General features: G+C 44.8%; 10 protein-coding genes across 15 annotated transcripts in view; 6 read left to right on the plus strand and 4 right to left on the minus strand.

Moving 5' to 3' along the window:
• Positions 1–10,555: 10,555 nt before the first annotated feature.
• On the plus strand, positions 10,556–16,914 carry tmem72 (transmembrane protein 72). Its single transcript, XM_049008450.1, has 5 exons — positions 10,556–11,495; positions 13,192–13,258; positions 14,024–14,095; positions 14,351–14,490; positions 14,599–16,914. The coding sequence occupies exons 1-5, from the start codon at positions 11,426–11,428 to the stop codon at positions 14,967–14,969; spliced, it is 720 nt and encodes a 239-aa protein (XP_048864407.1). The 5' UTR covers positions 10,556–11,425; the 3' UTR covers positions 14,970–16,914.
• Positions 16,915–16,924: 10 nt separating this feature from the next.
• Positions 16,925–38,181, plus strand: rassf4a (Ras association domain family member 4a). 4 transcript variants are annotated; one of them, XM_049008441.1, is made up of 12 exons: positions 16,925–17,278; positions 25,695–25,846; positions 25,937–26,012; positions 32,641–32,762; positions 33,896–33,957; positions 34,747–34,913; positions 35,614–35,715; positions 35,817–35,868; positions 36,087–36,208; positions 36,510–36,607; positions 36,826–36,903; positions 37,170–38,181. In XM_049008441.1, exons 2-11 carry the CDS (start codon positions 25,791–25,793, stop codon positions 36,893–36,895), a joined length of 927 nt encoding a protein of 308 aa, XP_048864398.1. In that variant the 5' UTR covers positions 16,925–17,278; positions 25,695–25,790; the 3' UTR covers positions 36,896–36,903; positions 37,170–38,181. The 4 variants fall into 4 exon arrangements, with proteins under 4 accessions (XP_048864398.1, XP_048864399.1, XP_048864400.1 ...); XM_049008442.1 differs by lacking the exon at positions 16,925–17,278 and adding an exon at positions 19,392–19,629; XM_049008443.1 differs by lacking the exon at positions 16,925–17,278 and adding an exon at positions 24,404–24,658.
• On the minus strand, positions 17,404–20,825 carry cxcl18a.1 (chemokine (C-X-C motif) ligand 18a, duplicate 1). Its single transcript, XM_049008458.1, has 4 exons — positions 20,666–20,825; positions 20,446–20,578; positions 19,172–19,249; positions 17,404–18,608 (listed from the first exon to the last, which is right to left on the minus strand). Exons 1-4 carry the CDS (start codon positions 20,718–20,720, stop codon positions 18,554–18,556), a joined length of 321 nt encoding a protein of 106 aa, XP_048864415.1. The 5' UTR covers positions 20,721–20,825; the 3' UTR covers positions 17,404–18,553.
• On the minus strand, positions 22,028–24,099 carry LOC125738924 (alveolar macrophage chemotactic factor). Its single transcript, XM_049008456.1, has 4 exons — positions 23,877–24,099; positions 23,460–23,586; positions 23,255–23,353; positions 22,028–22,549 (listed from the first exon to the last, which is right to left on the minus strand). The coding sequence occupies exons 1-4, from the start codon at positions 23,929–23,931 to the stop codon at positions 22,408–22,410; spliced, it is 423 nt and encodes a 140-aa protein (XP_048864413.1). The 5' UTR covers positions 23,932–24,099; the 3' UTR covers positions 22,028–22,407.
• On the minus strand, positions 30,343–31,306 carry si:ch73-6k14.2 (protein DEPP). The gene is made up of 2 exons (XM_049008457.1): positions 31,121–31,306; positions 30,343–30,961 (listed from the first exon to the last, which is right to left on the minus strand). The coding sequence occupies exon 2, from the start codon at positions 30,948–30,950 to the stop codon at positions 30,555–30,557; it is 396 nt and encodes a 131-aa protein (XP_048864414.1). The 5' UTR covers positions 30,951–30,961; positions 31,121–31,306; the 3' UTR covers positions 30,343–30,554.
• Positions 38,182–40,740: 2,559 nt separating the features above from the next.
• On the plus strand, positions 40,741–45,695 carry paox (polyamine oxidase). The gene is made up of 7 exons (XM_049008437.1): positions 40,741–41,047; positions 41,392–41,881; positions 42,252–42,451; positions 42,550–42,805; positions 44,121–44,233; positions 44,780–44,934; positions 45,280–45,695. The coding sequence occupies exons 1-7, from the start codon at positions 40,888–40,890 to the stop codon at positions 45,430–45,432; spliced, it is 1,527 nt and encodes a 508-aa protein (XP_048864394.1). The 5' UTR covers positions 40,741–40,887; the 3' UTR covers positions 45,433–45,695.
• Positions 45,696–46,036: 341 nt separating this feature from the next.
• On the plus strand, positions 46,037–48,852 carry mtg1 (mitochondrial ribosome-associated GTPase 1). Its single transcript, XM_049008440.1, has 11 exons — positions 46,037–46,258; positions 46,572–46,636; positions 46,940–47,044; positions 47,149–47,235; positions 47,372–47,428; positions 47,601–47,691; positions 47,880–47,941; positions 48,028–48,124; positions 48,271–48,352; positions 48,437–48,549; positions 48,639–48,852. Exons 1-11 carry the CDS (start codon positions 46,156–46,158, stop codon positions 48,734–48,736), a joined length of 960 nt encoding a protein of 319 aa, XP_048864397.1. The 5' UTR covers positions 46,037–46,155; the 3' UTR covers positions 48,737–48,852.
• A 7,429-nt stretch (positions 48,853–56,281) lies between these two features.
• On the plus strand, positions 56,282–59,496 carry echs1 (enoyl CoA hydratase, short chain, 1, mitochondrial). Its single transcript, XM_049008446.1, has 8 exons — positions 56,282–56,524; positions 56,947–57,141; positions 57,380–57,507; positions 57,633–57,732; positions 58,008–58,112; positions 58,186–58,305; positions 58,561–58,628; positions 58,704–59,496. Exons 1-8 carry the CDS (start codon positions 56,440–56,442, stop codon positions 58,767–58,769), a joined length of 867 nt encoding a protein of 288 aa, XP_048864403.1. The 5' UTR covers positions 56,282–56,439; the 3' UTR covers positions 58,770–59,496.
• A 3,451-nt stretch (positions 59,497–62,947) lies between these two features.
• fuom (fucose mutarotase) lies at positions 62,948–64,890 on the plus strand. 3 transcript variants are annotated; one of them, XM_049008454.1, is made up of 6 exons: positions 62,949–63,243; positions 63,772–63,840; positions 63,939–64,009; positions 64,107–64,205; positions 64,522–64,595; positions 64,677–64,890. In XM_049008454.1, the coding sequence occupies exons 1-6, from the start codon at positions 63,159–63,161 to the stop codon at positions 64,699–64,701; spliced, it is 423 nt and encodes a 140-aa protein (XP_048864411.1). In that variant the 5' UTR covers positions 62,949–63,158; the 3' UTR covers positions 64,702–64,890. The 3 variants fall into 3 exon arrangements, with proteins under 3 accessions (XP_048864412.1, XP_048864411.1, XP_048864410.1); XM_049008453.1 differs by having other exon boundaries at positions 62,951–63,243; positions 64,681–64,890; XM_049008455.1 differs by lacking the exon at positions 63,772–63,840 and having other exon boundaries at positions 62,948–63,243; positions 64,681–64,890.
• A 54-nt stretch (positions 64,891–64,944) lies between these two features.
• The window catches only part of si:ch211-217g15.3 (uncharacterized protein LOC368914 homolog), a 2,304-nt gene continuing 376 nt past the window's right edge, over positions 64,945–66,872 (minus strand). The window contains exons 2-4 of the mRNA XM_049008452.1: positions 66,121–66,187; positions 65,659–65,696; positions 64,945–65,471 (exon numbers count right to left, since the gene is read on the minus strand). Coding sequence (XP_048864409.1) covers positions 65,060–65,471; positions 65,659–65,696; positions 66,121–66,187 — 517 coding nt within the window. The 3' untranslated portion in view covers positions 64,945–65,059. The remainder of the gene's footprint in view (positions 65,472–65,658; positions 65,697–66,120; positions 66,188–66,872) is intronic.

A 66,872-nucleotide genomic window follows, 5' to 3' on the forward strand; every position in this document is an offset into this window, starting at 1 on the left:
TCATCTTTGCTTTATGGAACTTTAGTCCTGCTTCTAGAAGCCTGGTACAAACGTGTCCTTGCAGTGCACGTCACACCATTAAATGTTTCCCATTGTTTTTGAAGGTCCCTTGATGTCATCCTATGATTCATGAGAACCTGTTGGACAAGCTAACGGTCATCTCTGGCATTAGAAAGTCTCTTCCGCCCTTTACCTATCTGGTTTCAGGTTGTTCCCAGTGTCTCCTGCTTCACTTTATTCTTGTGTACTGCTCTTAGAAATTTTGAACCTGAAGTATCCTGATGCTCAGTGTAGCCTTCTGCCAGCAGAACCAGAATTAAACTGTGATTTAAGAAGGCAAAATTATTTCAAAATATAGAGTGGCCTCTTAATTTTTTCTGAGGCTGTGGTTATAGTCATTGGGCTCTTAAAGGATATAATGTTCCATCAGAAAGGAGGCCAGTCGGAACGCATAGAGAAATGTCCCGGTTTAAATGCAGTTCCATCGCTTTGATGTTCCCCCTTATGTATGAAAGGAATCTGAAACATAGATATGGTTTAGTGCTTTTTTTAATCCTTTCTTTATCTCACTGCAGGGCAGGTTAATTCAAGTTCTGAGAAGCTATCTGTAACAGAGTTTACATTTTTTGTCAAAAAATTTACTTTATACTTCAGCTGTATAGTTTTTGATGGACTTGTGGTGTATATTCATTATGTCCAGTCATGGACGGCTGTGGTACAAGAACCTTTTGAATTATGCATATGAATGTACATACAGAGGGACTACGTGCATGAGGGACTCAGCGCTGTTTATTTTCACGTTTGTGGAGTGATGAAGGCATATTATTGTACAGGCCAGCCACAGCTTTGCTCTTTCCTCCTGGAGGTATGTATGAAGAATGGATTCCAGTCATCAGAACTTGTTGAAGCAGATAAATTTCAATCGTGCCGCAAACCGTTTCGGCACTTTTATGAACCTTCTGTCAAGCGGGCCCGGGCTCTATTGACGTGCTTTGAGGTGCTTGGGGCCTGCGAGGCGTCCCTCGAACCCGCCGCACACCCAGCTGTCTCCCAGTGTCCGCATCACATATGAATACTCCGCATGTCATGCATCATTCATACATCGTACAGCCGCGGCATGAATCACTCACATTGGCCACTTTTGATGCGTGTTTTTCCCAGGCTGTGCTGCAGTCTCTGAATGTGTTTTAAATGCATTGTAAGCATTCAGTCGGTTGCATCATCACTGAGCAGAAGGAGGGACTATATGGGGATCACTAGTAAGCTTTTGGGATTGTGTTTATTCATGGTTGATTGGATGAGTGTGCGGCAGTGTAACACGCCTAATGACAGTCTTCCATCAGGCGGCTGGCTGTAGTTTACGTTGATTTTACTGCTTTCTTCAAGTCCTGACAGGGCCTTCAAAACCCACTAAGCAGTGTGAATGCCCTGCATTTCTCCAGATCACCTCACTTGGCAGAGATATGCACCTTTCCTGTTGACAGCTGTTCTTCTTTTAAGGGTCAGACAGGACTCGGACCCCTGCCTGCCCCAGTCTCATGGTGCCCCAGTCCTCAAGAACACGTGTGCAGCAGAGCCCTGTGTCCGTGACCCGTTAAACAGAGCAGCTTTCAAGTGTGACCAGTGCCCAGACTACACCACAGCAAAGCTTTGAGCATTTCGGGTCTCGAGAGCCGATGAAATGTTGAGGGGCAGCATCCAGCGCACATAAGCATCTCATATACACTCCTGCTAATTGTTATTTTTTCCACTTTAAAATGAAGAATTTGCAAGTAGAAACATCTGGTGTTTTTCGTTTTTTTTTTTCTCACGTTGCCTGAAAGTCCCGCTTTTTTCAGAAGTGCCCCCTTGTGTTACTATGAGAACATTGACAGCACATGTCCAAGGCTGTGTGCTGCAGTGTCTGGGAAAAGGCATTGTGCAATGTGCAAGTATGCACTGAGATTCCAGCACAACATTTCCAGGAAACCACTACTTGGTCTTGTTTACATCTAGTACGATAATCGCAGGCAGTTTGCGGTGGTTGATATCATTATGCACATAATAAAAGAGAGAAATATGACTATGATTTAGTTCCAGATTGTCTACTGATGACTGACACAAGTCACCTGTGAACGCTGTAGACAACTCTGGCATGACCCAAGTGCCAAACGTCATCCATCTGTCCCTGACCAACTGAGCATGTGTGACAGGATCACTGCCGAAGTACCAAGTCAACGAACTCGGTTGTAAAACCATCATATTGTATATAATAAAATGGAATCTGCATTCTGAATTCTAGAATGCTGGAAAGTGGGTGCCCAGTGTAGGCGACCTTCATCAACATAAGATAATAATAATCTTAAACGGTTCCCCGTTCAGCTAGATAATGGAGAGCAGGTCTAATCTGAAGCAAAGTCGGCGAGTAGGAGGCTACCGACGCAACCCGGCTGTTTTCCGTTATCTGAATCTTGAACGTGACTCGTTAAATTGTAAATCGGCTCCTCCTGATTTGGCGGGAGAGAGCGGGGCGACGGTGATGGTGACGAGGGGCAGGAAGGCTGCCGCAGCTCCCAGAGGGAAGCTCCTCCTGAACCTCCACAGTGTGACTCTTATTAACAGCACATAAAACAGCAAGATGGATGACTCAGCAGAGAGAGATGTGTGATTATTTCAGCGGCCCACAGGGGGCTCTGCTAGAAGTGTCGGGCGGGTGGGGGGGAGAGTGCGAAGAGATTTCTAGAAGAACACAAGTTGGGAAGCAATTGGAACAACATGCAGAGAGCATGCGGGCCTGCAGCCGTGAAGGGTCCCTGTAGGACAGGCTACAGGAGTCCGGCAGATACCTTCCAGCACACGCGGTTCCCAGGCTGATATCCCGCCAAGCTGGGCCTCACTTTTTCATCATATTACTTTTGGCTGAGTCCACACTCATTTCCATCAGGATAATAAGTATTTAAAGAGTGGGAGGCAGGCTGGTTTGTTTCTAAGCACCGCTGGCGCCCTTGTTGGCAGACTGCAGAGGTCGTCGACAAGGTCTTGAAAACAATACAGGGACAGAATCCTCTCATGGCGTTGACTGTGATGAAGGACATTTAATTCAAAGTTAGATAGGAAACAGTGAGACTGTTTGTGTGTGTGGGGGGTCTTTTTTGGGCTTACGATGTTTGCAAAACCATCACAAAACATTTCATTTATAGGAATACCTGAAATCACTATATTGCTCAAAGTCCACCTTTAGATCATACATGGATGATCAGTTCCAGCTGTAGCAGCCTGCAGCCTCCTGAGAAGCATCCAAGAAGGGGCAGCGTGTGGTGAATGGGAGCCAAATGTGAGCAAAGCACCAATCACCATCATGCTTTATTCAGCGTCAACAGAAAGCACCAGTCACCATCATGCTTCATTTGGCAGCAGTAGAAAAAAAACAATCACCATCATGCTTCATTTGGTAGCCTCAGGAAAGCACCAGTCACCACCATGCTTCATTCGGCATCAATTGGAATGCCCCAGTCACCACCATGCTTCATTCATCGTCAACAGAAAGCACCAGTCACCAACCTGCTTCATTTGGCATCATCAGGAAAGCACCAGTCATCATCATGCTTCATTCAGCATCAGTTGGAATGCCCCAGGCACCACCATGCTTCATCTGGCAGCATCAGGAAAGCACCTATCACCATCATGCTTCATTCAGCATCAACACGAATCCACCAATCACCATGATGCTTCAATCAGCACCTTCACGAAAACAGCACTCACTATCACACTTCATTCAGTGTCATCAAGAAAGCACCCATCATTATCTGTATTTATTCAGTACCATCAGGAAAGCACCATTTACCCACACATGCTATTCAGCATCTTCAAGAAAGCAGCAATCACCATTACATTACATTCAGCATCTTCAGTAAAGCAACAATCACAATCAATTATCAGTAAAAAGACAATCATCATTCTTCTCAACCAGTCGCTGGTCTTTATATGCTCTTTGTTTCTAAAACAGAGCTTTGTTCCATACACATTCCAGCTGTGTATGTAAGCAATTTAGGCATGCATTGAATTCTTTGGATCTGCACTGATGTGATGCCTGCACAACGCTCAAATGCATGAAACTACGTCATCCATCAGGGAACCATGACAGTAAATATACACCAGAGTTTCGCTGCCAGTCAACCAGATATAAAACATGTAAGAGCATCATAATAATCTGTGCATCTGCTCCATCTTGCAATGAACATTCTGGAAGGTGTACTTCGTTACAGATTCATCTGGCTCCCAAAGTTTGTAAACAGGCTCATAAAGACCTGATTATGTCAAATCAGCCACAAATAGACATCAATCTTCAACATGTATGGTCGTCTACATCCCTCTAATAGCCACACAGATAACTCACCACACAATTCGCACAGCATGATTAAGAGAAGGAAATCGGTTCACAAACTTTCGTAAGATTAACTGTGGGCAGCTTCATGTCCGGCATCCTAGCCAAGGATGGATGTTCATTTTTTTCATACTTTGGCTTCTAAGTCAATTGCTCAAGAACTAGAGCTTTTGCTGGAATAATCCGGCCTGCATGCTGGTGGTTTTGTTCTTCTTCTTATGTCACATCTGCTATTTGTTTCACTGGCTGTGCTCATTTATGGAGAAGATGGGGATTTAACTTTGATGCTGTTCTGTTTAGCAGCTTTTAATGGAATCCCACTCATGAGAGTGGATGGGTCTGGATCCTGTCCAAGAAAAGATGATTTCCCAGAGACGCTGTGCATCAGACATATCCCCTTGTGTCTCTAAGAGGCTCCTCAGTCATACAAACGTGGGCCGGATGTGAACATCCATGTTATCGGCTGCCATCTTTCCAACATCCGCTTCCCAGGTGCTTTATCAGATTTACACATAAATCGGCCTTAGTACTGTGCACAAAGGCGCACTTGTGTGAGTGTAAAACGCTCATTGTTCCTCCCTCATGCCTTAATGGGGGGGCTGTTTGCGTGGGGCGGACAAAGTTGGTATGAGGAATTAAGGTGAAATATCACTGCAGACAAGTGGGCCCATCGAAGGTCACAGCACCTCCCGCTCTGCTGAGGTTAAACGTCCGAGTAGACGGGGCTCCACCCCTCCCTCGCTGCGATTTATAGTCGCTTTTGTGCCACCCTGAGCCAGGCATGTCTCTGCAGTCCCGAAGTTCAGGCTTCGTTCTTTGTGGAGATGTCCTAATGAAACACGGCAGAACTGGGTGACATGCTTCCCCTGGAAAACCCTGAAGCCTGCTGCTGTCCCAAACGACCTCTCTGCCTGGCTTTCTAGTCTACGGCGTAGTGGGTCTGGAAGGATTTACCCTCCTCCCTGCTCCTTCATTGTGCTTCTGATGAACGGTGCTTCAAATTGAAGCAAACTCCAATCGCTGGTAAAGGATTTCCTTCAGTTCGCTGTCATGTGTTCAGCCAGTTTAACCAACCACCCCCCCCCCCCCCATCAGAAGTGAGGTCAATAACTGTTTAAGCAGCATCTGTAGAGAGGGTACAAAATGCCGCTTGGTGTAGCCAAAAGCGGTTTCGCCGAGTCTTATCTACTTTGTCAGGTTGTCATGAGCAGAACCAGCCCCTCTCTCTCCATTAATATAAATGGAAATCATTCACTGGAATGTGCACCCAGCTTCTCGCTGGCTTCCGTCAGAAGGCAGATGCGGGGCGGTGCCTCCTGATGCTGGTCTGAGGAACAGCCTCAGTTAAGTAATTGAGGGCTAAAACCTTAGGATTAAATGGGCTGTGAGCTGCTGAATGGTGAACGTGCGTAGATTCCCCCTGGCTCCCCGGCGAAGACACCTGTGTGTTTGCCGACAGGCCTGACGTAAGGTACCCTGAGAGAGGCACAGGGTCCCCGTACCGCCAGCAGCCGATTGCGCAAGAGATTAAAGCTACACCTCCTGCCCCCAGCCCTGCCCCTCCTCTCCCCCGACCTCATCTGCATAGCTCCTGTCACCACTAGAGGACACTCAGTGGCCTTGGCTGGATACAGGAGGCCTTCTATTGCACAACATCTTATAAATCAAAATTTTATAACCTACAGCGAATTCTTTGTTCTTGAATAGGATGTCTATTGGGAAAGTTCACCAAACTTGCATGCAGTTCATTTTTGCAGTGTATTCTGGGTAGAAATGGAGGTAGGGAGCTGCAGACAGCTCCACCCCGAAAACAAATGTGTTCCTTCTGTGTCTAAGCGCACACATAATGTAGAGCATGAGTTTCACCACGGGGTGCATAAATCTTGCGGGCATGCGCTCCCTGGCCATAGCTGGCATGGCGGCATCCCAGGCTCATTACTGCTGAAAAGTCACTTTCATCACATGGTGTTAATTACAGACAGACTGTCTCATGCTGCCTCCCAACACTTCTCTGAGATGCTGCCGGGCCACGTGTGACCTCCCGCGGGGCTGCTTTCAGTGTCCAATGTGGACTTCCTGCCCCTTGGGATGGTCGGTCTGGCTGCCATCCAGTGCCAGGTTCACAACTAAATTCCCCAAGGATGCTCAATATTAATCTGAGGATGCTGTGTACCAATAGGCACCCTCTCAAACCTGGGTCCACTGCCATTAACGCCCGGATCACCATCCCTCAGCTTAATCCACAGATAAACCACCTGTGCATTGCGCTCTTGTGGTGCTGGGCCTGTCTGCAGGAGCACTGTAAAGGGGGGGTGGGCTGGTTACGACAATTAAAACAAGGACCCCTAAGCATCAGGAGCCCTAAAAAATGTGGATCATAATTTTGACTGGTCTGGGTTGGGGGCCCAATATGACATGCTTTTATGGGGCCCATCATCTTTAGTGGCGCCCCTGCCTGCAGTGTTTGGACCCCACGCGTCGTTGCACATTCATTTAGTGGGGGCCCTGTGGGGTATGTCAAGCCCCTGCACTCCTCTGTGAGAGACCCCGAGGTTCTACATGCCTTCCCCTGCACTTCCTCTATGTGTATGTGTGTCTGTGTGTGTGCGTCTGTGTGTGCGTCAGTGTCTGTGTGTGTGCTCGAATGAGAACAGCTTGTTCTTTATTATCCGTGTGGTTCTTACGTAAAGAGTAAGTGTCGGTGCCATGGACTTATTAAAAAAACAACAAACAAAGATAAAAAAAACATCAGTCATATTACTGCAGGTAGACTGAACCTGGCCAGACATCAGATGAGGGAACTATTAACCAGAGAACAAACCAGATCAGCAAAACGACAGCAGCAATTTGGAGGTTCACCAAAGTCACATTCCGTGAAAAATAGTCCTTACCATCAATCACGTCAGATAAGTGTTTGAAAGGATTTGAAAACTCATATATGAAATGTTTAGTGACTCATTTGTTTGTTCTACCAGTAAGAGGCACAGTTGCGTCATGCTTGGTGTTTTGTTTTGTCCGGCATACATTTGAATTGCAAAGCCATAAAAAGCAGGAGAAGCTTGTGACTTCATTTGCCCAGCTGTTGCACACACATAATTTTCAATAGACTCCTGCTTGAAGGTGACGATGAAGCGCAATGTGGCCTGACAGCGGCATCCTCCCTGAGATCCAGGTTGGCCTGGTGCACAGGGCAAGCGGGTCGGGCTCTTCCGTCATCTAGAGTGACTGAAACAGGCAGAGGTCCTCGCGCACAGCTATGTTGGAGCGAGTAGGCTGAGCTAATGGCTTCAGACTGTCACCTGGGTCTCGCCATTCGTGCAGGTGACAGCAATACACGAGCATTTATGTGAAGCGAGTCCCCCCTCCACCCTCCGGCTGTAACATCGCTTTGCTTTGACGAACAAGGACAGCACCTGTACTCTCCTCCACTGTCCTTCATGCTCATATTTCACTTTGGCCACTAGGTGGCACTGCTGAGTAGCAGGTCAGTGCCACCCCCACACCATTCCTCTGCAAATTACTGCAGGAAATGCCTGATCCGACACCCTAATCCAGCCCGGCAGACCGCCTGGGGGTTATATATGTCCTAATGCTTTTCTTATGTGCTTACTGCTGGGCTCTCCATTCTCAACCCTCATTACTGAATCTGCAGTCCAGTTTATTAAAGATATTCCAGCATTTTGATGTTGCGTAACAGCAAAATGCTGTGAAACACATCTTTTCCTCCTATGTCATCTACAGCAGACACAGGTATGGATAACTTCTACAGCAAGCATGGTCCAGTGAAATCCCCTGGAGAAATATTAATATTCCCCTTGTCGGGGGGGCGTTCTTGTTTTAGACACAGATGGAGATTGTCTACAGAGGTTACACTGACCAGGACCCGCTGGGGCACAGACCTGCATGCAGTTAAAAATGTAAATTATACATGCACTCAGTTTACCGCTTGTGTTTTGAAGAAGCCGGGCTTATTTGTGAAACGTCCGTATGTCATTGACGCAGGTTTCGAAGCTGAAAGTGATGATTCCAGCAAAAGCAACTGGCACAGTGAGCATGATTATACATGTCGTTCACATCCCGGGGGAGGTGGGGTGTAACTCCCGCTGAGGTGAGAGTCGGACTTTAGCCAGGAAAGGTCTTCCCTCATATTATCATGGTTATTTGGTTACATTCTGCTGCACCTGGATTCAGTATCCAGCCAAAATGCAAAGTGTAGACTAGCATGATGCACCCTGTGACATCATGGCCCCTTTCAGTGAAAAATAGCATTAAAGTTCAAGCTCAAGGGAGGGCATGAATGTGAGCACATGTCAGAAACGAAGCTCATATGTGGCCACTTGTGATCTGCTTTGGCTGGGGAGAGTCTTGCAGTGTGTCTAGAACATGCAGTCGATCTTATTTGGGCAGCTGGCTTCCAGCTCCTACATCACTGGCCTGATCCCCCAGCTCCCGCATGACAGGCCTGATCCCCCAGCTCCCGCATGACAGGCCTGATACCCCAGCTTGTACATTACAGGCCTGATCCCCCAGCTTGTACATTACAGGCCTGATCCCCCAGCTCCCGCATGACAGGCCTGATCCCCCAGCTCAAACATCACAGGCCTGATCCCCCAGCTCAAACATCACAGGCCTGATCCCCCAGCTCCCGCATGACAGGCCTGATCCCCCAGCTCCCGCATGACAGGCCTGATCCCCCAGCTCCCGCATGACAGGCCTGATCCCCCAGCTCCCGCATGACAGGCCTGATCCCCCAGCTCCCGCATGACAGGCCTGATCCCCCAGCTCCCGCATAACAGGCCTGATCCCCCAGCTCCTTCTTCACTTTGATGAGTTGCTTTTTCTGCAGTGATGACTGTGAGTCGTGCAGTGGCACCAACAATGATGCAGATGGGTCAGGGTGTTCTGCTGGCACCTCAAGCACACTGGTACTGGGTGTCTTTCTGTACCTATGAGCAGTTCCTCTTCAGTGTGTCAGTGACAAATATTGACCTGGCAGGAGGCCACAGGCATGAGGGGCTGATGTGCACTACAGACCAGAGGTGTCGAGGTGGATTTTTTTTTTTTAATGAACAATACACTGCTTTGTCAAAATTTTATTGCAAGAAAATATCGGAAAAACGTAAAACAAATGTAACTGATTGGTTTTCAGTATTTTATAGCTTGTTCTAAAACATTGTTTAGTTATAAAGGCTGAAACTATTGGTTTTGAAGACTTCATGAAGTCTGTTTTTTGTGCTTTATCATTCATTTTGTTTTGGAATTCTATTTACTAATGTCAGACCTTGATTTGCTCTTCGCCTCTCTTAATGGTATCTTAAGTAACTAAACGCTAGCCACTTGTCTGCCTTGTCCCAGATCATGTTGAGAAAGGTTTCAATCTTCTGTTATACTGTGTCACAACTGATAAGTGAGAATTTTTGGTAAATATTTCTTTGTGTTTGCGATGGCTAGAAAGGCACCGCTAACAACTGTACAGAGAACAATTAAATGTTTCTAAGCATGGAGGGACCTACTGTTTACAGAGGCTGACATGAAGGTTGACAGGAAGCAACAGTGACATGAAGATGATGCGAAAGGCTCAACATTGACATTTTTTGACGTGCAAAAGAACTCGGAAGATGAGTGCTCGAGATCTGAGGGCTGCGATTAATGCGAACAGAAGGTACCCAGTATCTTTTAATACAGTCAAGCAAAGACTGAGAGCAGCTGGACTGCATGGTCGAGTTGCTGCCATAAAACCTTTTCTTTGCGGTGTTAACAAGAGGCTACTATGGGCCAAGCAACACAAACACCGGAGTGTTCAAGACTGGGAGCGGAGCTTGTGGGAAGACAAAAGTAAATTTCAGTTTATGTGAAACGGTGAGGGGTGGGGGGGGGGGGGGGGGGGGGGGGGAGCGCAAGCACAGAATGTGCTGTTCCTTCAGTGAAACATAGAGGTGAATCAGTGACGGAATGGGGGTCTGTTGGGGAGGAAGGTCTACAGACTTAGTCCCAATTAAAGGGATTATGAAAAGGAAAATTATCACTCAGTTCTTCACCGTCACACAGTTCCTTCTGGTATTGGACAAAATTTCATTCTATAACTGGATAATGATCCCAAGCCAAATTATATCCAGTCCAAAGAAAAGCAAGAAGGTCTGAGAATTTTTTTTTAGCCCCCCCAGTCTCCAGATCCTTCTCCCATTGAGCTCACAAGGGGCAAGTTGGACCGACAAGTTCGGAATGAGCGTCCTGCGAATGAAACAGAACTGTTTGCATGCTTGAAAAGGTGCTGGGGGCGTTTGGACACAATAAACTTCCAAAAATTGCTGGAAAGGATTAAGCGAATCTATGCTGCAGTGATAAAAGCAAAGGGTGGTTATTTTGATAATACTTAGCCACTCGCATTCATTAAATCACATTGACAATGTATATTGTTATATTACACTTCAAAACCAGTCACATTTGTTTTAAGTATTTCTAATATTTTGTTGTAACAAAAGTTTGAAAAAGCAGGGTATCATTTATTTTTTGCTGTGGCCTGTACTGTAACCCACGTGAGTTCTGCCATTGTGTTCAGTCTGTGAGTATAATCCCCCCACCCCAGGCGCAGGCTGACGTGAAACAACAGCTCCAGTTTGTGATCATTCTCTCTCTCTCGGTCAGTTGGGCATTTTTTTGCTTCCAGGGGGCAAATTATTTTTCTGCTGCATTCCTGGGCACATACTGCAGATTTAATAACCATACAACAATCACACAATAAATACAATGCCACAAAAAATATGGAGAATTTTTTTTTTAATCAACAGGATTAAAATGTGAAGCAGTACCTTTCATAAGTTAATTGCAGGCTCCTAAAACCCCTGAACGTCTCTGTTCACACGAGCTCTATGTTGCGGTCGGAGGTGACGGAAAGTCGACGGGCTGCAGCCAAACGCAGGCAGGATTAGCCGTCGCCAGGCTTCTTGTGTCTAGGGTGGGGGCATCGAGATTTGGCCCCCGCCAGTCCTTCTGTGCCTCTTTGCGATGGGATTAAACTGTGCTGAATCGAAGGCCGCCATTAGCCAGCGTACTGGCTAGACGATGGGGTCTTCTGTGCTCTGGGTTCTGCTGGAGTGTATCTGCAGGGTGCTCGGCGTTGCCACGGCGGCAGGTAACCTTCCTAACTGCTGGGTATCAGATCAGAGGCTTTTCGTTACGGTTCCCGGCACTTTAAACTAGGGTGACCATATTGTGCCCTGCAGAAAAGAGGTAACCAGGAGCAGGGTGTTAAAAGAGGCGTCAAAGCAACGCAAATATGCTTGAAAAAGTATTCTGAGTATAGAAATCAAATTTGTACACAAAACTAAGAGAAAACCTGGAAATTTCATGCATTTTAGGTCCCAAAAAAGAGGACGAGTCTGTGGTCACCCTGTTTAAATGCATCTGCCTCCATAGTTATGCGAAAACCAAGCTGGACATGTATACGCATGGGAAATTACTGCCTAATTTTTGTTATCATCAATAAGAAGTGAGTGCACAGAATTCAGTTTTAGTAGTTTGGTGGGATCCTTTTCAATGTAGCCTGTATATGTGGAGTAAATGTTAGGACAAGGTCACAGGGAGGACGTTAGGTATTTGTATTTATTTGTATTTATTGCGCTCACTGCTCTGATAGAAGCCCGGTCTCCATGGCGATACCATAAGTCATAACATTATATTATGGAGAGCACTGACACTTTAGGGGGGGAGGGGTCTGGCAGAGGGTGCTCTGCCTCCCCCCTGTTACTGGTCTGGTCCCCAGAGTGCATCACTCCCTCCTGCGGCCTTCCTCTCCACACATCCCCCTGCAAGACAGACAGACAGTGTGGGAGTCGGAATGATTTAAGGCAGCCCTGAGGCTGTGCGTATCTAATATGTAATCATGTGAGATGCTGTACGCTGAATGCCTTTGACTACCTTAACGTATCGAGTTTCACGTAGATCAGAGGCGTATGCAGGACCGGCAGGCTAATAAGAAGCTGTAGCGTGGGTCAGACCAGAAGTGCTGCAAGCTTGCAGAGTGCATGAAGAAATCAGCCCTGGGAAATTCAGAAAGGGCAGAGTGCAGTGTGCAGGGCTCCTGGCCCTCTGCCGTTTCTGTGGAAGCTCTTAAAACCACACTAAGTACGCACATTGCGTAACTGCATTTTTTTTGTGTGTATGTGCGCCTTACAAATAAACCGATAAACACGTACCACATGTTAGCCCAGTGGTAGGCCTGTTATTCTCACAGCCGTGGCGCTCAGTGACAGCCTGGTTTGATGCTTCAGCAAAGTTCCAGCGAATAAGATGCTTCAAAACGCTCCAAACAAACGACTGGCTCTGTGAGGCATGAAAGTGTGTAAAGTGTGTTTCAGTCGTCAGCTGCCTTTGTGGCTGGCATTAAATTACTTTTGTAGGCATTGAGAAATCTGAAAGTTATATAGTAAAGAAAGAAAATAAAGGAAAAAATGTTTATTAGTTATGGAAAAGTTTGAATACATCTTCACCCAAATACATCCTGGTGTACAAAAAGTCTTACATCGACATATTTGATATTGGGGGACACAAATGAATGATGTAAATAATGTAAATTCTTAGGTCTGTTATTTTATTGGGTGGGGGGGGGGTGGTAGGTACAAATCCCCCCTGGACCATTGCCCCTGCTTGAAGGTGAGTGTACACGCTGACCCCTAGAGGCTGACAGTGTGACTGCATTTGCCCATCAGCATTCCACATTCATCAGGCTGTTGTACTGTCACATATAAATTGCAAGTTAAACTGGCAGGAGTAAAAAGCCAGTGAAATGTGTAGCTGCTGACACATCTTGCTGCCTAATCCATACCCAGTGCTGTGTGCGGTGGGGATCGAGACCTTGAACCAAGGAAAATTCCAGAACCTGGCTGTGTACCTCCTGTAAGTACCCCAGAACTGCTGCCTCAATTGCAAACAACACCACCCACTTTCTGCCCCTCTTCCGAATAATTGACATCCACTTTAACTACAAAACCTATGGGATTTCTCACATAGCTAACAGAAGCAAAGCTTTAAAGACCTTTAGGTGTGGAAATGGGGGTCCTTTCATGGCCTTGAGCAGGACCATTATCGCTGGCCTTCAGAAATGCGCCTGTCAGCTTCCTGTCTTCCCTGGCACACGACGCACGCTCCCTGCCTGCAGGCAAGCTCAGGATATGAGGCTGAATGTAAGAGAAAATAATGAGGGGTTTACAGGCCGATTATGGTGTTTAAAACGACAGGTAGGTGCTCTGTGTTGTGTGAGGGGATTGTTTTAAGGTTATAAAGACTTTTGGTGTGAGCCTTTTGGCTACGGGGTGTTTTGGAGAGAATTGGCCCGATAAGGGCTCGGAGCTCGCAGGACACCCGTCAACCATGCCCCCCCCCCCCACACACACACACACACACACACCCACCCTGTAAACATTGTAAAAGTACCAAAGTCCCTACTATCGCTCAGTTTAAATAAATAAACTCATTAAGTAAGTGTCCTCATTAAGGCATGCACTGCTTACATATTTAACATGATCAATAACTCACTTAAGTAATGCAGGCTTTTCTTTAAGCAATGAGACCTCAAATTAACACTGAAATGCATAGCAGGTCACATCAGCAGGCTCATTGCTTCTCTGCCGTACTCAGATCAGCCCTGCCTTGTCCCCGTAGAGTATCGTCCGGGGGCGTGTCTGTACTGGAGGTGTCCTACTTCGTCGACAGTCTCCTGGTGACATGCCTGCCGTGAGTACGGAGCGTAAGGACTGCTGGGGAGTGAGCCTGGTCCGGTGCAGCACAGGCTTGTTTTTTTACCCTCATTTATGCTCTTTGACATTTTTATTGACGTTATTTTTTTGAGTTTTTTTGTGTTCTCACCTTGAATGTTATTATTGACGAAGTTCAAGGTTTGCTCCAGCAGAGGGCGCCAAATCACAACTTTTTTTAATCGCTCTCACGTCGAGAGGTGAACGCTCATCTGCCGCTGTGCTGTCCCTCCAGCTGCCCTCCGAAGTGGATTGTCTTTGTTTTGTGGAAGAAGCTGTCAAACCTTGGAGGCTTCCAGAAGTTTCTCTATTACACCATAATGGCGGTGGTGTGTTTTTTGCACCCAGTGCTTGCGTGGCATGCAGTCATCCCAGGTATGATCCCTCACTCTCCATGGAGCCAAAGTGCCCATGGCAACGCCTGACCAGGGAACATGCCAACTAGGTGAAATGTCCCAGCAGCCTTTGCATGTGTCATTCCAGGGACCATGTTGCTGGTTACCGGCGTGGCCTACTTCATCCTGAGCAGAAACAAAACGTCAGCAAAGGCGGGCAGCAACCCCGAGACCTGTGACCCAGACACCAGGGCTGTGGGGCCTTCCTACTCCATACTCCATCTGGCAGGAGGCAGAAGGCCCATGTTATTGCCATATTGGGAGCGGGAGGCCAAAGACGGCTCACAGGCCGAGGCGGGAGTCACTGGAAGGGCATTGGGACGGGGATCCCGCGGGGTGCTCGATCACCAGTGCTCCAGAGAGAGCGAGACCGGTGACACGCAGGAGGATATAGAGATGCAGGAGTACGAGGAGACAGAGCAGGAGACCTCGGACAAGGCCCCCATGGTCAGAATGTGATGGGGAGCTGGTCAGTGCCGTAAGCCTGAAACACTCAGCCTGGGGAAGGCGTCTCCGTGTCACTACACGCGAGAGGCCTTAATTCTGTGGAATGAGAGTTCCTGTAAAATGACCCCTCCAGGGCAAACGCTGAGTAAGAGCTGGCAGCCGTCCAACGTTTGCTGAGAGCACCATGATATTCATTAAGTAAATTGTCACCTTTTCAGGTTCTGGCTGACAGATCACAATCTGCCCTTGAGCAACACAGAAATTAACTCTTCTACTGTGTTTAGGAATGAATAGCACACATGTTTAATGAAATAATTAAGCTTTGAAGGTAATAAATCCATGTAAACATCATGTGCAAGAGCCTTTTGATGGAGGAGACAGCATCACGCCACATGGTGGTGGACTGGGGAAGCGTGGCTCAGTCTGGTATGTGGGCGTGTACTGGCTCGCTGATACGTGGGCGGGGTCACGGCAGAGGACCTGGTAAGGAGGAGGCTGCCAATGAGCTGCCAGCGCAGCCTTCCCATCAGCCTCTTCTCAGCCAGAAGAAAAGACAGCTAATGCTGCGTTCCATGTGAACTCCTAGTTCCTAGTTGGAAATTTGGACTGGAACACCCCTGAAGTTAGAATTTCCAACTCATGAACTGGGAGGAATTTACACAACTCCGAGCTCAGAATTCAAGATGGCTGCGCCCTTTACCAACAGAAATTAAAACTGTAGTTCTATACTGTTTATTAGTACTTACGTCATGTAATGTGTTGTTATCAACTGATATTGCTAACAGTGGCTAACAATTAACTGGGCTAGAACAAGCAGGATTTCTTGCTTAGCCGGATAATTCGTCAGATTTAAGGTAGTCTGGGCTAAATATAAGTGAACGAAGAAAAGACCCATTTAAACTAAAGTAAATTAACCTAAGCAAAAAAAACTACTTACTTTTTTTAAACAGGTCCTTGGTATTGCTAAATGGTTTTCTAGCTTGCTGTACTGGAATGCAGTTAGCTTGTTTGTGATGTCATTCCCAGTTACGAGTTCCAACCTCCGAGGTAAATGGAACGCAATGTTAGGCACAGAGCCAGCGAGAGGAGTTAAGCAGTCATGTTCATCATGTCTGAGTGCCACTGTGGTTTTTGTTGTTATTGTTGTTCTTGCTGCTGTTGCTGCAGCCCTGTACTGTATAAGTGATGATGGATGGATGGATGGATGGATGCTGTCTGTACCACTACCATGACTGTTTCTGACTGTAGCTCTGTGATTAGCTGCTGCTGTCCTGAAGGGGGCTGGGGGGGGTCACACTGCTGTATCTGTTGAGAGTGACGGACACCTGCTTCTTCTGGCCGGTTGCTTAGCTACAGACACCGGCATGGTACAGCAGACAGGTCCGAGGGGACAAGGCGGGGGCCTTCCAAGGCCGCGCGCGTGCTGCATGGCCAGAGGGCCCTTTGCGTGTGCTGGCCCCTGAGGAGGGACCCCGGCACAGGGACATCGGCATGGCATCGGTGTACCACCAGCCGCACGGGGGCGAGATGCCTGCACTGAGTGCCGTCCTGCGTACGTGGATCGGCCCATGTGTGCCCAACAGGATGCTCCGCTTTCCGTCCACAGCAGTAATGCCATAATTACATCCTCTGAGGCTGATGCAGTGTTTTCCGGCGAGGTATTGTCCCAGTTTCCTCAGATGACATGAGCCCAGCTTTTGCCGGTTATTTGTTTACCCAGATGTCATGCCCACAGTCTTCAGGGACAAGGTGGGAGATGTAAAAAACAAGCCAGAGCTTAACTAGTCTGCCCTACATTACCGTTATTTATCTTATGTTTACATGTGCTTATCTTAGCCAAAGACCCAATGCACTTCAGTAATTCATTTATGACGCAAAGCTTTTCATAATTGGTTGTGTTATCAGCATAGAGTCAACTTTATTTCAAATTAGCAGGTTACATATCACTTTATTTCATTAGAGACGTAACATGAAGATTTATAAAAATGAAACATACAAACGTCTCCGTTGCCATAGTACCGCGGCCGTCTGCAGAGACACCTTACACACCGTGGACAAGTCTCGGAACAGTCGGCACGCCCCCCTTGGCCTCGATTGGCTTATTTTCAAGCCAAGAAAGACTCTGATAGCGTCATGCGATTGTCATTCTGCGCACCTTGAGAGTGTTTTTTTTTTTTTTGGTTGTTTGGGGGCTGCGGCTTCTAGGACGTGTACGGTCACGATAATCCTACGTGGGTAAAACAAGGAATCTGATTTGGAATTGGGAAGTGGAACTTTTGGAAGTAAAATAACACGCAGTTCTTTTTATTCTAGAGGAAATGGTAAGACAACGTTTGTAATCTCAAATTGTACTGACCACTGCAGTACCACTGTAACAATAAGTGAGACAATCTAGTTTATTGTTTGTATCGAGTGCAAATGAACAAAGCTGGTCGTTTTTTTGAGAGGGGGGGCGGTAGGCTGGCAGGGTTAAAAGAATAAGGGAATCAAACAAATAGGATTGCTCCCGAGAGCAACGTTACTGCCGTGATTTCTTTGCTTAATCTGTGATATCAAATCGGTTTGTATCTTTTTTTTCACAGAATGGAATAAATTAATTACTACTGTAAGTTTGGGCATCCTCCGAAGCACGATAATATGGAAACCAGTGTAATTGTCTGCATTTTACATTCACTGTATTAAAATCTATGTTTTGCGTTTGTAGTCGTTTAACAAGTTAGCCTTTTAAAATGCTGATACGTTCTGGATCATTTTAAACGGCTGTGTAATATTTTATTTTTCTGTCCTCAAACGCACTGAGATTGTCTGCGCTCCTGCTCCCTGCCACTCCACTTCATTCTGTTTATGTATTTAATCTTCAGTGGGAGACGGTAGCAGAACCTTGGCCATTATCCACCGTTATAATTTGTTAATTTCCGTGGTAAAAACCACACAGTTTTACAGCGACAGTTGGAAATACTCAATCTGTGCTCCCTCGCTGCCGGACGTAGCTGCCTCTGCTAGGTGATCGATAAATCAGCATGTTTAGATTAAACAGGTGGGCAAACCAGTTTCTGGGTTTCTTAACGGAGGGGCTGAGTCGTCATGAAAAGATGCCATATAATGTTAATATTTTCGCGGTTTTATTTTGCAGTAAAGATTTCACCACTTCGGTGTGGCAATGAAGTATTTTATTATTAAAAATATCTGTGTAGGCCTATAGCAAGAGGTGCCGCGTAATTCTGTGCGGGACATTTTATTTATATATTTGTCATTAAAAGAAGCTACGAACTTCCGCATAAAGTTTACTATAATAACTTGATGTACCGTTATCCTGATCAAATTAATGAACACAAACAAATCATAACATACTCCCTAACCCCTCCCAAACCTTAGAATGAATGGTAAAATATACAATGCGAAGAATATACTATACAGGATATACCATACTGTGTTAATGACAAACAACTCAGTTATGAAAACTAAGCAAGACAAAATATTCTCCTGCTTCTTAAACGCATATAAAAAGTAAGCGCGTTTTAAAAAGACAGCGGCAAACAACCTAAAACTGTTAAGCTTGTTAGTCAGTGCTGCATTGCTGGTGCGATATGTGGTGTCTAAGATTTTATTTTTCTACATTTTTTACTCTCTTCTTCCCGATTGTTCTTTTTCCTGGGAAAAAAAACGGTTTATGTTAGGCATATATATTTTGGAAATTACCTTTACCTGCCATTACATTTATCTGCCACTAGATGGAAGCGTTTTCCCATCCACGCTTTTGGTAAAAAGACACTCAATTCACAAAATTCACTGCTAGATGTAAAACACTGGATGCATACGTAAGTGAAAACAGAACAGTTATAACTTACGACCAGAAATACAATTAGCACATTTCTTATGCGTTATATAGCTTATAGTCATTCATTTATACCTTTCAATTATGAGGTAGAATATGTATTATTTAAATATATGGTATTCTAAAAATATTCATACCATCTACAGCACACTCGTAACTTAATCTACATATGATTGAATAACATTGTTTAGCACATGGTTGGGCTGGAGGGGGGGGCTCCATGATAACTTTAGGCAAGCAATAAATTTTGCCAGCATGCATACTTATTACCCCACCAGGAAAGTGCGCAGTATGCAGGTAATCTGTTCATTTTAGTGACAAAAACATATATGAATTTATAATAAAAAGTATTATAATGCCAAGTGGCAGCATGACCTACTTAGCCCAACACTGCAGTATCTTCTGTCCTTGTTTTGACAATGGATTGAGGCAGACTTTTCCATTTCTCTGGGTGAGCCTGAGAAAAGACAAGTTGCACGTTAACGTTTGGAAATACCAGCTCTGTTGCATGGTATGAAGATCACTGGCCATTGGACAGTCACATGACTAAAGCAGGATTCATGGACGAGTGCTATCAGGGTGACGTAACCAGGGTTTTGATCTGCTTTCCCAGCAGCTGAGATCCTCGGGGACCTGTAAGGATTTCCCACAAAAAGGAAAGCACAGCCCCCCCACCAGACACACAGTGCTTCAACACTTGCAGCTTCATACTGGGTGTCTAGCTTCAGATGTCACTCGTTTGCTTTTTTCCCCCAGGAGATTTAATACACTTTGATACTTCTGTCTGTTTTTATTTATGAGCATTGGGGACATTTGGAAGCAAAACGGGAGTGAATGGTATGTATTACGATTTTCTGGAAGACAGATGATAGCATAAATTGGCAAAATGCCTTTTCGGACGGTAATGCTTGGATAAGAGCTCCCACAAATTTTTCCCACCTTTGGAGTGCAGTGAAGGTAATCTGTTGAGCGTGTCCCAACATGACTGGAGGCAGTGCAGAACGACAGTGAACCTGATTTCAGTTACGCTCGTACTAATTGGTTTCATCTTTTCTCATTTTTTTAATCAACATGATTAACTTTTGCTTTAACCCCTGCTCAAAAAAATCAGCACAGACCGGCATAGCTGGTTACCAGCGTGACCAGCATAATGCATACTGGTTATACCATCATATGTTGTGATTTGGTGCTGGTGGTCCAGCATCATTCATGAAATATTGCTGGTGGACCAGCTTCATGTGCAAGCAGACCAGCACAGCTGTGCTAATCCACCAGCTACACCAGCACCTAACCATCATATACCAGCATGCAAGTCATGCTGGTCTATGCTGTTTTTTTTCAGCAGTAACAGCAGTTTTTAGATGACACATTCTGGCAGGTAAAAGGTACAGATAGATTACAGGTGGTTGCTTCAAGTGTTTCAGTGTACTAATGTGGCAAAACTGACCAGCTTACTTGAACTCATATGATATCTGACTTCAAAGTTCACTACCTCTAGACTGTGCTGATGCATTTAAGTGCTAAGTGTGGTTACACGCTGGAAGGAGTGTGAGTTTAATGGCCAGCGTCGGTGCATGCACCCAGCATAGCATCTCTCGGGGTCGGCAAGCGGTGGGGTCTGAACCAGCTTCCCACGAAGGCTGTCCTACTTACACAATCTCCACCTTGCCGCAGAAGGAGCTCTTTGGTGTCACCTGGAAGTGTGTGAAGCTTTTCCACGGCACGAATTCCTTTATCTTCGGGCACTGGCACAACCGTGTCGGCACAGCTACCGAGTCTCCCGGAGCTACAGAAACAGGACCACACACATCTATTAAGCCTGCATCCAGGGGCACTTACCGTAGCACGCGGTCCTGTCCTGGTTCTGTCTGACCTGCATGGAGTGTCACGGCAAACAGGAGGAGAATCTGTCCTAGGGCGGCTGGCATGTTCTGGCAGAGCAGTTCGATGACTTGTGATCCTTTCCACCAGGCTCTGCCACTTCTAATCCAGCTGGCTTTCCATGTTTGCTTCCTGCATGCCCATATCTAGTCTTCTTTGGGTCACATGATTTACCACACGTCTTCACTTTTTAAAAAAAATTTTTGTTCATCTTGGCAGTGATCGAGATGTGGTTTAATGAAAAGAGGTTATTCATTAAAAGAAGGGTGCAATTTTCACTTACAGCCCTTTACTCCTGGTTTTGGAGGTAGACATTGCAGCATGCACTTCATAATTATTATCTGTAGACCAGTGTTTGTAGGCAGGATTATGGGTAATTTGACCCTTAGTCTTAAACCCTTACTATTTCCTTGTAAAAAGCTTAATTTCACGTAATGTAAATGTACGCTCTCCATGAGCTCACAAAAGTACACGCTCTGTGCCGAAAGGGGTCTTTACTGCATTCATTATGTTCTGTTCACAGGATATTGAGAAACCTTTTTCATACCTTTAGCCATCACCATTAAGCGCTATATCTTTGTCTCATATTACTGATTACCAGCTACCTCCTGAGCGGCACAAATCTGTAGTGAAACTGGCATAGGTGACTTTACTTCTTATGATCTTCAACACAGTGAAATTCTTATGCTTTGGGGGGAGTGGGGGGGGGGCATGACGGAATAGGACAAACAGCGTGATTCTTCCTACATGGAAGTTTTTGGCTCGTCTCCTCCGTCGTCTGGTATTCTTTGTCTTCTCTCTTCCCATTTTTCATGTACAGTTCTATAATGGACTGCCACACACCCTCGTCAAGCACCTTAGGCTAAAATTGTAAGGCACATTACACGATGGTGCAAGACAAGACAGTGCAGTATTAAATTGCGTAAACAATTATACGTGTGATGAAAATGTAATTACGTAATGAAAAAACTCTAAACAATATGAAATAGTAAATGGACTGTCGCACATGAATGTGCTTGGCAACCACTTCTCGTAGTGCAAGGGGGGAAACGTCAGTGAAGTAACCTCACTTTGAGTGGAGAATGAGCTGATGAAATTTCCCCATTCTTTGCTATGTCTGATCATCCAACTCAGTCAGCTCAATCACTTCTTTTAGTAGTTCTGTGTTTAGCTCTGGTGCTGCTAACTTTGACCGAAGTCTAAATATCGGCTTAGCAATATCGACATCACAATGATGCTGATGTCATTTTTTTTAATGTAACATCTGTATCAGCTGATGTTCATCGTATGCATTGTGCATCTCCAATGGTTTTGTTGTGGTTGCTGATGGTCACAAAGAAATCGGTACATTACCAGGGTTTCAATCAGTTTAATGAATAAGCTTGGCAATAAGTTAATGTTCATACAGTAAGAGCACAGACATGGTTTGATTACAGTACAGCCAGAAGCTTTCAAATGATTTGCTGTGGTAACAACAAACCACACAGCAGTAGTTTATTTTTAGGTGCACCAGCATACATGTGAGCTGCTGCTTTTTACTGAGGAAAAGGCAGATCCTGGTCTGGATGCTGCTAGGATGGAAGGAGAACATCCTTATTATGTATATTTTCTTTGGTCCCGAAAGTAGACACAGGTACTGTGACAGTGACATGCGTGGCCCCACAGAACCGCCACACCGGCCACATTTTCCACCTCAGTGGACAGCAGTCCGCTTAGTCACATGAGCCTTGAGGATCATGATTGCAAGGCCCTTTGCTTTGTTCCTCTGCTCCTCTTGGATGTCTGCCTCAATTTCTGTGTCTGATTCCGTTTGTGTTTCGGTCTTCGTTTCTGCGGCTGCAGGCATTGCTTCTTTTCCTTGTTGCTTTTAGCCATTCTTGAGAGAAGGGGAGATGTGGGAAATCAGTGCTGTGGACACCAAGCTAAGCGGCACAGGCAAGGTATACAGTCAGACTCCAAAGCTGCATGGTGCATGAGTAAGGAGCGAATATTTAAATTACACTGTCAATTAGTGTTAAGCTGTCTGATGGCTTGGGGGTAGAAGCCCCTTCTGAGCCTCTCAGTTCTCACTGGAAGACTGCAGAAGTGCTTTCCAGACCTCAGCCCGGTAAAGAGGTAGCTGTTTGGGTGAGTTGTGTCCCTGCTGGTTTTGGCTGCTCTGCTCCTGCAGTGGCTGATGTAAATGTTTTGCAGGGAGGGCAGGTCAGCCCATTGCAAACTGTGAGGCTCCCAGAAGCTCTCAGTTGGTAATTATTGTGTCATCCTCTCTAACAGTTACACCTCATTAACAAGTGGGCAGCCGCCTTGGCTGTCTGTGGCATTTTTAAGTGCAAAAAAAACAGAGTGTCTGAATCTTGTCAGGTGAACCGCAGAGCTGGTTGAAGGAGTTTCTCAAATTGGTCCTTGGGGACTCAGACAGTCCAGTAGGGAGCTGGGAAGGAGCAAAAATGTAAACTGTCTGGCAGAGAGCAAAAACGTGGACCATCTGGGGGTCCCCAAGGACCAATTTGAGATATACTGGGTTAAACATTGTTTAGTAGGATGGCTGGTTAGATGTGAGGAGGATGTTTGCTCATCATACCTTTCCAAACATTTTAGCAGTTGTTTCGCCTGCTTCCCAGAAGGATTTAAGCACACGTTAATGGGTTGACCATCTCCTGCTTGAGCTTTCAGTGTAACTCTAGAAAGGGAGGCAAGATCCATCAGTACAACTTCAAAGTAGACTATAAGAATCTTAGATAGCAAAATATTGAGGCTGTGCCCACAGGGTACTATGTGATACCTACATGATTTCATCGTTTTTACAGTGAGGACCTTTTTCGATGACATTAATATCACTTAACGGTTCCTTGACGACTTCAGTCACCTTCGGGCAAGCACATCTTAAGGGAACATAGACTGCTTCCACCTGTCCTGTGTTTGGAGGAAAAGAACATTAGCCTCATTGAATGCAAAATGAGATTACCGTATTCCATATTATCACTTAACTCCGATATCTCTTCCAACTGGTTTAAACTTTCCCTTTTGTAATTTAAAAGTCATGCGTACATTTAACATTATTAAGAAGTGCGGACCGGCTGCATGGTCATTAGATTAGATTTCTTTGTCATTGGACGGAGACTCGTAAAACACGTGGAAGTTAATGAAAAATGACAGCTGAAAGCATGCGGGTCTTTCGGTAAAATGTAATCGCGTTTCGTTACCTGACATGAGCACGGCGCCGATCAGGCACAGGAGTAGTCCAGGTGCTGCGTTCATGGTGAATCGCTCGGCTCATTGCAAATCGGAGCCGCATTTTAAACGCTCCGGCTGGAGTTCCCCTGAATTTCCCGTAAACGCCCCCGCTGGAGAATCCATAGAAGAAAAGCCCAGGAATCTCATGCCAAAAGAAACTCGCATTGCAAAACCAACAGCATTTCAGTTTGAGCGAATGTTCAACAGGAAATGACACGCGAACTAAGCAATGCAAAATGGGGTGTAATTACAGCAAAACACTTTCTACATTTAAAGTTAATCATTCGTGAATAGGTTCTTCTGGTGGAACCGGTTAATCAATATCCTTCGCCTGTTAATTTTGAATCCTTTAAACATTCGTGACCTATAGCTGGGGGGTGCGGTGCGAATTTGAGTGGGGCAATGCGAATACTTGTTTTAACAGCTGGACTTTTCAACCTTTCCTGTCCGACAACAGAGTGGTAAAATGTATTAACCTTTAATAATGATTGGTGTTTCATTAGTTTCGAAGCTTTAGTTCCATAAGTGGATTTAATTTGTGGCTTAGATGATGTATTTCAAATCTTTCATCATAAGGATTGTTAGTGAAACAGGGATTTCAACCTGCTGTACTCCAGATCCTTTAATCCTGATTCTTTTATCTTTAATTGGAGCCCTGCCGTGTGCTGCAGGGCAGCACGGTGGTTCATGGTGTCACATGTTCTCCTGCCTTTGCTGTGTGTGTGTGGATATTGCCTGTTCTTCGTGTCCTGTAGGTTTCACGCCACAATGCGAAGATATGCAGTTAGGTATGGAAGCTCATTTCCGGCAGTAAATAAAGCAGAAATTGCGAGAAAGTCATAATTACGAGATAAAAAGTAATAATTGCGAGATAAAAACGCATATGCTCACACACCAGTGGAATTTCACATCTTGGGTTTGAGGTCTCATTCAGTTTGACATAGGGATGGATGACTATATTGAGGATTACTTTAAACGTGGCTTTACAACAAAGGAAATACTTAATTTGCTTGTTGAATTGCATCCCATTGTATTAAGCAAACACACCCTTGAGAGGATTTTAAGCAAAAAGCAACTCTTACGACGGAAGAATAAAACCGATGCGGCTGAGGTGGCAATTTTTATCGAACAGCAGTTGCAAACGCCTTAATTTGTAATGATTTACGTTCGAACTGCGTTTCTTCACATTGACGCCAATGAGGCGATGACAGGCCTTCAGCTGGACTAGAACGCATGCGTATTTCTTATCTCGTAATTTCGGCGTTTTATCTTGTAATTTCGACTTTCTATTAAATTTATTTTCTTTTACTGGCGTAAATGGGCTTCCATGGTTGCATAGTTCACTCTAAATTAGTTAATTGTAGTGTGTGATCCAGAGTGTATGTGTGTTCACTATAGTGAACTGGCATCCAGGATATTCCCAGGCTTGTGGCCTAAGTTGCCTGATTCTAACCAGGATAAGCATTTAGAAGAGTGATGGATGGTGTCTTGTGTTTTGTGGCCTTAACTAAGTAACTTTCATTTCACTGTTTGTAACTTTGGATTACAAAACTTCAGTTTCACTTCCTTGAGGTGGTTAGAAAGTTTTTTTTTTTTTTGGTAGCTGAATCCATCACCAAACTTTTGTTTTCCTTCAACATCATATTTTTTAAAGGGACATTAGCGCTCAGATTTTTGTTGTTCTCTCCTGTAGTCGTGCACCACCCCTGTTTCTATGTTTTTAATGTACCTTCTGCATTCAGTTTCACTGCATGCTCACTGACATTCACTGCGCTACCCCCTGACAGTCTTAGACACTTCCACTGGATGTAACTGCTTCATGGGAGTCAGTGACTGAGCTGCACTTTTCCCACACACGTGATACATTGCAGCAAGTGGTCAAGATGGAGGACTGCCATGCAAGCTTGGTAAAGATCAGCAAAGACAAGGTCCTTACCAGGTGAGTTTGCCTGGACTTCCCGTGGGTCTCTGTGTCTTCTGCTCCTCAGTCGCCTGACCTGTTCCTGTTCTGCTTTATTTTTATTTTTAGAACTGAGATGATGTCCCTGCTGAAAACCTATAACTGTTACCATGAAGGGAAAAGTTTTCAGCTTCGGAGTCGAGAGGTACATACGGCTTTCCTGGCAATTTCTGCTACTTAACACTATTTGATCTTGAATTGTGGGTCATTTAGGCCACTTAAAAAAAAATTAAAAATTAGTTCTCGTCCCCGCCCGACCCGCCGAAATGCCTCCGACCCAAATTTTTTATTTTTTTTTATTTCGTAAAAATCGCATGGAAAATGCCCAAGAATGACAAAATTTGAATTTCCCGCACATTCCACATCAACGATTGATCCACATTGTGTAATCCTAGTCTTGGAATGGTTTCATGAACCTAAATTTGTCTCTACCTGAGATGGGCTGGTGGAAAGATTTAAATCTGGGGAAGTGATGTGGTACATGTTCTTAAGTACTCGTTTGTAGAGTTGCATTTCCTTGTTCAACCATTCAGGTTCCTGTATTTTGTAAATTCCTCGTGTTTTAACATGTTTTAATACACTTTCTTTCTAGATGTATATTTTAAAATCTTGGTTGTTCATTTAGAATGGGAATGACAAACAGAATATTGGTTTCAAATAGTATCATTTTTATATTCACGAATGAAACATCAGCATAAAGTATCCAAATCCATAGTTGGGAAGGCATTTACGAGATACACATGGATCAAGGAATTTACATTCTTGTATTTTCTTACATTTAATATATTTGAAACGCAACAAACGAAGAACTGAGGAGGCGTACTAAGTAGGCCTGCTCTCTTCGGTATGTATTTTCAAATATGTATTTTCTTACATATTTGAAAGTCCAAACAATCAAAATTTGTAAAAAAAAAAAAAAATCCCGCCTGCCCGACCCACCCCCTCCAAAAAAAAAGGACGAGAACCCATTTTTTTTTTAAAAGTGGCCTTAAAATGCTCATTTAAGGATTAAAGTTCAGTCGTGCGGAAGGTATGTCAGTTTGGCAAAAAGGACGGGCACAGATATGATTCTAGCCTCTGAGATTATTTGATATCTATAGCTCAGGCTGCTTTTTTTCAGAATTCTGGGCTTCATATCTCAAGTTGAGTTCTAATCTTGTCCTACTACTGAATGGCTTTCAATGACGAGACTTTAAGGGCATGCTTCAGTGAAAACTCCCACCAGATTTTCCCATGTTTATTCAACAAGTACATCCATGCATCTTGCCAAGGGAATCATAACTGGCTGTGCATGAGCAGTCATGAGGTTGGCAGTCAACAGATTATGAAACGATCAGGAACTTGGCCAAGAGGGCAGATTTGGGTGGGAGAGATGAAACAGGCATTCCTGTGTGTGGCTGCCATTCCTAGAATGTAAGGCATCCTTCCCAATAGGTGTGATGTGTTGCACCTACCCATATGTGACAGGAAATAAGAAATGCTTCAGGGAAAGGCTGGTCTGGAATTAAGTCACCCCACAACCTCTTCGGGGGAAATGTCCAATATACCAAGATGCCGTGTAGCACCAGTGCAGGCATCACTGTGTAACAGTGAAATGGGTTGAAACACCTATTGTACCATTTACTGAGTCATGGCTGGCTTTTAATTTAAGAATTCTGAAGTGTTTTGTCACTGACAGGTATATTTCAATAATTGTCACAAGGCATGAGGGTGTTGGTGTGTGTTACCTGAGCTACATCCAGCTCAATTGACTTTGGGGGTGGGGGGTGAAACTCTCTTCAATCATCAGCTTATATCTGCACGCCAACCATTCTGTCACTGTCCAACATGAGATTTAGTAAGATTCCCATGTCAATTAAATGTCAAGTGCATTTTTGACTTCATATCATATACACAACATCCATCCATCCATTATCTTCCGCTTATCCGAGTTCGGGTCGCGGGGGCAGCAGTCTCAGCAGGGAAACCCAGACTTCCCTCTCCCCGGCCACTTCATCCAGCTCCTCCGGGGGAATCCTGAGGTGTTCCCAGGCCAGCCGAGAGATGTAGTCCCTCCAGCGTGTCCTGGGTCTTCCCTGGGGCCTCCTCCCAGTGGGACATGCCCGGAACACCTCCCCAGGGAGGCATCCAGGAGGCATCCTAATCAGATACCCTAGCCACCTCATCTGGCTCCTCTCAATGCGAAGGAGCAACGGCTCTACTCTGAGTCTCTGCCGAATGACTGAGCTCCTCACCCTATCTCTAAGGGAGAGCCCAGCCACCCTGCGGAGGAAACTCTTTTCGGCCCCTTGTACTTGCTATCTCGTTCTTTCGGTCACTACCCATAGCTCATGACCATAAGTGAGGGTAGAAATGTAGATCGACTGGTAAATCGAGAGCTTTGCCTTTTGGCTCAGCTCTTCACCATGACAGACCAATGCAGCGCCCGCATAACTGCTGAAGCCACATCGATCCGCCTGTCGATCTCTCGCTCCATCCTTCCCTCACTCGTGAACAAGACCCCGAGATACTTAAACTTCCCAACTCAGAGAGCACTCCATCCTTTTCTGGCTGAGGACCATGGTCTCAGATTTGGAGGTACTGATTTTCATCCCAGCCGCTTCACACTCAGCTGCGAACTGCTCCAGTGAGAGCCGAAGGTCATGGTTTGATGAGGTCAACAGAACCACATCATCTGCAAAAAGCAGAGACCTAATCCTGAGGTCACCAAACAAGACACCCTCAATGCCCTGGATGCGCCTAGAAATTCTGTCCATAAAAGTTGTGCCCATAAAAGGTGTAGTTACTCTCCAAAACCTCTAGATGGAAGCACTTGAGCCTGTTTGTTGACGTCTTTGACCGTTAACCACTCTTGGATCATTTTGACTCATCCTCCTCATCTTCGGGGGAAGAGCATGCCATTAATCCGGCTTCCAAAGCAGCCATGTCTGCTGAGTGCAGATAGGCCAAAATTGAGAAGAACATGGTGAGAGGGAACACATTTCTTGTTTTCCTTTTTTACGAGATTGCTTAGTTGCTCAGTGATCAGATGTGGTGTCATCAGACTCCCTTTATTTAGGCAGATATGTACACACATGATTGTTTGGCACTGATCCAAGACCACATTGTATATTGTCTGGCTACAAAACACTCAGTTGTGGTTAAATCAGTTAAGATATCTGGTCGGGCTGGTTCTAGACTTATGCCTTTGATATGCTATATAAGTTCAGGTGGCATTATGTTAGGGGGGGGGGCTTCCTGTCTATTCCAGGCCCTGTGCCATGTTGTTGAGGGTGTCTAAGTAGGACATATCTGTGAAAGAAGCCGTTAAGATCTCTGTTGGTTCTGGGCTGATGCACCTTTAGCGCTGAGAGCAAAAAGCTTAACATCATTTTCAACTGTTCTAGCAGAGTGCAGAAATTCCATGTGCATGTGTGTCTCTATAATAGCTGTGACATCCATCCATTTTCCAAACCGCTTATGCTACTGGGTCGCGGGGGGTCCAGAGCCTATCCCAGAAGCAATGGGCACAAGGCAGGGAACAACCCAGGGCGGGGCGCCAACCCAACACAGAGCACAGTCACACACCATTCACCCACCCACCCAGCCACCCACACACACTTTGGTAACTCCGATTAGCCTCAGCTTGTTTTTGGACTGAGGGGGGAAACCGGAGTACCTGGAGGAAACCCCACGACGACATGGGGAGACTCACATGTGACCCAGGCGGAGACTCGAACCCGGGTCCCAGAGGTGTGAGGCAACAGTGCTAACCACTGCACCACCATGCCCCCCCTAGCTGTGACATATGAAATGTAAAATTAATCAACCACCCAAGTAGCTGCACCTTTGAGAAACTGGACTTGTTTGCGGGTTTGTCATTTCTACTTCGTTGTATGGAACAGGGTGGCAGTTGATGGTGGTAATCTGATTATTTTGGTCTTTTTTCTGTATGTTTTAGCCAATAGGGACTGGCTTAAATATCAGGCGACTGCGCTGACCAGGAACCTCAGCTGATGGGGATCTGAATCAGAACTGAAGGGAACTGAAATCCCCAAGTCAGCAGACAGGCGCACCACCAGATTCATTCCTCGTCTTTGTTGGCTGAGCTGCTGGCTTGCCTGGCCACCAGTTAGCATAATAACTGAATTCTTTCCCAAAAGGGCTTTTTCCCCAGAAGTACCTAGCCTGACAGTTACAGGTGGATCTCTTATACACAAGTGGATCAGATTACTGTAAACCCCTCTGTTACCCGGCACCTGTGCTGATGGGAAGCCAGCAGCTTTGGGTCTTGAAGATGTAGGGGGAAGAGAAAATCCACACAGAGGAACTTGGAAAGGGGGTTAGCAATGAGAGAGTTAAATCAGGGGAAGTGAGTTTCCTTCCAATAACACAATGCTGTGAGCTCATTTGCTTTGTCTGTAAACACTGTTTAAACACCAGAAGTGTTTAGCAGATGGTTTAAACCTCGTACATTTTACAAAGTACCTCAGATGAGCAGTTTCGCATTTTATTACAAAAATCATTAATATTCTTCTGGCTGTAAACATTAGCCCTGCACAGCAAGACCCTCTGAAATAACTCTGTAATAACTTATAGGAGCAAAGTCGTCTTTCTGCAGTCGCAGTCCTTCAGAGCAGATGTGAAGCACGCAGAATGCCGTTCCGCCTCTGCATTTGCGCAGACCCTCTGGGCAGCCCCATGTCCTTCAGAGCAGGCATAAAGCGGCAGGACCGCTGTCATCTCGCTGCATCTGCGCAAACAGCCAGTCCAGTGGGTCCCTCGCGCAGTCCCTCTGCTGGGACATCCTGAGTGCCGCCTCACAGGATGTGCCACGGGCCCGGTACGCTCTGGGGGCAGGCCGGGCCGGGGCCTTGGTGAAGAGACGCGGCCGCTGCGACCGTGGGACCCTGAGTGGCCCGAAACTGGGGCGTGCCAGCTCTTTGATGGAGTCCACGTAGTCCTCCATGGACTGGGCGGGCTGGGCATGGCAGGGCCCCTGTGTGGGGGCGTCCTCCTGCGTCTCACTGATTGTGGGCAGGGGCTCCACTGCCAGAAGCAGTCTCCTGGGTTTCATTGCGCGAGAGGTGACCCCAGACGGCATCGGCAGCCTGTCTGCAGGCAGACAGAGTGCAGGCTGTCAGGATTACGTCATTCCCGTATCTGTTAGTCACATTGGTGTATTTCATTTTTTTTAATTACCTCACTTATTATGTTAAATCTACTGTTCATGTCTGACAATCAAAAACAAATTCTAGCAAATTACTCCCTTACCTCTCAGGTAAACGGTTCTGTCTGGTGAATGTGCAGCCGGCTATGTGCCTCAGGCCTGTCTGGTGAGCGTGTAGCTGGCTTTGTTCCCCAGTTGAGTCTCTGTCGTCTTGACGCACTGTCTGAGCTGTTTTGAGGTGCGTCAGGAAAGCTCAGGCTTTTTATAACGCACCAGGGTGCAAGCCAGTGCCCCTAAATATAACCCTGAAGCGTGCTCTCTCTCTCTCTCTCTCTCTTTCCCATAGGATGTGTGCATATGCGCGCGTCCATGCGCACGTGTTTACTCAGGCGTGCGCAGGAAGCCGAGGCATGGCCGCTGACCATGGCCGCAATGAGCAGCCGTCCCTGTGTTTACACAAGTGGAACAATGGTGCTCATTGTGTGCATGGTCCAGCGCTACGGACTGGTGGGAATCGAGATTCTCGGGTATTAGCTGGGCGGAGGTCCAGGGGAGTGCCGTGTCTCTATGTGCTCTAGGTGTCTCCCCTACGTTTATGTGTAACGTGGTACATTCACATGACGGTCGTAGACGCTGTCAGTCTTGCGGCACATAGGACCTCTGGGAAATGGGGCCGGCGTGTCCGACCCTTTGAGAGGCCCCAGGTGCCCAGCTCGGGCGGCGTGGCCTATGGGAACCGGCTCCCTGCCCCAGCGCCATCAGGAACTAACTCAACAGAAACCCAGAGCTGCTTCCGTTCCCAGGCAGGGGTCGCACAGCTATACTGGTTCTCAAGATAACCTTAGATCATGCAGTGTGCCCCCTGCAAAGGAGGGGGGGTTGGGGTCAGATACAAAGGGACAAATTTAGCCACTGCTGGCTGTTCCTGTAAGGGAGTCTTAATGCGCAGAGGGGACCCGCTGAGCCTAAAAGTCAGTGGCCTGTGGGCAGAAAAAAAAATAAGTAGATGGATTGGTGTATATATGAACAGGTTTAGCTCTAGGATGCTGCTTGATGCTTAATCGTCTAGTTTTCCTGATGCGAATGCGACGGGTCATAACTTTGGGTCCCCAATGATGAAAATTGAGCGTGTTGGGGGGGTCCTCATAATAAAATTTGTCGAATGGAGGGGGGGGGGTCCCTGATAGAATATGCCGAGCAGGGTCAAAGAGGAGCAGGAAAGGATGGGACAAATCAAAATTTTCTTGATAAATACAGGACATTGCGCTTTATTTTTCAGTTCGGGATGATGCTGTTATATAAGGGCCAGGTAGAAATGGTCCGGTGGGATACTGCTTGGGAAGCCCCTCGTGTACGTGACCTGATGCAGTGCTCTGCCTGAGTCATGGGGTCCAGCCCTCCTATACAGCCAGACGTGAGCTCAGGTCTGTGTGGAGTTCAGAAAAGGTTCTGAGCCAAGACGGCATATTCACTTGGGGGAGGGTAGCTGCCGCACAGCACGTAGACCTGAAGTGCTGCAGGATATCCTCCCTCTGGCCTTTTGGAATTAATTGTGTCATATTATTATTATTACTAGAATTATCTGTGCTGTGTTTTTATTTTTTATTTTTGTCCACGGCCACAGGAAGATGGGGAGCTGGTCATCGAAGGCTTGCTCAGTATCTCCTGGGGCCTGAGGAGGCCAATCCGGCTACAGATGCAGGACGACAACGAACGTTTCCAGCATTCCAGCGTGGGGATAGGCGGGTGGGTGGCCCTCCGGACAGACCACGCCTACAGCTGCTTTTCTCGTCAGCAGGGGCTGATGAGCACCTGCTGGGAGGAGAGCTGGGGTGGGGCACGACTTTGTGAAAATGGTGTACAGGCACCTGAATGGTGATATAGTGGAAATATTGTTGCCTTTGATATCATCGTCACTCTCAAGGAGCTCACTGGGGGACTTTTAGGGGCCACTAAGCTTAGGGTCCCTGCCCCTATTGGCTCTGAGGTAGTGAACATGCACCTTGGCAACATAAACACTGCTGAAATGCCTGAGAACCCAACCTCCCGCACGCATGCCCAAGGGAGGTGCCTGCTTTACGGCTCTAGCCTTTCTTGGCTTCTTTAAACGGTAGCTGTTGGGCTTCCCAGTCATTCAGGAAGCCAGGTGCCCATTCTTCTGGTCACTTCCTGCTTAGCACAGAAGTGCCTGATTAGAACCAAGCAGTCATGTGTCAGAGCCCCAGCCCAGTGTGTGTGTGCTCTGGTCTAACCAGGGATTAACTGTGCTGGAACAGGAACAGTGGTTATACAGTTGGCAGCAGTATCCCCTACAGTGGTGCCAAAACATATTTTTAAATTTTTATTTATTCTATTATGAATTATTCTAGAATTTCCCTCTGGGATCAATAAAGTTAATCTTATTACATAGTAGGAGTTGTATGATGGTATATAGTTACAAATCTGCGTGGCATATTGTGACACTTTTGATAGCACCACAGGTGTGAAAGTGGTGTTTCTTTTACGAATATAAGTGCCTTGGCTGAAATTGATACAAAAATGCAGCGTATTGTTTTGTTTGGTTAGCAGATGGCAGTAACTGGATCTGCTAAAGCCAGAGGAAGCCTCATGGTGTGTTGGGAGAGATGTTTCAATGACCTACAGCCCTCTGTGTAGGAGTCTCATTACAGCCTCTTACTGGTTCTGTTTAAACTGGATCATAATGTGGTTCTGTAACAGTTACAGCAATATTTTTCAGTGTTGCATGTGTGTCTGGATAACTGGTGCAAATGCAGTTACACTAGTGTCTAAAATTGTGGAAACACCTAGCATAGCAAAACGAAGTGTTTCCACAATTTTGGCCACTTTCTCTCAGTCTATTTTTTCTCTCTCTCTAATAGAGAGGACGAGGCAAAAACCAGCTCTCAAAAGCAGACCTCCCTGGAATCAAACAACAATGAAAGTACGTATGGGTCTGGCCACACGTGCTGGGTATCAGCAGTGAGGAATGTTTGATTGGATGTGCAGAGGCTGAATTTTGGTGTTCATTTGTCTGGAAGCTGGAGATGTAGAAGTGTAATGTAGCAGATTAGCCTCTGTCTTCATCTTGGTCCTCCTTGAGCATTTCCCAGGAACAGGTAATCTCTCAAAGGCTTACTGGTACTGCTGTCAACATGGCCTGATCCTCTGCTCTTAACACATGGACAGCTGGAGCACCTCATGTGCTTATTCTGACACCTTGATCCTTGCCTCTGTTACCTGGCAAAATTCTGATGGCAGCAGATTGTAGAAATCATCACAGTAATTATTTAATGTTATAGTGCAGTGTTTCCCAATCCAGTCCTCAGGGCCTTGCAGACAGTCCCATGTTTTTGCTCCAAGAGCTGGGACGGAGCAAAAATGTGGGCTATCTGGTAGGGAACTGGAAGGGAGCAAAAATGTGGACCGGCTGTGGGACCCTGTGGACTCGATTGAGTAACACTGTCATAGTGTAAAGGTTGCTTAGGGTAGTTAATGAATTTCACTGAATTAAGAGCTTATGTAAAGGTTGCAACCAAGTTCACCATCTGGGTTTTGGGGATGTGACCTAATGGTTTGAAAACCTTAAGCAATACCCACTAAACCCAGCTTGCATTTACATGGCCCATTATAGCTAAACACTGACTTTGAATACCTGCTATACCAAAGCAACATGCACCAGGCCCGCTAACTTGTCAGGCTATTCCTAGTGTAATCTGTGTATGTGCTACAGGCTCTGATGCGTCTGTCAGTGAGGACGAGACCCCCCAGCTGATGAGGACAAGGAGTGATGCCAGCTTCATGGGCATCCAGCGGAGGTCCAGGCGCCACAGCCAAGGCGAGATGCAGAGAATGAAGAAGCATCGCTTCTCCATTAATGGGCATTTCTACAACCACAAGGTGAGGAGAATCAGGATATCCAGAGGTAGATGTTTAGCAGCCTAGAATTGGGACGCCCTTGAGGGGACGAGTCGGCAGTCTAGAATCGGGACACCCTTGAGGGGACGAGTCGGCAGTCTAGAATCGGGACACCCTTGAGGGGACGAGTCGGCAGCCTAGAATCGGGACGTTGTTTGAATTTGGCCTCTTCCTTAAAGCAGCACGGTGCCCCCTCACCTGCTTTTCTTAAAAACAGCTTTCGTGGGCTGAGGGGTCCTTATGGGCGCACAGGGCACATAGCACATGTTAGAAGACTTGGACAGGAAATGACCCCTCTGATTGGACGAGGAGCAGATGGTGTATTGGACAATGCTCCCCAGCTTGAGCTTCAGTCGTCACCTTCCTGTCCTCTGTCCTGACACCTCACCTAACTGGGACGTCATGTAAGCAGATGGCCCCTCAGGATGAAGGCCCTTAGAGTGCTTAACGCGAGCGTGACCCAGGTGAAAAAACAAAGCTCTAGGTAAGGTGGTGTAAATACCGCTTGGCATGAGCACTAGCCATTTGGCGGAGGTAGGGCGGCTGATCTGTAGGCAGATTTTTCGATTTCACTCTTAGTGTGCTTATCTGCTTCTACTCATGCCATCTTTATACTGTGTTTGTTTTCTTTTACCCATGTTACTGCACCATGTGACATGGCCCCCGTACCTGGGCTTCTCAGACATCCGTCTTCATTCCTACTTATGGGTCGGTGACCAACGTCCGGGTCAAGAGCACCATGACCACAGAGCAAGTGCTCCGCCTGCTTCTCAACAAGTTCCGCGTGAGTCAGTCCTCCGTGTGGGCTGTGGGTATGTCCTCCTTACTTTTCAATGCCTGTGAAATCCTTTCAAGGTTGTTTACCTCTAACATTTATGCCGGCAGGTTGAAAATAAATTGGAAGAGTTCGTCTTGTACATGGTGCATGAATCTGGGGGTAGGTGCTTTCCCTGCTTTCTGTTTAGATGCCAACGATGAGTGTTCGCCTTTTTCTGGAAAGCGAAACCTTAGTTTCTGGCTCGCTGAGTAGTGATTCAGAGGATTTTCGTCTTTGATCCCTAAGCACGTCTAATCTCTGATTTGAGTGTGTGCATGTGCTGCCTGTATGATTTTGCATATGCTTGCATGAAGGCCAATTTTCCCTGGACATTTCAGAGAAAACAAAACTCAGAGACACTGATTACCCCCTGATCTCCCGCCTGCTGCACGGCCCATGTGAGAAAATAGCCAAGATGTTCTTAATGGAAGCTGACCTGGGAGAAGAGGTCACTTATGATGTAAGATCAGCATTCTACCTCTCTTTTCTAGCTAATTTACTTGAAGCCACTTGCTCATACTTCCTGCCTAAAAGATGAATAATATGGTTCCAAATTGTAAAGGTCAGATCTAAATATAGCGCTTCATTGGTCACTTTCCTGTTTTCTGAGCCTTTGTGACAATGGGCTCTTGGCAGTTGTGCTTTCATTCATGCCGAATTTCACGCACGATTGTTGTTGTTGTTCTCTTACTGGAAGTTGCTACACTGTCACTGACTCGTGATCGTGGCATATCACAGTGTTGGTGATAACGTTCCTCCAGGTTGCACAGTACATCAAGTTTGAGATGCCTATGCTGGACAGCTTCGTGGAGAAGTTGAAGGAGGAAGAGGACCGAGAAATTTCAAAGCTGACCAGAAAGTAAGATGGATCACCATGACCATCATCCATCATTTGTTATAATTGTCCCATGAAGATGATCTTTACCAGGCTGCTGTCACAGGGTACTCAACATTTCTGGCCTACAAATTTGGGCAGGACACATGGGAAGGCATCCAGTGGAGTGGGCTTATCTTGTTCCTGTTTGTGCTGGGCTTAGATTCCGACCTCTGACCCTAAATGGCTTCTCCCCTTGACAGATACAGTGCCCTAAAGTCCATGATCCTCCAGCAGATAGAAGATATCGCAGAATCTTCTCAGCATTGCTGAGAAGCAGGGTAATGGCCTTTCCTAACCCTTATCCAGCATTTATCCCTGTCATTATCACAACTGATAATTCATCTCCAGGGACAAGCAGAGCCATTGATCAAAACCAGTAATCTGCTTACAGTTCAGGGAAGACAAAATACATAGAGAAGCAAACCATGCTGCACACTGAAGTTCTCCCCACGAATTTTAAAACAGAAAACTCTGATGATAGCATGTGACTCGTGTGAGGTCCACTTGTTTAACGGGGTACCTGACAGTCGCATCTTCTTTTCAGATCTCGCAGGACTGGAGCTGGAGCCTGCTGGCTTGCGTACGTTTGACACAGCAATTGCTGACAGGCTGCCGGACAACGAGCATCTTTGTTTTGTCTCAGATTTATTTAGATGACAGATTTCCAAGCTGGGAAATGAGTTTCAAATAGAAAGGGAGGGTTACTTAAATTTATAGATATTTATAGATGGTTCAGACACATCGTTAGTTTGTGAGAGGTTTTGCAATTTTATGCAAACACTAAAAGTCATGTATATGTCCATATTTTTCACCAATTATGTAAACATCACCTGGCTAAAGAAAATAAACTCTGTGTGTCTTTGTACGCGTATAATAAGTTGTCCATCTTGGGTTGTTCAGGCTATCTGCTCCTGTCTACACTCCCTATACCAGCCATCTCTCGTCTGCCAGCTTCAGAACTTGCTGTCTCATGCCTTCATCATCTCCATACTCCACACTCTCACTCCAGCCCTTGGACATGTAGGATTGCAGTCAAATGGCACCCTGCTCCCCCAGTTCAGCGAAATTTATTCCGTACCTTACTGAAGACCTTTACTTTGTATGGCTGATAGAATTTGGACCTGAGAGGGAAATAGAGTAGCTTTGGACTAGATGGTATGCTCCCTGCTGCTGAGCACTCCGCTGTACAGTATGTAGAGTATACATTGACTAGACCAGGGGCTCCCAAGGTGGGGGTGGTGAGACACTGATGGAGAGGTGTCAAATTTACAAAATATTTTCAAAACATGAAAAAATATTCCATTATAATGATAACTGTACCCAAAGGGTTGCCCCCACCCCCCCAGAGTTGGCAAAATGGAAGCTGTAAGGCCCTGGCACTGTTATTTTGGGGGTCCTGGGCTGAAAGGTTTAGGAACCCATGAACTAGACAATATACTTATCATGCCAAATGTTAGTATGTAAATATGTAAATGTGGCATCGTGAGTTTTAGGGAGATATTTCTTCCTGGATGTACATTGATAGGCTGACAATAAAGATCTTTTGAATCACGAAATGCTTACTGTCTACTCTCTGTCTGCGGATCGACAGTGTAGGTGATGATTCAGAGATGATAGCCACTGTCTATCTGATGGCATCTCCCAGTTGATGTCACAGCAACTCCTGGCCTTGTGTGCTGTAACACCCCCAGAAGGCACAACCCTGTTTTTGTTCCCTGTACATCCACTCTGACCCCCACCTCTCTGTACACTTATTGTCTGCCCACTGACCCACATCACCAGTTCCCATGACTTCTCCCACAGTTGCTTTGTGTTGAAAGTAAGCTCAACTCACATCATCTATTGTTAAACAAAGGTCAGAGTACAAATACATGGAAACTTCTTTCCCACATGCCTGCTGGTGAGTGGCTGTGGCTATTGGCTGTCAATGCACTGCTTGCCAGGCAGCTGGCTAAGGAGGTGGAAAGGCAGCATTTAGGACTGTGCTATTTTCAGTTCAGCCAATTCCAAAGGTGGCAGTGTCACCTTTGCAATGCTTTATAACAGGGATGTCAAACTCCAGTCATGGGGGACCGGAGTCCTGTGTAACTTTGTTCAGCTCAAGAGCTGTGTGGTAATTAGCACAAGGAGGTTCAAGGAGTTGAATCAGGTGTGTTAAATGAGGGGAAACCCAAAAATGAGCAGGGCTCCGGCCCCCCAGGACTGTAGTTTGAGACCCGTGCTTTAGAATAATCTTCCCTGCATTGGCATTTATTCTGCTCTTTATTGTGGTTCTGGCTCCATCTGGTGCTGCCACCTTCATATTGGTTCATCTGTGTCTAATACAGTTTGGAGCTGTAATTACATTAACCATATACTTTGCATATAGTTAGTTTCTTGGTACCAATTCATAATTAAATCCTGTATGAATTAAATATTAAACATTCTTAAGCCCCTGATAAATGTAACTTTTATAGCCCTGCAAATACTTTCACTTTTCAATGCCAAACTTTCCTCTGTTCCGGTGGGTTGTCTTTAAAATGTAATCATCTCCGTTTGTCACTCACTGCTCCCTCTTGTGATGTTTCAGACAAAAAACAGCACCATGCAAACTTCATGTTTTGTCTTAATCGAAACAATGAATTATGGTTTAATAAACACCATACCATGGTTGAATGAGTTTCCTGCTCTATAAACGTCTTGCGTAGCTTGCAGTAGTTCTTTGATGGTCCCTAATTCGGTAGTGCTAGTTGAGACACTTACTGCGATAGTCGATGTTGGTTTGTTTAACTCAGTATATTCATAGAAAGACGTTAAAATGACAGTGAAATCATCCCCTTTAAAGTAGTGGATGATGTCATGATTTCAAATACTGTGGTAGGCAGTATCTCAGCCCGCCGGTAAGGCGAGGGAAACGGATTTTCCCAGTGCCTGGGAATATCCGTTCCTCCTGCTTAAATTAGAAAACATGTTGCTCGAGAAAGTATGTTCCTCCCGCCTTACTAACTGTAGAAGAATGACCGGTGACTGCAAATCATTCAGATTACATCTGTATAAACTTTTGTTATCAGTACTGGGGTCCAGAGTTGCTGCATATCTGCTTTAGGAGCGAAAACTAAATATCCTGGTGTATTAACTTCACTACATCGGGTATACCCAAGCTGCGAACTTTAACCAGAAATCTTGCGCAGATACATGGAGACTGAACTCTCTCGCTAGAGTAGGAAAACAATACTTTTTCTTTCTTAATTCCGCTGCTCATTCGCGATTTTGCATTAACTTTACATACCAAAAACACCACCACCACCTAGTGGAGAACCTGACCTTTAAGATTACAACACCTGGATTTTAGTTAATAATGTTTCCCTCTAATATTTGGGCAAAGAAGTATTGAGAGATGGCTTATAAAGATATTCAGGTACATATCTACATGTGCCTAAACTAGTATTATCAGTACTGAGGTCCGGAGTTACTGTGTGTCTATTGTAGCAGGAGGAAACATTTTTTCTAGTCTTAAGGTAATGATATTTCCCCTTGGATGGTGTAAAAAATGTTTGGGACAAACTAATAGCAACTAAAAGATACGTGTAATCAACTCGCAATGCTTACTCCGGTGTATAACATTGCGTTCTATATATTGCACGGTTAGTTTTAGTAAAAATATTGCTTATTCTAATAACCAGGGATGCACATAACTGGTACGAGAGTATAATTCACCTTTAAAAACGATACGTGCGACAATCGATTGTTGCTCAAATGTGTACCTATTTTATGTGCATATGCATTGATATGGCAATAAATTATCGTGCATTTTAAACTTTATGTGATAATTCATACTTCATTTGGGGTATAAATGGTTAAATGTACGGTAATTTCTTGTCATGACAGCGCAAATGCACATGAAATACATTTGCGCTGTCACAACCATCGATTTCCCGTACCGCTTTTGAAGGTGAATGCGTACTTACCAAACAGTTAGGTGCATCTCTGCTTATAACATCCATACCGCGCTTCTTAAACGTGGCTTTTAAGATCAGCCTTGCTATACAGCGCTACCCCAGGCCTGATCTGAAATTACACGGTTGCCTTCAAGGCTTCAGGATCTCACGTAACATTATTACTGTCACGTGGTGCCGCCTCTCTCAGAAAGAGGAACTTCAGTTAAGTGCTTCGTTTCTGGGCTGAAGATCCACCCGAGAGGAAATATACCCATAAAATCGTGATGATTCAGCTGACATCTCGGGATTACGGAGTGCCAAAGTCTGCCTGAGGTGACAGCTGCTATGGCTTTCCTGCAAGGACTCGATTCGCACATAGTCGTTGTCGGATGCGGGATTTCTGGCGTCGGAGCCGCTCAGAAGCTTCTGCAACACGGCTTCCACAATGTACGGGTGCTGGAGGCCACCGGCCGCAGCGGCGGCAGGGTCAAGACGGGGTGCTTGGGTGAGTCTTATAATGTAATATGTGTGTTACACGTAGGACAGTGACATCTGATATATCTGCAAGTGATTTTACATTTAATTTTGTAAATTGCTTTTATTCGTTGCTTTTATGTCTATCTTATAACAAATAAAGTGTGTAGAGTGTTTATGGACATTGGGCATGGATAGGTTATATATGTCCTGTTTATTTCTTAGCTCCAGCATAACTTTAGCTGTAAAAATAAGTGAACCAGTAACTTTAAAAATTACAGATATGACACCGCAGAACAATAAACTAGACATGCAAAGTTATTAAATGTAGACTGTACTTTTTCCATGTTTTCATATTTTTCATGTTGTTTTTAGGCAGTAATATTGTAGAGATCGGGGCCAACTGGATCCACGGTCCATCCCAGGAAAACCCGGTGTTCCGCCTTGCCTGTCAGTACGGGCTTCTGGATAAGGAGTCCATGACTGAGGAGAACCAGGCCATTGATGTTGCGGGTCACCCTCCCTTCACAGCCACCTGGCTCTCCAGCTCGGGCCACCAGCTGGAACCGGAGCAAACAGAACCGGTCTCCTTGCTCTACATGAGCCTTCTAGAACAGAGCCAGGCTTTCTACAGGCAGGGCCGGGAGCCCATGCCTAGCGTGGGCGAGTTTATAAAGCGTGAAGTTCGGTTGGCCCTGGGCGATGGGCGGGGGAACCCTGTGACTGTGGCACTGAAGCGAGGTGTGGTCAACACGCTGCTGAAGGCCGAGTGCTGTGTCAGCGGCACTCACACCATGGACGACGTGGCTCTGGGGGCTTTCGGCATGTACAAGACCCTCCCAGGTCTGGACTGCACCTTCCCAGGGTAAAGCCTCCTTCTAGTTAAAAGTACTCATGGAAGTTATATTTGCATAAATATTTAATTAGGGCAGAAAGAAAAATTATTGGTTCAGAGAGATAACCAGTCAGATTGTAGAGGAGGTGGGTCCTATCAATCTAATGTGTTAGTCCCACCTCATCTAGTTGCTTGGACTCACCTCCTCTACAATCTGATTGGTTATCTCTCTGATCCAATCATTTTCTGTTCTGTACTCAAAACTTTTTTGTGTAGGTAAAACTCCCATGAGCGTTAAAGGCCGAGTACAATCCTAGTTAAATGTCTCCCGATTCAACACCTTGCCCTCTGCCCCCAGGCCTTGCCCTGTTAATATTCACCTGTGGTGTTTGTCATTCAGGGGCTATGAAGGCTTAATTCACGAAATGATGCAGACGATACCGAAAGGTATGGTGTCCTACAACAAGCCAATCAGGTGCATCCACTGGAACAACTCTGACGGAAGGGCACATCATTCCGGAAGGACCTTCCCGGTGCTTGTGGAATGCGAGGATGGAGACACGTTCCCAGCGGACCATGTGATCATCACTGTTTCCCTGGGTATGGCAGCTGACCGCGTACTGTCCTGACGAATCGCATCCCAAAAGCTGACCTAGGCAAAGTTCGCATATTCATGATGATGCTGGTCTCATCCCAAGGCTACCTGAAGAAGCACCACGAGACGCTATTCAGACCCCAGCTCCCGGCCCAGAAGGCAGAGTCCATCCAGAGGATGGGGTTTGGTACCAATAACAAGATCTTTGTGGAGTTTGACCAGCCTTTCTGGGAGCCAGACTGTGAGATCATCTTCCTTCTGTGGGAGGATGAGTCCACCCTCGCCGACATGGTGACTGATGTGAAGACGCTATGGGTGAAGAAGCTGTTTGGGTTTACAGTGCTCAGGCCAGCTGAGAGGTGAGGAGTCCACAGTCCATCATGGCTGCTGAGTATCTGCAGTGTAAGACGAGAGGCTGGCACATTCAGCGATATTGAAACACAATACAGTGAAACCAGTTTAATACCAAATACTCTGGAGAGGCTGTTATGTCAGGGGTCACAAGCAAGCAACTCACTGGGGCATGTGCAGTATTGTAGAAAAGCTTTAACTCAAAACAAAAACACAAGTTAGCATTAGAACATATTCAAATCAAGAGTAACACAACAACCAACAAGAATTTCTTTTGTGCTCTAGCGAATATAGCCCCGGTTGCCAGCATGACGTTAAAAGTCAATATAACTTAATAACTACCTTCTTCAAAGTGTTACTGATATCTTGTTGTTGCTGAACACCGCTTCAGTTCCCAATCCTCTCCTCAGGGGCACCTCAGCCATGACATATAATTGTTTCATTTCACTGGCAGCTAACTTAGTTAATTAAATTATTTTTCAAAGGTCAATGAAGTATTGACTTGTCATATAGGGTGGGTAGTGGTTGACTAAAAAAATACATGGGAGTATTTCAGGGGTGCATTTTGGGCCCTCAATCCAGAGCATTCCAGTCGTGTTCAAAATTATTTCCCCCTAACTTCCCTTTCTTTATGGCACCTCTGGGTGTATCGGACAGTTGCTGCAAATACTGGGGTGATTTTAGGAGGGGTTTTGAAACGACTAAGCTAACACACTTTGACAGACATTTCTACATCAGTATCCTCAATTTAATTTCCATTTTTGACCATTTTTTCACAAGTAATGTAAAAATTATTTTAGGCTACACTGTAATAATATTGTTTTAATGTGAAGATCGGGCGGCATGGTGGTGCAGTGGTTAGCACTGTTACCTCACACCTGTGGGACCTGGTTTCAAGTCTACACCTGGGTCACATGTATGTAGAGTTTGCATGTTCTCCCCATGTCGTCGTGGGGTTTCCTCCGGGTACTCCAGTTTCCCCCCACAGTCCAAAAACATGCTGAGGCTAATTGGAGTTGCTAAATTGCCCATAGGAGTGCATGTTTGTGAATGGTGTGTGAGTGTGCCCTGTGATGGGCTGGCCCCCCATCCTGGGTTGTTCCCTGCCTCGTGCCCATTGCTTCCGGGATAGGCTCCGGACCCCCTGGGACCCAGTAGGATAAGCGGTTTGGAAAATGAATGGATGGATGAATGGATGTGAAGATCATTTAAATATTTTGTTGGATTAGGATGGAGGGATGTGTGTACGGAAGGCCTCCTCTCAGCACGCTGGTCCAGTTCTGATGGCTTTCTGAGTCAGGTGACTCCCCCTGTGACTCTCAGGTATGGACACATGCTGTGTGGCTGGATCGCCGGCCGTGAGTCCGAGCACATGGAGACTCTGTCCGAGGCAGAAGTGAAACTCGCCATCACACGGCTCATCCAGAAATTCACAGGTGACCTCCGTAAACCTGATATAAAGTTTTGATATTGCTACCAAGTCATATATTTCAATTTCAACCATTTTCATTAATTTTCCTAAAAAAGGGGAAGCACTCTCAAATGTCATTATTCTGTTTTATTTTAACCAAAAATGTTTTAAATGATATTTGGGTCATTTGCAGGCAGGTCACTTAGAATTTAAGCATATCAGTCAAAAAGCAGGTTGGGCATCATTTTGATATATCTCCGTGTTTCACTTCACACTTTAGGCCCCCTCTTTGTCAGTGATTTCAGGTTTTACTGAAGTCACTGCCATCTCTCTGAACAAAGTGAAAAAGGGCCCCTGCTCTTTTTGCCATTGCGCTCGGCTGTTTCCCGCAACATCACCACTGTCAGCGTTGAGCTTCAAGGGACAGATTCCTTTTCGCTAGATTAAATAGTGATTCGCATGATAAAAGTATCGATTTTTTTCAAAATGCTAGTAACTGCTTTTTTTCTCAGAACCAGTTTATCGTGCAACCCTAGTATTGAATCAAGGTTGCCTGTTCCTCTCGTGGCAGGAAATCCGACCATCACTCCGAAGAGGATCGTCCGGTCCCAGTGGTTCCATGACCCATACACCTGTGGCGCCTACACCTATGTGGCCAGTGGCTGCTCGGGCCATGACATTGACACGCTGGCAGAACCGCTCCCTTCAGAAGGCCCTCAGGCAAAGGTACGACCACAGGATTCAAACCTCAGAAACGACGCTTCAGCCCTTTCATACCCACATGACAGCAGCTGAAAATATTTTCGATTGCATGAGCTACTGGTTGACAACCTGTCACAAGCCAAATATGTGTAACAGGCATGGGTGGATTATGGCTAGTGCCAACTTTCAGTCTTAGATGTTAAACCAGTTTTCGGTGAACTGTGGTTTTTGGATCACCAAGGTCCTTTAGATACCGAGGTGGGGGGGGGGGGGTTAAAAAAATTTGTGCCCAGGGGCCTGTAATTTCTTAATCTTCCCATGATGACAGAAATGGCTATTAAGTCATGCATGCTTGGTGTGTCGCTGTAGTCCCTGCAGGTGCTGTTTGCTGGGGAGGCAACAAACAAGTCCTTCTTCTCTACGGTCCACGGGGCGCTGGAGGCTGGCTGGAGAGAGGCCCAGAGACTCATCACCCACTACACCCCTCCTGCCTATCAAGGGCCTCTCGGGTCAAAGTTATGAGGGAATAAATTTGGCTGAACATTGTTTTAGGACATGATTAAATGTTAAATAATTGTTATGAAGGAATGAAAGAATGTGTCAGTGTGGTTTGATTTTTGGTTAAGTCGGCCCTGTTAATATTTACACCTTTCCTCTGTTTGGTCTCAGATTCACAAATCTTATACATAAAATGTTAGATATCAAGTTAGTTACAAATTTTTACAGTATATTCAACTGATCATACCTTGCACACTAATCTACAAAAATAAAAATGCATTTTAAAACCTGTGCAGATCTCAATTTTTAGGGTGAATACTGTATGTGACATACACAGCATTGCATATTGTTTTTCTTTATGTTCATTCTTTAACTCTTGTGATTGTGCATGTCTTCCCTTAAATTGTTTTCATTGCCGTTGTTAATGAGTACATGTGAAGGAATTATAAATGAGGGGTGAATATATTTGCAACATTCATAGGAGCTGCATGACTTAGAATTTATCATGGAAAAATAAAAAGCATTGGAAATATATATTGACTGCGCAAAAGTAAGGGCTTTGGAAAGAGCATCGATGGACAGGACATCATAAAAGACTCCCGTATTATGATGCAGCTGGAAAACCGCGACCATAGGAACCCGTTTTGCATAGGAACCAGTCATCGGGTATTAGTTTCTAACCGGACTGTGCCTTGTGACACCCAACGAAGGGCAGGATAGAATGTCACGTGGGAAGGGAAGTTAAAGATGCGGTTGCAGCAGGCGCTCTTAAATTCGTTCAAGTTCAGGACGGTGTTTGATTTTGGTGGACGAGATGTCGCCCACTGGTTTCCTGGCCATATGGCCAAGGGTTAGTAACATCTTACATCATACTTTGTCCAACGAACTCTTATTCTGGCGAGAAGTTATATCATTAGTGTGATTCTTTCCAGACTCATTTTTAAAGCGGACGGCACCTTAGAATATATTATGTTGATAAGCATCTGTTTACTTCCAAGTTAGTGCCCGTTAATCTTACAGACAGCTGCCTTAATTCAATCAAATCAAGTTTCCGAAGCACATTTGAGCAGTAGTGAATGTTTTCGATTTACATTTACTGACAGGCTCGCGTGAAAATGTGTGATATTGTGTTTTTTTCGCTTAACCATCCTCTTTTTTTATAGGACTCAAACAGATGAAAGCCAGTCTGAAAAAAGTGGATTGCATTATAGAAATTCACGACGCCAGAATATCCTTTGATATATAATCGTGCCCTTATCAGACAATTAAAATTAAGGTTAGAGCGCTATGGCAGGATTGCTTTGGGAAGTAACCATTGCTTTCTGTAAGCCTTTTCACGTTTTCGGTATACGAAGGAATTATTACGTTATTTCAGTATTGTAAATCATTTCCTTATTCAGGTGCTAAATAGAGAAGTCACTGTGTATATAGCATACCATTTGAATGATTTATGGGAAGATTGGTCTTTTGCTGTTTGGCTCCGGTGATTTTACTGAGGCATTAGAAATGTTTTTTTTTTTAACTGGATAACATACCGTTTTCTGGGAGAAACCCACTCTTCCAGGAAAGTCTACACATCCGTCCACATCTGTTCGTCCTAAATAAAACCGACCTTGCGGATCCCTTGAGTAAGCAGGTAGTCTGTGTGTTATGATCACTCTTGTGTACATCTTCGGTTTGCCGATATGACGATGTCACTGATGTGAGATTTTAAGGTTTTGTCTTAAATTGCCCTCTCAGAGAACCCTAACGGGACTTGAGAAAGAGGGTGTGAAGAACGTCTTGTTCACAAACTGCCTACGTCAGAACGATGAAAGTATTAAAAGGGTGAGCACGCAAATTAAATGAATGCAAAAATAAACACACCACCATGACCCACCAGGTGGTGGCGCCATCTTCAACGGGCTTTAATTGCCCCATGTGTTTTGTCTGTCCATATGTGCACATGGATCATTCCATCCAGATAGTTCCTCTTATGACGGAAATGGTTGGGAATGCTCCCCGGTTTCACAGAGAAGAGGTGAGGTGCTCTTCTTTTTTTTGGTGTTGCCTGTGAAGAGTTATGTGTAACTTGTGTGTGGACCTGGAACGCTATTTCCAGCACTTTGTCTCATGACTAGCATGAGAGATGCAGCCTGCTTCGGTTTGCCATGTTTGTGGTTTTCCATTATTGTTCGCAAATCTATTTGCAGGACACTGATTACTGCGTCATGGTAATCGGGGTTCCGAATGTCGGGAAGTCGTCCCTCATCAATGCCCTGAGAAGAATGTATCTCAAAAAAGGTAGTCTGTTCCCATCCATCCATCTTTCATATCCCCTGTGTGAAGAGAATTCCTACTTCAGTCTGGTCACATCAATGCCTGTTTGCATCTGTTTGCTGGTCCAAGCACTGAATTGTGTGCCCTTCACTTTTATATTAAAGTGTGCTTTATCTTTTTCTTCATGAAATATTTTTATGCTCTGGTCTCAGGTGGAGCTTCTAAAGTTGGAGGTGAGCCTGGTATAACTAGGGCAGTTCTAACCAAGATTCAGGTAAAGCCCAGTAGTCTGTGTTGCCCGCGGTGGCAAATATTTACCACATGGTGGTGCTGCAGACCTCTCACCCATCGTGTCCACAGATCTGTGAAAGACCCCGAGTGTATTTACTGGACACACCTGGAGTCCTTCCCCCGAGAATCGAGAACGTAGAGACTGGAATGAAGCTGGCTCTGTGTGGTATGTGCGGCTTAAGTTGGTTGTAGTTTCTGTGGTTGATGTTGAGTTGATACTCATAGCTGTGTCAAGTCGCCACAGTGATTTTGATGCGACCAGAATGAAAACGGTGTACTTGCCCTTCATGAGCTTGGGGGTCTTGTTTGCAGGGACAATCTTGGATCATTTGGTTGGTGAGGACATCATGGCGGATTACCTGCTGTTTTCGCTGAACAGACTGCAGCAGTTCAGGTGACCATCAGTCTGACTCGTGCCCCAAAACGGCAAAACGGTGGTAGGCAGCTCCGCTCATCATGACAGTGTTGCTGTGCGCAGCTACGTGGAGAAGTACAGCCTGGGGGAACCGAGCGACGACATTCAGGATGTCCTGAGGCGCATCGCTGTGAAGCTGGGCAAGACCAAGAAGGTGAAGGCGCTGACCGGAGTAGGTGAGATGGCTGGGCGGCGGGGAGAAGGTTGGGATTCGCACGGCACTTACAAGGCCTCACACACGCCTCACGCGTCGTCTGTCTTCCAGGTGACGTGACAGTCTTGGTTCCAAACTACAGTGCTGCTGCGTATGACTTTATCCGGGCTTTCAGGAAAGGAGAGCTTGGCCAGGTGCTGCTGGACTAAGGGTGAAGGGGTCAGGGGTCAGAGCTTCCTGGCCAGCAGGTGGCATCTGTTCAGGCCTACAGTAGCTGTATTGATCTGTAATTTAATAATAAATGATGTATGAATGATTTAATGAATTTAGGTTGTGGACTTTACTTGTTTGATGTCTCCTGTGTGTGTGTGGATCGGGGGGGGGGGGGGGGGGGGGGCATTATCTCTGATGTAATGGAGTGGCTTTGATTTGTACCGAGACGTTCTGGTCTTCATCTGATGTCTCACAGTAGCTGTTAACAACAGAGCAAGTGGAGCTTCTGTAGAGAGACTGATTCTGGCGTGACCTCATGGGTACCATCTGTCCACCAGAATGCCGCGTGTCTCATGGGAAATAGTCACAGAAAACTGTTGCCCAGGAAACGCATATGACCCAAAACGCCAGTCTGTGTGTCACTGCTCATGGCAGGGAAATTCTGCTCTCTCTCTATAGCCATGCTTCACACCGTGGGAGTGTGCTGTGTAAGACCAAGTGATACCTGCTGTGTTAAGCTTCATCACTTACTCTCATGGCCGTCGTCGTCGTTATGAGGCACGAAAGGGGCTCTTTTGATAACAGTGCTCTTTATTTAAACCTGTCAAAAAAAGATCTTTGACATAATGCACAACTTTGACCTGTATCAAAGGTCCAGTAACGGCGTGTGAAATGTTAAAAAGAATTAGCATCAGGCTAATAGCATCTGTTCAGAACACAGATCAGTGTTGCAGTGTCAGGTAAGCTGCAGTGTGGAAGTTAGTTGTAAGGCAGCTTCTCAGTAAGAGTCCTGTGAATGTGAGCTATTAAGCTGTATTTAAACGCCCCCCTAACAAACGCCAAGCACCACACACTCCGAGTGTCAACACTGCTCTGCACATGGTACAATTCACAACTTAACAGTATCTAACATAGTAAAAAGACCTATTCAATATCCATAAATGCATGTATCTGAACTATAATAAAAAGCATATAAAGATTATATATTTACTTTTGTCTAGTATTTTTTGTAAATAACATGCAATTTCTAGCACTAGCTCTCTGTCTGTAGACTATGTATCACACGCTACACTGCAATGCCGTCCGGACCTTCGACACAAAGTGTCTGAGGTTGGTCAGCACACCCAGAGAAGCTATTGTTTGGCCTTGACCTACTTCAACAGGGACATTTCCTATTAAGACATTTAAAAAAGACTAAATGAATCACCCACGCCCATTACAGTATATAGTGACTGGTCTAGCTGTGATTTTAATAACAGCTTCTTTTCAGACTTTGGGCGAAGATCAAGTGTGTTTCATTCTTTAAGGTGACGCCTTAGTGTGATTGGTCTTCCCACATCTGCATGTTCCTCTGTGGCTCTAGATCCATCCACTCACGCAATATCCAAACTGTTTACACAACCAAGGTTTGCGGTTTAGCCTACTTTATTCTGTCTGTTATTTTAGTTACCTTTCGTTGAATTAAAAATTTGGCAGTGATATCTGTTGTCATGTGTTACATGTATTTACAAGTATACATTGCTTTTGTTCTTTATAAAGGATTAACTAACATAGTTATGCTAATAATAAAAATTCTAATTCCTATTATTTGTATGTGTACACTTGGCATATGTGAATAGAAATGAAAATACTGATCCCAAGCTGGTGCTTCTTCAGTAAAAGGTGTTTTCCTTGGCAAAAGGCAAGCCTATTTATCTTACTGCTTATTTCCCATTGGCTGCTAGGCAAGCCTATTTATCTTACTGCTTACTTCCCATTGGCTGCTAGGCAAGCCTATTTATCTTACTGCTTATTTCCCATTGGCTGCTAGGCAAGCCTATTTCCAATGTGCACTTTCCATGGGCTGTAGGACAAGCCAGCTTCCTAGTGGATAAGAGTGTTGATCGAACAAAACACTGTGACAATCAGTCCAACGGAAGACACAGGCTTCAGAGAGGCTGATGTTCTGGCGCTGTAGGAGTCGCTGTTGGTCCAGTTGCCATACTGATCGTCACCCGTGAGTGATTCGGAGCTGTCATATGGACGGACCTGGGACGAGGCATACCAGCCCCCAGCGGCCAGCCCAACCGCCGCACCAGCTGCGGCTGCCCCCGCCACTCTCGCTTGGGACGAGCTATAGCGCCCTGTGAAGCGGGCCCGAGTTCGTGAACCGCGTGCACTGCCGCGGGCAGCACCCCGTGCTCCTCCTCTCCCTCCTTTGGAGACGACTGTGTCACAGAGGAACGCGGACAGCAGGATCAACGTCCAGCAAGTTGCCACAGCTCTATTCATCATGGAAGATCTGCTCTATGGAAAAAGACAGGAAGCTTGTCAGTAGGTTTTATTTTTTTATGCCAAAGTGTGTCCCAAACTGAACATGCCAACCATCTACTCAGCCTGTAGTCATGAAAGCACAGTGGTAAAAGAACAAGTGATGATCAACTAAGGAAAGCTTTATTTGTGGGTAGAGTGTCAGTGTACTTCCCTTGATTCCAAATATAAAATTAAACATTTGAACTGGAGCATACAATACAGAATACCCTTCTCTGACATTTCCAGGAAATAGTAAAACTTCGAAATATATAAAAACATAACCCATTTTTAAGCTTTGATCAATGTGAAAACTCACTGAAGTATGAATTGTCTAATTAATCAATCAATTTGATTGATTGATGAGGAAGGCAGTAAGTTAAAGAAATATAATCCTACCAATTTCACTGTCCCTCTCACTTAAGTATCGTGAACAGAGGAATCTGGGCTGGGCCGTTCGCTACATACACACACGGGTCCTGAGGAGAATGCAGCACTCAGGAACTCAGATCACAAGCTCAAATACCTTATCATAAAATGAAACTAGCGTAAAGAAACGTATTGAGCTTTATAATGCAGGAGACAGAACTCTGCTCTCCACATGAGTGACAAGTGTCTCTCATACTCTGTAACGCATTACTGCTGCAAATGCATATGTATTGGCACTATGTCTCTTAAAGAGATACACCCAAATTTGTGGGTTACGTCCTTCTCCCCCTTAAAGTATAATATCCTGATAAGCATTACTCTGTATTAATGTCGCAAGCCATTGAATTTGCTTATTTATGGAGTGCAATACATTCCCCAGCTCTGTTATTTGAGGACTGACAGCTACATTTAGCTGACTAAGCCATCTCATAATCTGAGGGGTAAGTGGGAGGTGCCCTGCTCCTATGAGGTCTTCCACTCACAGCAATTTGACCAATCCCTGGCAGAAACTCTGCACTTTTAATCTCTGGTTCATATTTGCTTCAAAGCAGCATCACTTCTTCAACCCTCAAATCATCCTCCCCTGTTATCCATCACAACCATCACAGCATGCATGGACTGAAACAACAGGCTAGAGACCTCTCCTTCATCTCAATATGAATAATGTATCATAGACTCAAGATCCTCATTCATTGGCTGTGATGCATGAGTCACTGGTCAGCTCCGGTTCCATCTTGTCACTGATTTTTGCAGGTAAAAACCTTCAAAGCAGTAATGTAGGGTCCATTCTCACCCCTCCTCATCTTTCTCTCTTACCACATAAACCGGAATGTTCTCGCTCGGCTGCTTAAACACTATGTCAACCTCTGACTTCCATCTGTCAGCGATCCTGCGCTTCCTGTTCAGTTGGCGCTTTTCCACTGGCAACAGGAACCTGGCCGTACCCGATCCATACCACAAAGAGAGACTAGTTACAGTGCGGTTACAGTGCGGTTACAGTGCGGTTCCAGCTCGCTTCGGTTTTCCACTGCAGAAGGGTCAGGTCAGTAAAGGCTTCGGCCAAGTTTGAAGAGCAACAGTGATGTAAAACCAAAGAGACACTTGTTTACAGATCACACAGCGTACATCATGATTTAATATGTGCTAATTCTTGCTAGCACGAGTGTGAGAATTGCCGTGTTATTTTAGCATCAAATGAATTTGCATTACGAATCCATTCCATTCAGCCATCTATAGTACTACTTTTACTAAGGAATTTTCAAGTTCCAAGTCGCCAGCAATGCATCATATCGACACAGATCACCGGTTCTTACTTGTCTCTGTGCTTTTCAACCAATCGGATGGTGATAACCCAACTTGTCACTCTTTCAGCCCTGCTTACTATTCAGCTTGGGTATAGGTCAGGCTGACATCATTTACAATGGAAAACCATCTCTTCGTGATTTGGTTCCAGTATGGCCCAGTTCTTAGTGACAGTGGAAAAGCTTCGTCTGTCTCCAACATCGACATCTGCAGATGTGACCTTTGCATGCCATTGTCTCTTATTCATTAATTGTCGTTTCTCTGCACTTGTGGAAGCTAGATGATATGTCTCTGGGTCTCATTTGGAGATCCTGAATGTACGTGGAGTTTTGCCCATCTGGACTAATGCTGAAGCAGAGATCCATCAGAAGATGGGGCTGTTTGCCTAAAATCAAAAGAAAAGGAGACGCACCTGTTGCACCACCATGAGTGCAATTATAGACATGTACAAGTGGCTTGACATATTTTCACCAGTGTTCTTTTCTTTTGTCACTCAGGGTCCCATTAAGGTCCACAGTCATCACTCTTTCCTCATATTCTTCTAAAGTGTGAGGGAAAACATCGAGAGATGCCATCACCTCATATGTTAGTGTCTATCATAACCTTTTCCACTGTTAGATGGAAGATAGCAGATGAGCTTGAGACCCTGTGGCATTTTTGTGGAACTGCCACGGCCCAAATAGAGTGGTAAACGCAGTTTTCCGGTGGTCTGAGGGTTCTACTTTGAGCTGCTAAAAACTTTTCAGCTCTGGAACAGTGAACCATTTCAAGACTGCCCAGGAACTTGGAACTAGGGATTAGATTCCTGAACTTCAATATAAAAGTGCCAATTCTGGCCAGTCGAATAAATTCAAGGAACTCTCATCCTAGTAGCTGATCCCTTTTATTCTACATTAAGTGAGAAGGACGGAGCGAAACAAAAATGAGAAAATGCATGACTAATAGTAGCCTGGATTTTTGCCATCTAATATGTAAATATTTTTTACATTTGAATTTTATGCGAATAATGAAATTTGACTTCCCAGACTTGTTAGAGTCCCACCATACAATACTACTGTTGTAAATCTTGCATGATCATCTGTTATCAAAAGGGTCCCCATTGGTTAATTTTACTCAGCTCCTGCCTTGACGGACTTCGGTGTGGATATTCTTCCACCCCCATGCCTCCTCGCCTACTGATCACCACTGCTGTCTTTGGTTCATTCAGTTACTGATTTATTTCAGTAAACTAAGCACTGGCTTGTTCTAAGATGACCTGTACACCAAGCTCAGTTCAGCTGTAGTGGAAAAATAGCACAATATGCCCCCCCTCCCAGTAGTCCTCTTGGAGAACGGCTCTCCAGAGAAACACTGTCAGCTACCTACAGGGTGTAACTACAGCTGCCAGCCGTACTGCCTACACAGAGCCTTCAGAAAGACGGGTCTGATGGAAGATTTCAGCAGCTTCACACCGCAGACTCGCGGCAGTGAAAAACACGGCCCTCGATTCTACCATACTTCCGCGCGACGTTTCTTGAGAAACGTTAGCAAAAGAACAATCATGATAATAAAAAGTGTTTCATATATTTGATCTAAGGCTTGGAATCATTAAAGACTACAAAATCCGTCGTTCACGGCGTAGTCGAAAATTAATTTATGGATGCTTCCTAGAATATAAGGCGAGGAAATGTCAGCGAAAAGGCATTACACCTTTTGCCCGACTGGATACACAGTGTCAAAGTAGAAAGCGGAACATTATCAGTAACCTAATGAAGGTCTGAAACAGGTCGCAGAAGGAAAAAAATCTGCCGAAACCCAGAACCTCATAAAACACTGCAAATGATGGTTAAATTTTCCCTGATTTAGTTTTAAAAAAATACACTAACATCCCCCAATTTATCGTCATCCCTTATTATAAAAATTATAAAACAAGTTAGCAGCGATTTTGGAAAATGTTTAATTCCAAATCGTGTGGAAATATCCGAATTATATCGCGTTTGGTGTCCATTGTGGTTGTAATTTGACTTATAATTCAAATATTAAACCTCCAAAGGATACGACAGTATAGTAGTGGTTTGGTAAAAATCGACAATTCCAAAACACCAATGAGATTATTAAACATAAATATATATGTGTAGCCTATACTATCCGACAGATGTATTTTTATTGATTTACTTTAACATAAATGCTGCTACATGTGGAATATGCACATCAGATAAATGCTTAAGCCGGTCCTTGTGTATTTTGCAGCCAGTTATGTATATTAATAACGAAATCAGCGTATTAGCCTTCGCAGCGTGATTTGCAATACGAAAGGGACGAGTAGCTTGCTTTTACCATTTCATCGCCATTTCTGCAATATGTTTGAACGGAACACGGATATTATTCAGTCGAATAGCCTCACATTAAACATTTAATATGTCGCATCTACTTAGAACGTTATATTAATTCCATAAAGAAAAAAACTCTACCAACCTCGATCGATGGGCCACTTCACTTGTCTTCATTTGCGTCTGGACAATAATTTTGGAGAGTCCCCTGGGATATCTTAATTGATACACCTGAGCACCCCTAGAAGCTCTGATGTCTTCACCGGCGCACGCACTGGTCGGAAAAAGGGGACACTTCAAATGCCGGCGCCACCCCTCGAAACCCAAATCACATGGTTTTACTTGTTTAGCTGCTGATCAGATCAACAAGGTTTTTTGTTTCATTTTATATGTGGCAGCCCAACAGGATCGTTCTCACGTCTAACCTGAGAGTGCGCCCCTAATATTTCCCAGTACTATATCACACTAGCGCTATCTGTGTTAAGCCAAATACCAATGGTAACCGGTGATCACTGATTCTGATTACGTGCTTCCGCTGCCCACTTTGCCACTGTGATTCCTGAGGGGCAAAGCCTCATCATCTCTCCGTCTACGTGTCATATTTAGCCTTCACAGCTATTAGAACCCGGCATCCCGCCGCTTCCACGCAGCGTAAACCCGTATCCTCTGCAGTGCTCAAACCCATTCCTTCTGATGTGCGTATGAATGTAGGTCACCCTCAATAGTCTGCTGTATGTTACTTGGTCTTTTTTTTTTTTTTACCAGGACGCGTTATATAATGGCAGCGACGGGGCACTCAGCACCTTAAAACAGGTACATTGTAAGACAAGAGAACATGACAAGGATGCTGAGCTCTGCTCAGCGTACAAACTGCTCTTTCTAATCGCACTGCAAAGCTGCGCGTAGGACCCTGGAAAATGATTCATTGAATATAAGGGTTTGAATGTCCACAGCAGAAGTAGGGACATGCACTGGAGAGTGGCGCCGATATGGGAAAGTTTCGAAGCCTTTTACTCTTCTGTGGGGTGTAAGCACACACATGGCAGGTCATTCCTATAGACAACAACTTCAAATAAATTGCAAACATTATGGATGCAGTGATTCAGGAAGAGAATGAAGCAGCGTGTTTTTAATACGGTGAACTTTGAAGCACCTACAAGGCGGCGACACTAGAGGGCACTGGCCGCAGCGCAACTGAGCCGCTCCAGTCACCTTCTCTCTCGTTGGTGCGCTGTGAGTGCGAAAGCACGTTCGTGCGTATAACAGAGCCAAACTTGCGCGGGGTCGCACCGGGCTAAACTGAATTGGGGATTGGCCTTTCGTACCGAGGCGAGCCGATCCAAGCTCCACTTTATTCTAGCACTGTGAACATGGCGGTGTTTTGCAGATCCGCGTCGCTCCTTGTGAGACAAGCCACTGCGCTGTCTTTGGCTGGTGCACGGCGGTATAGCACGGGTGCGTATGTTACCCCCTTGACATTTAGGGTTTTGGGGCAATTCACAGTATTTGGGTCATTCCGTGGTTCGTTCTGCCTGTGCACAGCTCATAACGTCATGCGTTGTGATCTGTCGTGCTGTCCAAAGTTACACAGAGGACACTCCTAACACCCTTGACCTTAAAAGCAGTAGAGAATAACTTATTATGGCTAAATGCATATTGCACTTTATATTTTATATTGCATTGTATGCTAGTGCAAACTGCGTCTTATGCGTCATATGATTATACTGTACTCGTGTCTACTTCCAGGATTTATTATGGTGGACTTGTATGTTTGTTTTGCTCACGGCACTGAATAGTGTGGTTTGAGCAGTGATTGTGGCAATATGGCGGTTCATTAGCTACTGCATTATTACAGAGGCTGACATTTGACGTTTTAGCTCCGTATCAGTATATCCTGGTGGAAAAGAAGGGAGAAAAGCAGAATGTGGGTTTCATCCAGCTGAACCGACCAAAGGCGCTGAACGCCCTCTGTGATGGCTTGATGACAGAAGTGAGTCAGGCCCTAGATGCCTTTGAAGAGGACAGCCAGGTTGGGGCCATAGTCATCACAGGCAGCGAGAAGGCTTTCGCAGGTGAGATACATTTATAGACTAGGGGTGTGCTCAACAGGTAGAGCATTGCGCTAAGATGTTGGTTCAAATCCCATGGAGCATACTCAAAATGTAACTTGTCAGTTGCTTTTGGCTAAAAGCATCAGATGAATGAGTAAATGGTGAAATCCTAGGTGTTTCCTTGAAGTACTAATGAGTCGAGAATAGTAGGAGTAGTTCTGTAATGACTTGGTTGTGGTGTCTTTCGTATCACTTTCAGCGGGAGCAGATATTAAGGAGATGCAGAACAGGACCTTTCAGGAGTGTTACAGTGGAAACTTCCTGTCCCACTGGAACAAAGTCTCCACAGTGAAGAAACCTGTCATCGCTGCAGTGAACGGCTTCGCGGTGGGTGCAGCTCCTCCTGACATTGGAGGCGGAGTTTCGGCTGGCATTGTAGCTAATGTTCTGTTAATGTTGCAATTTCGGGCTTATCTTGTGGAAATCTCATGATTAATTATTGCGCTCTACAGCTCGGGGGAGGCTGTGAACTGGCGATGATGTGTGACATCATTTATGCTGGGGAGAAGGCTCAGTTTGGACAGCCAGAAATCCTGTTGGGAACCATTCCTGGTAAACAAAAAAAAGACTCTTATCGCAAGTTGACATGCAGCAGTCGGTTAGGGTCACACTGTTTTCCTTACCTGCTTCCCATCGTCCTTCCAGTAAAATTGGCATCTCTGTCACACTGAAGAGCACAAGATCTAAAAGAGCCTGTCATGTACTGACATAACAGTAGAATAACGCAAAGTCTGACTTGAGGAGGATGTTCATAGAGCCAAGATGCAAAATCCTCTTTAGCTACATCACGAGTGTGTCGGCCACAGTCAGGCGATTTGCTCCTGCAGGTGCTGGTGGAACGCAGAGGCTCACCAGGGCTGTTGGGAAATCCCTCGCTATGGAGATGGTGCTTACGGGAGACCGGGTCTCTGCTCAAGAAGCCAAGCAGTCAGGTACTGGCACTGGGAAAACTCTCTTGTGTTTTCTGAGCAGCGTTTGTCACTTTTAGTACGATTTGTTTTACAGGCCTTGTTAGCAAAGTGTTCCCCATCGACCAGCTGGTACCTGAAGCTATTAAGTGTGGAGAGAAGATAGCGGCCCATTCTAAGATTATTGTTGCGATGGGAAAAGAAGCCGTCAATGCAGGTCAGGGCTGGTCTTTGTCCCTTTCGGTTATCTTGATGCTCCTGCATGGCAATTGCACTGACTTACATGCCATTTTATAGTGTAAACATAGTTGGTAATTATGATACTTAGTTTTCCAAGGTTATTTAATTGCACTTGTACAATGAGAAATACTTTCGATATGTATTCTAAGGGAAGATCCAGTACTTGTGTGGTTGCCTGACATCTGTTGGGAAAGCATGAGACAGTGGCGTTATGGTGACTGTCGCCTTTCAGCCTTCGAGCTGACGCTGACTGAGGGAACCCGTCTGGAGAAGAGGCTGTTTCATGCCACTTTTGCCACCGTGAGTATCGTCACCTTCAGCCCTCGCCCTGCATGCTGCTCGCTCGTTGACTCTTGTCTGCTTCTTCTTTCTCAGAACGACAGGAAGGAAGGAATGACTGCATTTGTGGAAAAGCGGAAAGCATCATTCCAGGACAAGTAGGGAAGGAGTCCTGGCTGACCTTCTTTATCCTCAATGGTCCTGAAGTGAAGTCGGAGGTCCGATGTGTACATGCCTTGTGTTTGCACACAAGTACTAATGTGTTTCTCTGTCGAGTCCTTCAGCTTTGCTGTGTGGAATATAGGCAGAATTGTAATCTGTGCATAATTGACTTTTGTTTTATTGGTAGTTGGAAAATAAAAGCATTAAGTAAATCACTTCATATAGACCCCTTTATTAAGCTAAATTACAGTATTGTGCTTTCCAGTTAATTAAATGTAGAAGGGTATGAAAATGCATATATGGTATTTACAGTTGGTGAAAAACAGTGGAAATTTATAGGCAGTGAGTTTGGTGTTAACTTTTTTACGAGCTGCAATGACTGATTAATAATTAAACCAGAGCTAACCGGGAACTGATTAGATTTATAAAAGCATGGTGCACATCACAACTTCTAAAAAAAGTAAATAAGTTGTAGTGTGACACGTGACCATGGGAGGTCGCTCGTCTACGTATTTTAAGCAAATATAAGAAGGTGGTGGCGTAGGGCGGCTGTGAAACGTGGAAAAATTACCCTCCAAGGGGCAGTAAAGTCATTCATTCGTGATCGCAGTTTAATTGACTTGGAGAATAGGACGGTAGGGTAAATAAATCTTAATTTTTTTGTACTATTGATCAGACTGACCATGTAAATACGATGTACATATAAATAAAGTGTGGTTTTTGATCATCTGATTTGTTTTGCTGATAATCTAATGTACCCCTCAAGTTTTATTTCAAATCTACTGCACATCAAAGCTATACAGTCTAAAAGATTTTACTTATGATGCTTTTAGTGTGATTACAGTTAGGAATATGAAAGTTGGAATACATTTTGCTCAGCCGTGAATCTTTTAGGTATGGAGTAGACGAACGATGGTTGATTGTGCTTGAGGGTTGTCGCCGATAGGTGGCAGTATTGTACAATGCAGACGTAAAATGGTTGCGCTGTGGCTATCTGCGCAAAGTATTTTGGGAGTTGAAGTCGTACGCTTCTTAGTCACGTAAACGCTACAGTGTTCAGTGGCATTAGCTGTTCTAGAAATATGTTCAGGATTTGGCATTATATTGTATGTTACGTTGTTTAAAGTTTTTTCTTTATTAAATTTTGAAAAAAAACTGAAGAACACAGGTTACATCTACTGTGAAATTGAATTTTGTAGGAAGTCATATATCGCCGTCGTCGGGAAAAGTAGCAAATTCTTAGGCTTTTGGCAAATATTGATTGATTTAGATTCATTACAATAACATGTCAAATTCTGAACTGTGGGGCTCAATCATAAAGTCCCAGTGACAACGTACCAGTCCACAATCTTTGAAAATACAATGACAAGTTCGTTCGAAGTTCAATTGATTGCACCAGTGATTGTAAAATTAATTTGATATTTGACTCTTACCATGAATTTTGACACCAGTTAGAGATCCTTTAGCGACTCGGGAAAAGTAAGAAAGAATATTGTTCATCAATAGCGGTACAAGAGAGCCGTTTTGTTGGTGGAATAACATATGGAAAAAATCCTAAATTTAACTGTGTATATAACAGCAAATGTCCAATGGATGATTCTAGCATTTTTAACGGCTAACATTGATAAAAGCATGATTACTAAGACTTAGGTTTGGTAGTTTTTAGATTGTTATATCTCGTTTTATTGCTAGATATATGTATTATTATAGAATAGAATTTTATTCGTATAAGTAATTATTATAGAAGAGAACTGATCGATTAAATCGAATTTATTGGGTTAAATTTAACAGCGTAATTTTTGTTTATTTTGTATGAAAAATTAGTAATTACAATTTAATGTGTTGTGTGTGTACATATAAGGCTGTAATAAATTAAACTAGTTTCTTCTCAGAGACCTGTCCTTATCAAATGTAACTTTATGACTGCCTTTTTCACCTTGTGTATTTTTTTCCGTATCACAGCCGGCAGAATTTACCCTAAAATTTTGTTTAAGTCGGAAATAATGCGTCATATAGCCTAGAATACAATGTCTGAATTGTATAAAATATTTATAATAGCAACGTGTTGAAAAGTTTTTTTAAGATAAAAATGTATCTTCTGTAAATATGAAAAACGTTTCACAATTATAAAAGCACTTGTAATTGTCAGTGAGTCTTGGAAAACTTAGTCCTCAAAATGAAAATTAATCTTGTTCCTAAATTTAACTTTTTTTCTTCCAAATACTCTTGCTTCGAAATGCATTTAACTTCGGGGGGAAAAAATCCATAACAGATTTGATTATGGAAAGAACCTTTTATTTCCACCCAATCTCTAAAGGCGCTTCTGTCTGTGATCTCAGTGTTTCTTCACACAGCGAAGCCTTATATCCTCACAAGTCCATAGCCTAATTGATTTTTATTTTCATTCAATATTCCCCAAGAGCTCGCTTTCTTCTCCGCTTCTGGAACAAAACTTCTAAAAGGAAAGGGAAAAAAGTCTTCTCACACCGAAGAGACGGCACAAAGGTTCTCAGAAAAGAACGGAGGTTTCACTTTGAAGTGTGTCCCCTGCTATCGAAAGGTCAAAATAATAAATGTAGACCCAATTGAAGCGTTCACTGGAGACAAAGGGGGCAAAACGTTACATTTTGGCAGAGGCAGCCCCTCATAGCGTGATAAACCCATTTAAAAAAGCAGAACCAAAGAGCCAACAGCATGGGTCCGCGAATAAATAAAAGATCTTTCAACTGATCAGACAGTCCTGGCTCCACCGTTCCCCTTTTCTCCCCGCGTCAGTCTCTCTCTCCCCGCCCTGCTCGCAGCTGCAGCGCCTCCACACTGCTTTTCACGGGGCAAAATAGAAATTTCCTCTAAATTACAACCTCATCAGGAAGAGAAAAAGTCACCTTTCATTAGCAACAGCTGCACGTTTGAGGTGTTGTTCCGAGTGAGGAACTAGCTTTATTTATGCAACTTGATTTGGTTTCCTATTTTCATGCAGATCGAAGTCTTGCCGAATTAAAATGCACCCAAAGTCCGCGGTGCGTTCCTCAGCCTCCGACCCGTCGAGTCACTACAGCTCCAAACGAAACAGGCGGCTTGGAATCGCACGAGGATTTCAAATATTTTCATAATCTCACATTCCTAGCATTAAAAATGTATCTGAACTTTACTGTTACGCATCGTTCCTTTTAATGTGTCCCCGCCCGTGTTAAAAAAAATCTTTCAGGTAGGCTGTAAAATCCAAGCAGGCATTGACATTTATACTTTATATATTATTACTATTTCAAACTATTAAATACAAATGTTAAAAAAATGTTTAATATAAATGTACAGAGCAATAAAGTTACTTTACATACCTAATTTTTTGCAATATTCATCTTGTTCATTAAAATAAATTGCATTATTTTTATTTTCATATGTTGACCTTATGGAAAAACTTGTAAGTCGGTCAGCAGCTACTCTTATAACTTATAAAAACTATATAACTATGCGCTTGAAAATCGGATTTTACGGCTTATGGTTTGCAAAGGTAAACTCTAAAGAAGACTAAAAAATACAAGACTGGTTCCCTTGGCTTATGCACCTAATTGTTAAAACACAACAAACTTTCCGAATAAGGTCTGAGATCGCTCCCAAGCGGGTAGACAGAACGTCCTCGATTTCAACGACTTGGTAATTTCAAAATTACGCAGCCCATGTTATTCTGTTAATGTGCAATTTATGCAGCCCATTAAATAACCTTTGCTTAACTGCCAATTGCAGCACTGAATACTTCTACAATAAAATTCTGTTACTTACATAAAACAGGCCTACTTGTAATTAATTTTTAAAATGCGAACTATAATAAAAAAAAACCCTACTACAAAATATAGATAAATATCTACAAGTAAATATTTTCGAATTAAATTATAAAACAAAAAGAGGTAAAGGGTAAAATGTCCGGTCTACATATGGCAGTGGAATTTAAAAAGGTTATTTAAAATAGGCCTACTTGATTGATCTATTCTCTGAACAATAGACTATTCCGCTATAGTTACATCTAAAAGGAACGCACTTATGACATTTTGTAGCGTGAAAGCGAATTACTATGGACATGTTATGAACTTATGATCCATTACGACACGGCGAATTTGAAATGGTCATCTGCTGATGTGCCGGGCCGTGCTGCAGTACCTCCCTTTTCCGCAGGAGGGCCTCGTGCGTGTGGCAGCACTTAGAAAGTGAAAGCATGAAACCTTTAGATCCAGTGCAGGTATACCTGGTACCTCACTTGCATCGATATCGGGGCATCCCCGGGATAATTAAAATTTCGCGGAAGACAGGAGAGTCACACTGATCCTGAGAGGTTAACTCCATACGCAAGTCCGTGTTTGCCCACTTCCTGTCTGACTTCCGATCTCGAAAATCATGGTTGTCCTTAAAGGCATTCCCTCGGTGCTCTCCCCGGAGCTGTTATACACTTTGGCAAAAATGGGCCACGGCGATGAACTTGGTAAGAAAACGCCAGCGTTTAATTAATTGCAGTTTTAGAAGCGTTACACGAAAATGCCACTGTTTGCGAATATAATGTTATGATAAAGTTGTCGGTCTCCATCTCAGTTTACACGAGGGACTTTAAAATTCCGTGTTGTGTATTTACTAAATGACACATTAAAGACGTAACACTATTGTACTCACGACACAAGCAGACGAGGCTTAGGATGCATTTGTGAACGGTATTAATAAACTGAGGCAAATCTCCTTTGACATATGATATTCATATTTTGATTAAAAAAGAATGTCTTTCTGTCATCATTAACGATATGCCGACCTGAAAGAATCGTGGGCCCTTCGTGGGTTCATTCTCCTTAAGTTTATCGTTCAATTTTTAAACTGGTATCCACAACAGTTTTATGTCGTTCTGTAATAATAAGTGAATACAGGGAACTTACAAAAATCGTGTGCAGAATCTATGTATATTTGAATAAGATATAGTGGACGGTGTTTCGCTTTATTAATTGCGGCCATAAACCTCTCACAGTTCTCGCTGATGCCAACTTCCCGTCATCCTCAACTTGCAAACACGGTCCAGTTGAGATAAGGGCGGACGGTATGTGAGAAGGAGGAAGAAGATTACACTGCCTTGTTAACCGCTGTGTAAGCGGGTCCCGAGTGCACCGTGACGGAAACGTTGTCCTTTAATTTCAGGTCTGAACATTCCTGTGCTGTTAGAAGCCATACTGAAGCTCCTCCCCTTGGATTCCTACGTCGAAAGTCCTGTAGGTGTTACATCTGTCCTGACATGTATGACCAGTGTGACAGGCTGATCCTGGTCACCCCCCTGCTCCCTCCCCATGTGATGGTGTGCTGTGACAGGCTGCTGTCATGGACCTGGTGGACAGTGACAAGCAGAGAGGTGTGGCTGTACCTGTATGGGACACCTACAGCAGGCTTCTCCGAGAGGCGGGATGCCATGTGAGTCCTGTCGCTGATCTCATTGGCTGGCTTGTCCAGGGTGGTGAGCCGTGATTGGTCTGGGAATCATGGAGTACCCTGAATTCTTCTTTGTTGTCTGTGGCATCTGTCACTGCAGTTTCATAATCATTTCAGAGGCATTCTTTGCTGTAGATAATGGTTCTTCATACAATATTTGTTACACCAGTAAATGTGGACTACAGCCTGTGATCAATTCAGTTCAGATAATTTATTGAGAAATATGAAGCAAATATTTATCTTTTTATTTGTTTCTTGTTTATTTTATTTATCTGTTTCTTTCTCTCTCTCTCTCTAGAAATCTCTAGAAAAAGTGGAGAGGTTCGCCTTTTATGAGCGAGCCAAAAAGTCCTATGCCATTGTGGCAACTGGGTAAGCCCCGCCCCCATGGCAGTTTGCCTGTCTGACGAGCACATGAGCCAGCCAATCATTGCTGCTGTTGCTCTCCTTGAGGCAGGGAGAGCTCCCTGTACGGTAACCTGATCATTACTAAGGGCGTCCTCCCCGCGGATGAGCTGTGCTGACCGGCGTGGATCTGCTGTCTGACGGGAGGTGTGGTCCTGCTGCTGTGGGGGCCAAAAGGCAGAGCCCTTCAGAAGGAGATTGTGCCATTTGAGGGAACATGGAAAATGTCAATGATTATAAATTAAAGTGTGACTTGATTATGGATATGTGTCTATTTATTATTGGAGTATGTAGAAAAATGTTTCATTATCTCTTTATTTGCATAGTTGCACACTCTTCCATTAGATAAACATGCACTTAGAAGTCATCTGTTCTCCCCTTATTGATACATGTGAGTGAGATTCCCTTTGCCTTGCGAGGCCTTCCCCTGCCTATGGGTGGTACAGGTGGTCTCGGTCCTCTTCTGGGTGGGTGTAGATCTTGGGCCTGGGCTCCTCTTCTTGCTTTGGCTCTGGCTGAAGTGGAGGCTTCCAGGAAAGAGGGTCACCATGGTGCAGGAGGTCTCGGTCTTCCTCTGGGTGATTGTACATAGGGAAACTGGGCTCCTCCACCAGTTTCAGAGGAACTGACTGATGGGCAGCCTGAGCTAGCTGCTCCAAAGAGGGGTGGTAGAGCTCATCTCGGTCCTCCTCAGCCAGGTGGTATTTCCTGGGGCTTCCTCCTGCATTTTTCACCACCCTGAAGAACATATCAGGATCATGGTCTTTAAATATCTGGGTTTGATCCTCCATGGGCTCCAGTTTCTTCATCCCCAAAGCCACCTTCTGATTCAGCCCCTTAGACCTGCATGAAAGCAGCACATTCATCAGGACCCCAGGTGCCTGCTGGGCTTTCTGGGCAGAAGGTGAATGTGTGTTTCTCCTGGGCTCCTAAGCTACCAAACAAGGAGCATCATTTGGCCTGAAGTGTCTTAGTTATGGGAAGCAGTGACTCCTAGCACTGTGAGTGGTGTGAAAGCTGGAATGAGTACCTGAGTGTTTCCTGGAACTGGCTCTCCATGACTTTAGCCTGTGGAAACACAACACATAGAGAGGGTTCCTGCTGTAGACCAGAACACAGAGCTTCCCCCCATGGTTACTGTAAAATTCCCACTCTGGGCTGATGTTTCATTCCCTGGCTGGTGTCGTTTTTCCTTACTCCAACCGCCCTCCGTGGTGTGCATCATGCACCATGTTTAAATCTGTACTGTCCATGTCTTTGGGACAGGTAAGTACCTGGTATGTGATTTACCACGCTGCCTAGGTAGCGGTTGCTCTGAGGTACCACTCTGAGGCATATGACTGTCTAACTGGGTGTACTGCAGGATGGCACACTGTTCTAGCTGATAATCATACCCATAAGCGGCTGTATGACAGCTAAGAAGGGCAGCCCAGTTGATGCTGTGATTATGGAGAACATGTATGTAGCATGAGGATGTCGACTGAGTACACACCCATGATGGGTAAGGCTTGGCTATTCCTGTATGGAGGAGTGCGGAGATGCTGACCAGCAGGGCAACCCTACGAGACAAAGAGAGAGAGAGAGAGAGAATCGGTATGATGAGCGAGGCTGCCCTGCCATGAGGGTCTGCATCTGTTCAGTAACTGGAAGAGTGCTGATAAAGGTGGCAGTAGGAAGTAATGGGTACACATTAAATTAAAGATGCCTGCCTATTGGATACTTATCGAATTAAAGATGCAATGAGTCCAAGATTTTTGATGAAGTAAAGATGCAGTGAGTACTCAGTAGTTATTCAATTAAAGATGGAGTGAGTATAAGATATTCGATGAATTAAAGATACAGAGAGTACTCAGTCATTGAATTAAAGGTGCAGTGAGTACAGGAAATATAATAAGTTAAAGGTGCAGTGAGTACAGGATAATTAATGGATTGAAGATGCTGTGAAAACTGGCTACTTATTGAATTTAAGATGGGGTCAGTACAGGCAAGTATTAAATTGCTGGAAGACTCAATAACACTAATTTAATCTAAAAGGCTTCATAACCAGGGCTGTATCGGCGCGCTCCATTGGCATAAAGCCTGTGATCTCTGCACTCTGCACTTTCATTTCAAATCTCACTCTAGTTTACATTCTGATTCTTAGGATTCGAGTCTTGGGAAGCTGAAGCCAGCAAGTGCCAAGAACAGCAATGGTCTCAGTTATTTATTTAAAAATTTTAAATTCATCGAAAGAGATGTAAACTC

This window comes from Brienomyrus brachyistius, chromosome 3, assembly GCF_023856365.1.
Source record: "Brienomyrus brachyistius isolate T26 chromosome 3, BBRACH_0.4, whole genome shotgun sequence".
NCBI classification, from domain to species: domain Eukaryota; kingdom Metazoa; phylum Chordata; class Actinopteri; order Osteoglossiformes; family Mormyridae; genus Brienomyrus; species Brienomyrus brachyistius.

Excerpts from the sequence above, each read along its gene's own strand:
- LOC125738924 (XM_049008456.1), bottom strand. The coding sequence starts at position 23,931 with ATGAACGCAGCACCTGGACTACTCCTGTGCCTGATCGGCGCCGTGCTC. Across the intron at positions 23,587-23,876 it reads CGGCGCCGTGCTCATGTCAG|GACAGGTGGAAGCAGTCTAT; the intron begins GTAACGAAACGC and ends CTCCAAACACAG. Across the intron at positions 23,354-23,459 it reads TGTAAAAACGATGAAATCAT|AGTTACACTGAAAGCTCAAG; the intron begins GTAGGTATCACA and ends CTCCCTTTCTAG.
- echs1 (XM_049008446.1), top strand. The coding sequence starts at position 56,440 with ATGGCGGTGTTTTGCAGATCCGCGTCGCTCCTTGTGAGACAAGCCACT. Across the intron at positions 57,142-57,379 it reads CAGCGAGAAGGCTTTCGCAG|CGGGAGCAGATATTAAGGAG; the intron begins GTGAGATACATT and ends TATCACTTTCAG. Across the intron at positions 58,306-58,560 it reads AAAAGAAGCCGTCAATGCAG|CCTTCGAGCTGACGCTGACT; the intron begins GTCAGGGCTGGT and ends GTCGCCTTTCAG.
- rassf4a (XM_049008441.1), top strand. The coding sequence starts at position 25,791 with ATGGAGGACTGCCATGCAAGCTTGGTAAAGATCAGCAAAGACAAGGTC. Across the intron at positions 34,914-35,613 it reads GGCATTTCTACAACCACAAG|ACATCCGTCTTCATTCCTAC; the intron begins GTGAGGAGAATC and ends TGGGCTTCTCAG. Across the intron at positions 36,209-36,509 it reads GAGAAGAGGTCACTTATGAT|GTTGCACAGTACATCAAGTT; the intron begins GTAAGATCAGCA and ends ACGTTCCTCCAG.
- si:ch73-6k14.2 (XM_049008457.1), bottom strand. The coding sequence starts at position 30,950 with ATGCCGTCTGGGGTCACCTCTCGCGCAATGAAACCCAGGAGACTGCTT.
- cxcl18a.1 (XM_049008458.1), bottom strand. The coding sequence starts at position 20,720 with ATGCCAGCCGCCCTAGGACAGATTCTCCTCCTGTTTGCCGTGACACTC. Across the intron at positions 19,250-20,445 it reads TGCGGCAAGGTGGAGATTGT|GCTCACCCAGAGAAATGGAA; the intron begins GTAAGTAGGACA and ends GTCTTTTCTCAG. Across the intron at positions 18,609-19,171 it reads ATACTGCAGTGTTGGGCTAA|GAAAAAGAACAATCGGGAAG; the intron begins GTAGGTCATGCT and ends TTTTTTTCCCAG.
- fuom (XM_049008453.1), top strand. The coding sequence starts at position 63,159 with ATGGTTGTCCTTAAAGGCATTCCCTCGGTGCTCTCCCCGGAGCTGTTA. Across the intron at positions 63,244-63,771 it reads GGGCCACGGCGATGAACTTG|TTCTCGCTGATGCCAACTTC; the intron begins GTAAGAAAACGC and ends AACCTCTCACAG. Across the intron at positions 63,841-63,938 it reads AGTTGAGATAAGGGCGGACG|GTCTGAACATTCCTGTGCTG; the intron begins GTATGTGAGAAG and ends CTTTAATTTCAG.
- mtg1 (XM_049008440.1), top strand. The coding sequence starts at position 46,156 with ATGCGGTTGCAGCAGGCGCTCTTAAATTCGTTCAAGTTCAGGACGGTG. Across the intron at positions 47,942-48,027 it reads CAGTTCTAACCAAGATTCAG|ATCTGTGAAAGACCCCGAGT; the intron begins GTAAAGCCCAGT and ends TCGTGTCCACAG. Across the intron at positions 48,550-48,638 it reads GAAGGCGCTGACCGGAGTAG|GTGACGTGACAGTCTTGGTT; the intron begins GTGAGATGGCTG and ends TCTGTCTTCCAG.
- paox (XM_049008437.1), top strand. The coding sequence starts at position 40,888 with ATGGCTTTCCTGCAAGGACTCGATTCGCACATAGTCGTTGTCGGATGC. Across the intron at positions 41,882-42,251 it reads CTGGACTGCACCTTCCCAGG|GGGCTATGAAGGCTTAATTC; the intron begins GTAAAGCCTCCT and ends TTTGTCATTCAG. Across the intron at positions 44,234-44,779 it reads GCTCATCCAGAAATTCACAG|GAAATCCGACCATCACTCCG; the intron begins GTGACCTCCGTA and ends CTCTCGTGGCAG.
- tmem72 (XM_049008450.1), top strand. The coding sequence starts at position 11,426 with ATGGGGTCTTCTGTGCTCTGGGTTCTGCTGGAGTGTATCTGCAGGGTG. Across the intron at positions 14,096-14,350 it reads CTCCTGGTGACATGCCTGCC|CTGCCCTCCGAAGTGGATTG; the intron begins GTGAGTACGGAG and ends CTGTCCCTCCAG. Across the intron at positions 14,491-14,598 it reads GTGGCATGCAGTCATCCCAG|GGACCATGTTGCTGGTTACC; the intron begins GTATGATCCCTC and ends GTGTCATTCCAG.